Genomic DNA, 72,089 nt, shown 5'->3' with positions numbered 1-72,089 from the left:
AATACTTCACACATACACTCCTCCTCCTCCTCAAATAATACCCTCCTCAAATAATTACCCTCCTCCTCAAATAATTACCCTCCTCCTCAAATAATATTCTAGAAGCATCTTATATGATTATTCTCTTAAAGACGACTGAATTCTCTGGGTAGCCTTCTGGGCCATGATGTTTAATCCAGAAGATGGTTAAATTCCTTAGTGTGTAAGTTAATAAAAAAAAATACTGAATAAATATGGGAACACTAGGAAAACAAGACACTCATAAATGAAATTTATTTTTAAATTGTGCCAGAAAGATCAGACTTACCAATCAGGAAAGGGAATTCATTAAATGTTAAATATTTCATTTCAGTAAAGCACATGTAACATTTAACATACTTTTGTGTGAGACCATATGAACTAATTTTGCAACCAAAAGCAGACACCTGAGTAGAAAACTGTCTGAAAAAATAATGATAATTTATAAAAGTGCTAATTAGAAGAAAGCACTTAATACTATGCTGCCTAGCCAAAGAAAATGAGATCTTTTCCAATTACTTCAATCCCCTGACATAAAGGTTTTTGTGTTATTTTGTTCTTAATTCATCATGAAGAAGACTAAATCAGGAGGCAGGCGGAAGCTTCTGTGTGAAAGTTGCACCTGAAATCACATCCTTTTTTTTTTTTCCAGATATCTCTCCCCTTTCTGGACTACATAGGTCTCCCTTCCTGTCGTTCCAAGTACAAATAAACATTTCCAACTCAGTTCTTGGCTCCCTGACCAATGGTGTGACCTTGAGTAGTTAGTTTTTTCTGACTCTCAGTTTCTTCAAATATAATGTAGGTGTAATTCATAGAACAAATGTGAAAACCAAGATAGACAATCCATGGCTGGTTGTTAGTTCTAAGCCTGGCACAGAGTAATAATACATAAATAATTCAGTAATGGTCTTTAACTGATCCATCCAACTGATTGAATAATATTTCATACTGTGTGAAGAAAGGACAGTTGTATTTTGAGTACTGTGGAATGCCTTCTACCAGCTTAGGAATCTATTTTGTTCTCCATATATTTTGTGAGATATATTTACCAACAGCGTGCCAATGCTGTGCCATTTTTTACACACAAAAATTGTTAGAAGTAAAATTTTAACTTCAACTATGAGTAGTTCATATTATGCCTGGGACTAAGTCATCTGCCTTGAAACAACATAAAGAAAAATAACATCCACCTAGAGAGCAGGATAGGATGCATTGCTTCTATTAGTGAGAATAAATAAAAACTTGGTGGTTGCTGTACTTTGAAATCCAAAGGACACGAGCTTAGCCTGGGGATTTCCAAAATAATAATTTTTTTAAATAATAGTGATCTTTAAAACTAGGGAAATGATTAAAAATCCATCTCCTTTATTCAGCCCATTCAAACACAATATCTATAAAAGCTTTAAGTTGTGGTAATAATCCCTTACTATTTCCTCTCTCTACTTGGTCTTTTCATTTATTCATTTCCCATTATTTGTAAAATTGAAATAAAAAGAGAATGAATGTTTTAATGTCACTTTCCATTCTGGAGCTTTGCTAATTTCTTCTAAGTGCACTTTAGTGCTGTTTAATTTGTATCTAGAGGTAGCACACTTTTACTGCACGGTTGGCTCATTCCTCTAGATAGAAGCAATTAGCTGGGCCAGCCAAATCCTCCACCTGGCCACAATCAGCATATGCACGGCACCAGGAGAAAACAGAAGACTGAGTGTTGCTTAGGGCTGCTTCCTTTGGTAGCTAAAGTCCCCACTTTCTCCTGTGTGCCTATGGTAGAGAAGGCATATTTATGGAACTCAGATCATCCCTGATCCAATCCCAGCAGACAATAAACACAGTTGTATTCCTCTTCTGATATTTTAAACCCAACACAGCGCTTTCTATTTAGAAGCTATTGCACTAATAAAACCAGCTTCCCGCCTAGCTCAGTCAGTAAGTAAGCTGCATGCAATGCAGGAGACTCAGGTTTGATTCCTGAGTTGTTAAGATCCCCTGGAGAAGGAAATGGCAACCCACTCCAGTATTCTTGCCTGGAGAATCTCAGGGACAGAGGAGCCTGGCAGACTACAGTCCATAGGTTCGCAAGAGTCGGACACGACTTAGCGACTAACCCACCACCAACAGGGAAGCTCTTATCTTCCTAAGCAATACTCAAAACTCGAAGACATTAGGGAAAATACGGAAAGATTTGACACAATAAAAATTAAAATTTCTGAATGACAAGAGGCAGCTGACAAAGAAAAAGTATTTTAAGCACTAACAAAGGGCTTCCCAGGTGGCTCAGTGGTAAAGAATCTGCCTGCCACTGCAGGAGACTCAGGAAACAGGGATTCAATCCCCGGGTTAGGAAGATCCTCTGGAGAAAGAAGTAGCAACCCACTCCAGCATTCTTGCCTGGGAAAGCCCATGGACCAAGGAGCCTGGTGGGGGACCAAGGAGCCTGGTGGGGCTACAGTCCATGGGGTCACAGAGAGGTGGACACTACTTGACCACGTGCAAACACGTGTACTAACAAATAGAGAATCTTTAAGTTGCACTTACTCATTTGACATGGGTTGATATCCTGATGTGTTTTTAATACCACCAAGCAATGTTCTGTGACACCAGCTGGGTGTCCTACAATTTGACTCAGTTCTAACTCTGTCTATCTGGAAATTGCATCAGACCCTACAGGTTAAGGGTTCAGTCCCACAAGACTTACCCACTCCACCACCCACCCACTTCAGATGCCAATCACAAATCCAGGCTGTTACTGTGTTTCTGATGGGCCAGCTGTAGACCAGAGGTTCCTATCACCCCTCTTTTGAGTTCAATTAGTTTTCTAGAGTGGTTCAAAGAACTCAGAGAAACACTTTATGTACTAGATTCAGTTCAGTTCAGTCACTCAGTCGTGTCCAACTCTTTGTGACCCCATGAATCACAGCACGCCAGGCTTCCCTGTCCATCACCAACTCCCAGAGTTCACTCAACTTATGTCCATCAAGTTGGTAATGCCATCCAGCCATCTCATCCTCTGTCGTCCCCTTTTCCTCCTGCCCCCAATCCCTCCCAGCATCAGAGTCTTTTCCAATGAGTCAAATTTTCGCATGAGGTGGCTAAAGTACTGGAGTTTCAGCTTTAGCATCATTCCTTCCAAAGGAATCCCAGGGCTGATCTCCTTCAGAATGGACTGGTTGGATCTCCTTGCAGTCTAAGGGACTCTCAAGAATCTTCTCCAACACCACAGTTCAAAAGCATCAATTCTTCGGCACTCACCTTTCTTTATAGTCCAACTCTCACATCCATACCTGACCACTGGAAAAACCATAGCCTTGAATAGACGGACCTTTGTTGACAAAGTAATGTCTCTGCTTTTTAATATGCTATCTAGGTTGGTCATAACTTTTCTTCCAAGGAGTAAGCGTCTTTTAATTTCATGGCTGCAGTCACCATCTGCAGTGATTTTGGAGCCCCCCCAAAAAAAGTCTGACACTGTTTCCACTGTTTCCCTATCTATTTCCCATGAAGTGTTGGGACCAGATGCCATGATCTTCATTTTCTGAATGTTGAGCTTTAAGCCAACTTTTTCACTCATCTCTTTCACTTTCATCAAGAGGCTCTTTAGTTCTTCTTCACTTTCTGCCGTAAGAGTGGTGTCATCTGCATATCTGAGGTTATTGATATTTCTCCCGGCAATCTTGATTCCAGCTTGTACTTCTTCCAGCCCAGCGTTTCTCACGATGTACTCTGCTACTGCTACTGCTGCTGCTACTGCTAAGTCGTGTCAGTCGTGTCCGACTCTATGCGACCCCATAGATGGCAGCCCACCAGGCTCCCCCATCCCTGGGATTCTCCAGGCAAGAACACTGGAGTGGGTTGCCATTTCCTTCTCTAATGCATGAAAGCGAAAAGTGAAAGTGAAGTCACTCAGTCGTGTCCGACTCTTAGCGACCCCATGGACTGCAGCCCACCAGGCTCCTCCATCCATGGGATTTTCCAGGCAAGAGTACTGGAGTGGGGTGCCATTGCCTTCTCCGATGATGTACTCTGCATACAAGTTAAATAAGCAGGGTGATAATATACAGCCTTGACGGACTCCTTTTCCTATTTGGAATAAGTCTGTTGTTCCATGTCCACTTCTAACTGTTGCTTCCTGACCTGCATATAGGTTTCTCAAGAGGCAGATCAGGTGGTGTGATATTCTCATCTCTTTCAGAATTTTTCACAGTTTATTGTGATCCACATAGTCAAAGGCTTTGGCATAGATTACTGCTTTATTATAAAATGATATAGCTCAAGAACAGCCAGGTGGAAGACATGCATAGAAAAGGGGCTGGAAGCTTCCATGCTCTCTGGGTGCACCACTCTCCCTGAATCTGCATGTGTTCACCAACCTAGAATCCTCCCAGAACTCCATCCTCTTGGGATTTTAGGAAGACTTCATTACACAAGCACAACTGATTAATCACTGGCCATTGGTGTGATTGATTCAACCTCCATTCCCCTCCCCACCCCCAGGTCAGGCAAGTGGACAGAAAGTTCCAACCATCTAATTACATGGTTAGTTCACCTGGTAACCAGCTCCCATTCTTATGTGCTTTCCAAAAGTCACCTCATTAACATTCACTCAGATGTGGTTGAAAGGGGTTTGTTATGAATATCAAGACACCTTTATGGCTCTCATCACTCAGGAAATTCCAAGGGTTTTTTAGGAGCTCTGTGCCAGGAATAGGGACGAAGACTAAATATTTCTTATTATAAATTACAGTACTGGAGCTCAATGTTTTTTTAATGCTATGTAAGAAAAGTCTAGGGAAAAATAAGAGTGACCCTGGTATGGCTCAACCAGTATTATGGATGTCCACGCTTTGGAAAATGTAGGATAGATGTTGGACTAAGGTGAGATTGTCTTTGGAGGGTCCCTGGACTACTCTATATCCCTGTGTACTAGGATTTAATACAGTTGAAGTGTAACTTGATATATGCCTGTGTTGAAAATGGATTTTCTCTTAGATGATAGTTTCATTAGTTTCTAGGCATTATTCTCAAAACTTAGGGAAGCATTTTCTAGATTATAAGAAGTTTCACTCCCTAGATGTCATCTGATGAGTGCTCATTTTGAGGCAGAGAAGTATAAATTTAAAAATCAAATCATTTTTCATCTGGGTATTAATCCAGGAACCTGGTACCCAAGTCATTTTTAACTAAGTATCTATTGAGTCCCACTTGACTGAAGCAAACATTGAGCATCTTGTGCAAGATCAATAGTGTAAAGAAATGTGCAAGAATTTTAGATGAATAGAACACAGCACCACATTTTTATTCTGTATGAAATGCTTGTAATTAATCTTGCATTTTTATTTTTGAACAATATTTATATCTTTCTCCTCAGGTTTCAATAAGAGACAAGGGGTTCAAAAGGCTTTATCTGAGGGGCCTTGGAACTTTCACTTTAGAGAATGATTATTCTTGTCCTTGGTCATATTGTGCCTGATCTTAGAAGTTGCTCAATGCCAAACTCATAGGTGATTCAGGAAAAATGTTGACCAGGCTATTATACCAAAGAGCTGAAAGGAAACCCCACAGATCTTTCAATCAAGTAACTAAAAGTTGCAAATTTCTCCTTCCAAAGCAATTTAACTCTCCTTTTTTAATTAGTTGGGAAAATCATTTGCTAAATAGGTTCTCTCTTTAGTATGTACAGTTTAAAATGCTGTTCACAGTTGTAATCGAGGTCCCTGGTTCAGTGTCTAGCGTATGGAAGATGGTCACATAAATATCTGCAAAAATAATGAGATACTAGTTTAGTGACTAGATGAATGAATGAATAAATGACCATAGCCTGAGTCTTATTCTATCACTAATAATTTAGCAGAAATGTCCTGATAAGTGTTATTGCTAACATTATTTAAACATTCACCATCATCACATCTTCCTTATTCATACCATCAAAAACGTGCAAATGGAAAACTGGACTCTAGATTGCTCTGCAGTTGTAAGAAGACAGGGGACAGAGAAAATCAAGGTTGGGGAAATTGTCCAACCTATTAACTTCTTTGGCAAATTAATAAACTATCCCTCACGTTGTTCTGGATCTGAAAAGATTTTAAAATAAATGACTTTTTTCTCTTGGCCCCTTTAAGAATCGATTTAAATCCCAGTTGTCAAATGTGAAATGTCCTTCAACTGCAAAAGGACAAAAAAGGAGGCAATGAAATGATACATTCAAGAACACAGTTTTAAAGAATTAGATTGCTACGTTGCCTCAGAGCAATCTGGAAATGACAATTGCTAGGCTTTTTGGTGGTATTAGCAGAGTAGTAAATATAATGTATATGTCATTTTTATTTCAGACAGGAAGACTGGAGGTAGTTACTAGTGAATGACAGTAAATTGTACCAGATGCCAAATAAATTTTAACAGCCTTTTAGCTGCACTTCTCATATTCACATGCTCATTAGTATTTTAATTTTTAGGTATATTACTCAAGGTTTCAATACAACCCCATGTAAAAAAGAAAATTGCAAAGATGTCAATAGAACATCCCTGCTCTTGAGACAAGAATCCATAGTTCAATCAAGAAATTATTCTGTGTCTACCCAAGAGAAATGAAAAAAATATATCAACACAAACTTATATGTGAATGTTCTTATTCATAATAACAAAATAGAACAAACAACCCAAATACCCATGAACTGGTAAATGGATAAACAAAATGTGGTCCATCCAGACAATGAAATATTATTTGGCAATTAAAAGGAATGAAGTCAGTAAAGAATCCACCTGCAAGGCAAGAGACCACCTGCAGTATAAGAGACTCAGATTCAATTTCTGGGTCTGGAAGATCCTCTGGAGAAGGAAATGGCAATACACTCCAGTGGAGAGAGAAGCTTGGCAGGCTATAGTCCATCCAGTCGCAAAGAGTCGGGCATGACAGTGACTAAACCACCCCCTCTGATAAATACTACAACATGGATGAACATCAAGAAATATTATGCTAAATGAAATAACCCAGGTGAAAAAGATCATTTATTATAGCATTCAATTTATATAAAATGCCCAGAAAAAGAAAATCGCTGGAAATAGACAGCAAATTAGTGACTGCTTGGAGCCGGAAATGGGAGCAGTGATTACCTGCACATGAACCTGAGAGAACGATCTGGGCTAATAAAAAGGTCCTAAAATTTGGATTTCAGCGATAGTTACACAACTCTACAAGTTTACATCCTCACTGGTTCCTCGGCAAGCCTCAGGAATGCGGATTTTACACAACCTGTCAGGAATGTGCTTTCAGGCCTTAGGGTTGATGCTGTAAAGGATTGAGACTCTGGACGATGTTAGAATGAGTACATGTACTTTGTACCTTCACCTCTCCAAAGACCCAGACAATCACTCCCAACTGCCTGCTGCACATCTCTACATGGACAACATGTTGGCAGTGCAGATTTGTATGCTATATTTCATCAAAACTAAATTGCCATCAGTTACAAACTAAACTATTGCTTTATATAATCACAGTGGTGTGATCACTCACCTAGAGCCAGATATCCTGGAATGCGAAGTCAAGTGGGCCTTAGGAAGCATCACTAAGAACAAAGTTAGTGGAGGTGATGGAATTCCAGTTGAGCTATTTCAATCCTGAAAGATGATGCTGTGAAAGTGCCTCATTATGCCAGAAAATTTGGAAAACTCAGCAATGGCCATAGGACTGGAAAAGGTCACTTTTCATTCCAATCCCAAGGAAAGGCAATGCCAAAGAATGTTCAAAGTACCACACAATTGCACTCATCTCACATGCTAGCAAAGTAATGCTCAAAATTCTCCAAGCTAGGCTTCAACAATATGTGAACCATGAACTTCCAGATGCTCAAGCTAGATTTAGAAAAGGCAGAGGAACCAGAGATCAAATTGCCAACATCCATTGGATCACCAAAAAAGCAAGAGAGTTCCAGAAAAACATCTACTTCTGCTTTATTTACTATGCCAAAGCCTTTGACTGTGTGGATCAAAACACACTGTGGAAAATTCTTAAGAAGATGGGACTACCAGACCACCTGACCTGCCTCCTGAGAAATCTGTATGCAGGTCAGGAAGTAACAGAACTGGACATGGAACAACAGACATTCCAAATCAGAAAAGGAGTACGTCAAGGCTATATATTGTCACCTGGCTTATTTAACTTATATTCAGAGTACGTCATGCAAAATGCCAGACTGGATGAAGCACAAGCTGGAATCAAGACTGCCAGGAGAAATATTAATAACCTCAGATATGCAGATGATAGGCAGAAAGCAAAGAAGAACTAAACAGCCTCTTGATGAAAGCGAAAGAGGAGAGTGAAAAAGTTGGCTTAAAGCTCAACATTCAGAAAACTAAGATCATGGCATCCAGTCCCATCACTTCATGGCAAATAGGTGGGAAAACAATGGAAACAGTGACAGACTTTATTTGGGGGGGCTCCAAAATCACTGCAGATGGTGACAGGAGCCATGAAATTAAAAGACACTTGCTCCTTGGAAGGAAAGTTACGACCAAGCTAGACAGCATATTAAAAAACAGAGACATTACTTTGCCAACAAAGGTCCATCTAGTCAAAGCTATGGCTTTTACAGTAGCCACATATGGATGTGAGAGTTGGACTATAAAGAAAGCTGAGCACTGAAGAATTGATGCTTTTGAACTGTGGTGTTGGAGAAGACTCTTGAGAGTCCCTTGGACTGCAAGGAGATCCAACCAGTCCATCCTAAAGGAGATCAGTCCTGGGTCTTCATTGGAAGGACTGATGCTGAAGCTGAAACTCCAATACTTTGGCCACCTGATTCAAAGAGCTGACTCATTTGAAAAGACCCTGATGCTGGGAAAGATTGAAGGCAGGAGGAGAAGGGGATGACAGAGGATGAGATGGTTGGAAGGCATCAACAACTCGATGGACATGAGTTTGAGTAAGCTCCAGGAGTTGGTGATGGACAGAGAAGCATGGAGTGCTGCAGTCCATGGAGTCGTAAAGAGTCAGATATGACTGAGTGACTGAACTGAACTGAAATGAACTGAAGAAAAAAAAATGTCACACATTTGATTACAATTTGCTATTCATTGTAAGAATCAGAGCAAATTAATACACATTAAAATGGGGAAGGGGACAGTCTGTCTTGGATTCGATAAACTGTGGGATGGAGGTGAAGAATTTCCTCAGCTGGACTTCAGTAAGGAAGCTATTTCAGAGACTTCCCTGGTAGCCCAGTGGCTAAGACTGTGTGCTCCCAATACAGAGGGCCTGAGTTCGATTCCCAGTCAGGGAACTAGATCCTACATACCACAACTAAGAGTTCACATGCTGCAACTAAAGATCTCACACAATGCAACTAAGACCCAGAACAGCCAAATAAATAAACTTTTTTTTTAATGGATCTATTTCAAGCAGCTGGCAGAGCACAAGCAAGGGCACAGATGTTTGAAAATGCTTAGTGCATTTGGGCAACTATAGCGCCTGGAAAGACCAAAACCAACTTGAAACAGTCTGTTATTAAAAGGTCTGAGCAACTAACCAAGCAGGTTTTCAATAATTACCTGCATTCTCCTACCTCTGAAATACCCTCAGCATTCGCATTCAAACTCTCACTGAAGCACAATCTCACTTCAAATTAAGAAACACTGTTCAGTCTTGAACCACCCTCTTTTAAATCACCTAGTGAGCAGCTACACGTTTTTAAGAATTCTACTGCTTAGAAATCAGCAAATTATACTGGTTCTTTAAAATTCTAAACAGATACCAGGGAAGAAGCTACATAAACACAAAATGGTTTTAAAACACATTCCTTTAAAAATATGTGTGAAATGTAAAATTAAGCAATATAAATAAGAATACCTGCAGCTTGCACAGATTTTTCCTAACAGTATTAGGTGGATAGAAGTCCAGCACGTGTTACAGGGAACATTCAAGGGTGTGTATGTGTGTGTGTATATGTGTGTGTGTGTGTGTGTGTGAGTGAGTCATTCAATGTCTTACTCTTTGCAAGTAAATAGCTATTCCCTTCTCCAGGGGATCTTCCCAACCCAGGGATCAAACCCTGGTCTCCTGCATTACAAGCAGATTCTTTACCACTGAGCCACCAGGGAAGCCCAACATCAAGGATAACAAAAGCCATTTAATTGGATCACAAAGAGGCAAGAATTTAGCAAAGAATGTGTCCCTCTTCTTTACTTCACTCTGCGGAGGTGAAAGTGAAGTCGCTCAGTTGTGTCTGACTCTTTGCGACCCCATGGACTGTAGCCCACCAGGCTCCTCTGTCCATGGGATTCTCTAGGCAAGAATACTGGAGTGGGTTGCCATTTCCTTCTCCAGGGGATCTTCCCGACCCAGGGATTGAACCCAGGTCTCCTGCCTTGCAGGCAGACACTTTAACCTCTGAGCTACCAGGGAAGCTCTTATGGAGGTAGTATCATAACCAAAACAGAAAGAAGTTAGAAGTACTCAGCTCCTAGCTGCCCCTGCCCCAGCCTTTCTTCACTTGGAAAGGGCAGAAGAAATTAAGCCCAAGAAATGTGGGGAACAGTGAGAAAGCATCAGTCCATTTACTGTGGTCATGGGCTCCAGGCCCAGCTGGACTGTGCCAGGGAACTCAGGTTTCCCTAAGGGACGGGAAGTGCTTGCAGATTGTTCAGTGCTTGTTCAGAAGAAACAAACACTAAGGAACTTGAAAGAACTCAAGGTATTTCTAGTGAAGAAAAGCATCTAGCTCAGTAATTGCCACCTTCTTTGTACTCAACTGCTGCTGCTTTCTAGTTTGTAACATCTCAGCTTCCACTTCTCAGGCCAAGTTTCAAGGTTTCTTTTGCCCTGGGTACAGTTGTTCTGGGGTTTCCCTGATGGCTCAGCAAAGAAGAACCTGCAATGCAGGAGACTTGGGAGACGCAGGTTCAATCCCTGGGTCTGAAAGATCCTCTGGAGGAGGGCATGGCAACCCATTGCAGTATTCTTGCTTGGAGAAGCCCAGAGAGAGAGAGGGGCTGGTGAGCCACAGTCCATAGGGTCACAAAGAGTCAGGCATGACTGATGTGACTTACATGCATGCACAGTTGTTCCACTCACTTCACCTCACAAAACCACAGCTGCCTACAAAGCCACCAACCTCTCTGCACTGCTCAGTTCCAGAAAAATAATCTACTGGAGCAAGCATTGTGCTCCAGGGCTGGCATGTAATAATCTCACTATCACTGATATTGTCTTGTGACTGAATGCTCGAATGAGTTCTCACAGATGCTGATGGAACCATCAAAAAGTCATGACTGATGTCTAATCTAAACATATTACACGTATGCCTTCTTCCTGATTTGCCTCTTCATCTAGGTCTATAGTCTTACTAAAACTGAGAAGCCTTAGCTTGACTTGGAAGCAAGCTCATCCATCAGTGGATCAGTGGTTCTCAACAGGGGAGGTTTAGTCCTGGATGGGGACATTTAGCAAAATCTGAAGACATTTTTAGCCATCACAATGCAGAGGGCATAGGACGGGTTACTACTGACATCTAACTGGCAGAGTCCAGGAATGTTGCTAAACAGACTAAAATGCACAGGATAGTCCTCAAACAGAGAATGACAACCCCAATCAAAGAAAAAAAAAAAAAAAGACTGGTTCTAAATAGGAAAAGGAGTACATCAAGGCTGTATATTGTCACCCTGCTTATTTAACTTATATGCAAAGTACATCATGAGAAACACTGGGCTGGAAGAAGCACAAGCTGGAATCAAGATTGCCGGAGAAATATCAATAACCTCAGATCTGCAGATGACACCACCCTTATGGCAGAAAGTGAAGAAGAACTAAAAAGCCTCTTGCTGAAAGTGAAAGAGGAGAGTGAGAAACTTGGCTTAAAGCTCAACATTCAGAAAACGAAGATGATGGCATCTGGTCCCATCACTTCATGGGAAATAGATGGGGAAACAGTGGAAACAGTGTCAGATTTTATTTTTGGGGGTCCAAAATCACTGCAGACGGTGGTTGCAGCCATGAAATTAGAAGATGCTTATTGCCAACATCCACTGGATCATGGGAAAAGCAAGAGAGTTCCAGAAAAACATCTATTTCTGCTTTATTGACTATGCCAAAGCCTTTGACCGTGTGGATCACAATAAACTGTGGAAAATTCTTCAAGAGATGGGAATAACAGACCACCTAACCTGCCTCTTGAGAAATCTGCATGCAGGTCAGGAAGCAACAGTTAGAACTGGACATGGAACAACAGACTGGTTCCAAATAGGAAAAGGAGTACGTCAAGGCTGTATATTGTCACCCTGCTTATTTAACTTATATGCAGAGTACATCATGAGAAACTCTGGACTGGAAGAAACACAAGCTGGAATCAAGATTGCCGGAGAAATATCAATAGCCTCAGATATGCAGATAATACCACCCTTATGGCAGAAAGTGAAGAGGAGCTAAAAAGCCTCTTGATGAAAGTGAAAGAGGAGAGTGAAAAGTTGGCTTAAAGCTCAACATTCAGAAAACGAAGATCATGGCATCCAGTCCCATCACTTCATGGGAAATAGATGGGGAAACAGTAGAAACAGTGTCAGACTTTTTTGTGGGGCTCCAAAATCACTACAGATGGGTGACTGCAGCCATGAAATTAAAAGACGCTTACTCCTTGGAAGGAAAGCTATGATCAACCTAGATAGTATATTCAAAAGCAGAGACATTACTTTGCCAACTAAGGTCCGTCTAGTCAAGGCTATGGTTTTCCCTGTGGTCATGTATGGATGTGAGAGTTGGACTGTGAAGAAGGCTGAGAGCCTAAGAATTGATGCTTTTGAACTGTGGTGTTGGAGAAGACTCTTGAGAGTCCCTTGGACTGCAAGGAGATCCAACCAGTCCATTCTGAAGGAGATCAGCCCTGGGATTTTCATGGACAGGGAGGCCTGGCATGCTGCGATTCATGGGGTCACAAAGAGTCGGACATGACTGAGCCACTGAACTGAACTGAACTACTCCTTGGAAGGAAAGTTATGACCAACCTAGATAGCATATTCAAAAGCAGAGACATTACTTTGCCAACAAAGGTCCATCTTGTCAAGGCTATGGTTTTTCCAGTGGTCATGTATGGATGTGAGAGTTGGACTGTGAAGAAAGCTGAGCACTGAAGAATTGATGCTTTTGAACTGTGGTGTTGGAGAAGACTCTTGAGAGTCCCTTGGACTGCAAGGAGATCCAACCAGTCCATCCTAAAGGAGATCAGTCCTGGGTGTTCTTTGGAAGGAATGATGCTAAAGCTGAAACTCCAGTACTTTGGCCACCTCATGAGAAGAGTTGACTCATTGGAAAGACTCTGATGCTGGGAGGGATTGGGGGCAGGAGGAGAAGGGGACTACAGAGGATGAGATGGCTGGATGGCATCACCAACTCGATGGATGTGAGTTTGAGTGAACTCCGGGAGATGGTGATGGACAGGGAGGCCTGGCGTGCTGCAGTTCATGGGGTCGCAAAGAGTCGGACACGACTGAGTGACTGAACTGAACTGAATCAAAATGTCAATAATGCTAAGATTAAGAAACCTTGCAATAGTCCAACAAAATATCATTAATTCCATTACTCTATGCTCAGTTCTCATTTGTCATATATTTTTGATGTGTAGACTACAGTGTGTGTTAGTCATGTCCAACCCTTTGCAACTAATGGACTGTATGTAGTCCACCATGCTCCTCTGTCCATGGGATTCTGCAGGCAAGAATACTAGAGTGGGTTGTCATTTCCTCCTCCAGGGGTTCTTCCCAACCCAGGGATCAAACCCGCACCTCATATGTTTCCTGCATTGCTGGCAGATTCTTTACCTGCTGAGCCATTGGGAAAGCCAGAGTTCCAGTACCTGCCTTTAAAGATTGAACAATAATATGAGCTAAAATATAAAACTGCTCAGTATACATACCATGCATACATTTAAACCATATTCAGAGATCACTGACATCAGATAAAATAATACATGCCAAAAACATTGCTCTTTTTTAATTCCCAGAATCCATGAAGCTATTAAGCTATGCATAAATCATTAACAATTCATTTAATAAGTGCATGAAAGAATAAAGTCCTGACAGCTTCCATAGTTTTCACCTATGAACCTGTCTCTAGACTCTTTCTCAGCCCCTTTAAAGTCTTATCTACATTAAACATAACATCCCCTCCCATAACCAAGGTGAATATATGGAGTCACTCTTTCACATCACCAGATTTGAGCCACACACCAGACCCTGCATGGCAGGAATGGACACTATATTCTGAATCTGCTTGGTGCCATTAAGGTAATCTCATGAGGGATTAATTTTTGTAAAATTTTCATTTGATGGACAAAAGGCTAATCTGAAACGAGGAAAAGAATGAGTTTTAAAATGGGTATGAGGGCTTCCTTGGAATTCCAGTAGTTAAGACTCTGCACTCCCAATGAAGGGCACACAGGTCTCATCCCTGGCCAGGGAACTAAGATCCTGCATGTTGCATGGGGCGGCCAAGAAAAAAATGTGGGTCAGTGACAGAGCTGATTCACTTTGCTGTACAGTAGAAACTAATGCAACATTGTAAAGAAATTACACTACAATAAATAGGTTTTTTTAGAAAAGAAAGACTGGAAACAGAAAAAAAGAGAAAAAGAGAGAGCTTTTTAAAAATCATCACCAAAAAAAAAAAAAATCATCTAGTCTTATGCCAAAAAATGTTAGGGAATAATTACTTCAACTATGCCCTTCTCTCAGCACCTGAAGCCCTGCCGTTGTCCACCATGTGTCACTTGGTCCTGTATCACTCTTGATCAACTTGTCAGTCGGTTACAATTTGCCATCAAACAAAACTTTTACCAACTGCTACCCTTATGCCCATTGGACTTAAACCAGCCACTCTTTCCCATATTTTATACTCTGGACTAAATTGTGCATGAAAATTACCTTTTATTGACTTTAGCAAGAGTCTTATATAAACAACCGAGGGCAGATTTCAACTGCCCACTGCCAAAACAGTCCTCTGTCCCATCTGTTGGATGCACATATCATTAAGACTTTTATTAGCCTCAGAAACAGAGAACTCATTTTATGTGTGAGCTAAAAATCTACAAAAGTCCTTGAAAAGCAGTTCTTACTCATCCTGGTAACCACTGCATATGAACAAATGCTTCTAAAGAACAGGAAACAGGTATTAAAAGAATGATAGCACCAAACTGTAATTTCAGGTCTATAAATTCCTACTTTATATTAACTGCTCAAAGATAATATACCTGTTTTCCTTCCAAAATGGAGACTTTTTAAAATTTAGGGTTTGAAAAGAGATAAGAACATTTCCTCAAAAACATTTGGAAAAACATCATTTCTTAAAGAAACCATGGTGAAGGAAAGACACGGCGTAAGACTCACCAGCAGAAGAAATCAAGAACTTTCTTGGAAATGGAAACATTATAAGAGGCTTAACCATTGGGAGCCCAGGGAGAAGTAATGATCTTTCACCAGAAGAAGAGAATAAAATCATGAAAGCCTAATATGGCTTTTTACAGTTCTACTTACAATTACGCATTAAACAATTTACCCCTTGTGGATGAGTTCCTAAAGCCTGCTGAGATGTTGCAGTTGGAGAAATGAGTACATGCTGTTTTTTCTTCTGTTGAGGGTTATTTTTATTAAAACAAAAAACTTACAACAACTGAAAACAATTCATTTTTGCTGAATCTTCCTCTTTCTAAGAAGACCGACAGCATGGATGAACATTTGTCCAATGTTTGTGATAAGTCCAACAATAAAAGACAATGGCTTATACATTCATGCCCAGTCAATGTCCTATGGGCTGGAATTCATAAAATAAAGGCAGCAGATGGCATACCTAAATTTAATTTGCTATTTGATTCATCCTTGTGTTACCACTCTGAAATGCAGGCACTGAATGTTTATCTAACACTGTCAGAAAACACAAGACCATGCTTTGAGCAAGTTTATCATGTAATCTGATGTTGGATCATCAATCCTGAGAATGAAAACTGCAGCCCATCCACAGAAGCACTCTCTTCAGATTAAGAGGGACCTGTCAACAGCCAATACTCCGTGTATCAGAGATGGCATTTCATACGGTTTGGAATCACTACCAGAGACCATCAAAAGGAAGAATGTGCTTGGATTCTGTTGTTCTAATTTGACATTAAAGAGGATATTTTTGTGTGTTTCAGCCTTAGCTCCCAGTGCTCCATTAATGTGATCACTTTTCCTCATAGATTCTTCTCTTAAATACTGTGCTACTGCCCTGGATTGTCCATTAGTATGTATATACCAGACCAATATTCTACACCACCACAGTCTAAAATGAAAACCTCCTGAGTCTTATGTTACTGCTTCTGGCAGCTGTCAAAATAATTCCTGCTGACATCATGTTTAACAGACTTGCCTCCCAGTCAGATCAATGTTGGGGAGCAGCATGCAGTGCTGCAAAATTATGTCATTAATTGTGAAGCCAGTTCACCCCTGCTTGCATTTGGAGACCAAAACACTCTGAGGTTAAAAAAAAAAAAAAACTAAACAATCAAAGATTCTGGAATCTTCTTTTAAATCTCAACAAAGGTGTCAATTTAGCTATTTATAATTATTCTCAGAGTTCTTTGGAAGAATTTTATTATTTAAAAGTATGGTAATATAGAAAGGAATGAGTTTGAGTTGGCTCTAAGTGAGGTGGATGAACCTAGAGCCTGTTATACAGTGAAGTAAGTCAGAAAGAGAAAAACAAATATCACATATTAATGCGTACATATAGAATCTAGGAAAATGGTACTAATGAACCAATTTGCAGGGCAGGACTAGAGATGCAGACATAGAGAACAGACTTGCGGACACAGTAATGGAAGGAGAGAGGGTATGAATTGAAAGAGCAGCATTGAAACACGTACATTATCATATATAAAACACCTAATGACAGGGAGGGCTGGTGTGCTGCAACTTATGGGGTCACAAAGAGTCGGACATGACTGAGCGACTGAACTGAACTAAACTGAAATGGGAAGTTACTATATAACACAGGGAGTTCAACCCAGTGCTCTGTGACAACATAGAGGGGTGGAAGGGAGGTTCAAGAAGAGAGGTTCAAGAGGGAGGAGACATGTATTCTTATGGCTGATTCATTTTGTTGTATGGAAGAAACCAGCGCAACACTGTAAAATAATGTAAAACATTGTAAAACAATTATCCTCCATTAGAAATTTTAAAAAGTGAAAAAAAAAGATTTTTAAAAAGTATGGCAATATAATACCTAGTCCTCCAAAGGGGCTAGAAAATAAGCCAATATTAAAATATACACATTCCTAAAGGGTGAAAATCCAAGTACTAACATTCATTGGACTGATCATCTTTTTGAGAACTCAAATGTTGACTTTCTCAAATGACTACAAGAGAATCTGTTGTTAACTTTTTCTCTCAAGTGTCAACCTGAGTGGTTGGCATAGGATTTGCTTATAAAATTACCTCATAGTAATATAAAAGAAACACAAGAATCTCAATGACTGAGAATCTGGGAGCAGGAAAAACCAACCTGGTAGTCAGAACCAGATTGCCAAATGACAGCATCGGCTGTATTATCTGTGTGCCTGGCGGCTGCCCTTCCAAACTAATTTTAAAAATAAATTGAAATTGAACTGAAGCCATACAAAGTAGAACACAAACCTTTTTGAAGATTCATATCAGGTAACAAGTAAACAGGTTGTCAGAGGATATTGACATTTTCTTTTTAGAATTGATTTTATGCTTTTATTTTTCTACCCATATAGCATTTCATATTATTAACATTTATTTACTAAAACCCTGCCCTTTCCTCCAAAGGTTTTAAGGAGTCTTAATGTTCTGTTACAGCATTTCAAGATAAAAATAGCTCTCCACTACTTTAAAAACTAGAATAAAACAAATATTTCTCATATTTGAATTAAAGGAATAATTGTACACCTTACAAGTTTGTTTCCTGTAAAGTAAACCTATTAATATCAAAATGCAAAAATTATTAATTAATGTAAAAATTCAAAATACCTGAGAATTTTCCCTAAAATCTATCAACAAATACACAAATCAAAGATCAAAATTTTAAGGTGGTCTATAAGAATTAACAAAGATAAAGGTAGATGGAAAAGCAGGTTGATTTCTTTGGCATCATTCCAATTTATCTCCCCACTCTTCTGATTAATTGCCCTCAGCAAGGAGCTAGAACCCAGTTATGCTGTTTTCTTAATTCCTGTTGATGGGGTGTTGACATAGGATAAAAAGAGAACCAACTGCCTTTTAACGAACCCATTCTTCATGAGCTAATCAATCATAACTTGTCCATTTTAATTATCTCCCAAATTCCAAATAAAGATATGCTTGCAGTTTCCAAATATTTTCATGATTAAAGATGTTTTCCTTGTTTCAATAGGAACTTTAATTTGATGAGTCAGCTGGTAAGATTTATGGGATGAAGTTGTCCTGTTTATCTCCCAGCTTTCAAAAATACTGGTCTGCAATTCAGTAACAAACAACACTCACATCAAATATGCAGACTATGCTCATTCACAATGATGGACATGTTTACATACATAGATAAATACACCAACAGCAGTAGATGCCAGAAAGAAAAGCCTCCGAGCAAATGTTTACTAGCCTCCCATTTCATATCTATAAAAAAGCAGTCTATTTGAATATTAAATATAATTACACAAAGCTAACAGGCCATTGGTACACCTGGATAACATTTTCATGTTTTACCCTCCTTGGATGGGGAAACAGTGGAAACAGTGTCAGACTTTATTTTGGGGGGCTCCAAAATCACTGCAGATGGTGATTGCAGCCATGAAATTAAAAGACACTTACTCCTTGGAAGGAAAGTTATGACCAACCTAGATAGCATATTCAAAAGCAGAGACATTACTTTGCCAACAAACGTCCATCTAGTCAAGGCTATGTTTTTTCCAGTGGTTATGTATGGATGTGAGAGCTGGACTGTGAAGAAAGCTGAGTGCCAAAGAACTGATGCTTTTGAACTGTGGTGTTGGAGAGACTCTTGACAGTCTCTTGGACTGCAAGGAGATCCAACCAGTCCATTCTGAAGGAGATCAGCTCTGGGATTTCTTTGGAGGGAATGATGCTGAAGCTGAAACTCCAGTACTTTGGCCACCTCATGCAAAGAGTTGACTCATTGGAAAAGACTCTGATGCTGGGAAGGATTGGAGGCAGGAGGAGAAGGGGACGACAGGGGATGAGATGGCTGGATGGCATCACTGACTCAATGGACATGAATCTGAGTGAACTCTGGGAGTTGGTGATGGACAGGGACACCTGGCATGCTGTGATTCATGGGGTCGCAAAGAGTCAAGCACGATTGAATGACTTAACTGAACTGAACTGAACCCTCCTTGGAGCAATACCACAGACTGTCATCAATCAGTTATACTCCTCAAATTACAGGGAAATTCTGGCTGACTCAAACAACTGGACAGATCATTTAAGACAGAATTCTCACTGAATTGACTATTTTGATTGGGTGCAAACAGAAACAAAAGCTAACTCTTTTCAAAACTAGATTCCCATTTAGGGGCTTCCCTCTTCCATCACCTAAAATCCCACCACATTTGAAATGTCAGAATTGAAGCAATAATGTCCCTCTTTCATAGTAAATTGTCTAGCAACTGATGGCAGAATATGGGGAGATGATGGCAATGATGATGATGATACAGGGTTTCTGAGCGAATAATTTTTATATAAAAATTCTCATATTCAGTATCCAATAGACACTAATAAATGTACAAAAGTACTTGTACTCCTCCAAGTCATTAGAATTGTTTTCTCTGATTTAACAGAAATTGCACATTCCCTGATTTCTCTCTCTTCCCTTATATCATCTGGTCCTTTAACAGTGAAGAGTCCTCTATTTAATCCTCACCCATCAGTTTAAGGTAGCACTCAAGTTGAGACAATGGTTTGCCCAGAATAATCAACTGACCCAATTGTTAAACCTTGTTGTTGTTGTTTAGTCGCTCAGTTGTATCAGACTCTTTGCAACCCCCATAGACTGTGGGCCTGCCAGGCTCCTCTGTCCATGGGATTTCCTAGGCAAGAATACTGGAGTGGGTTGCCATTCCCTTCTTGAGGGCATCTTCCCAACCCAAGGATCAAACCTGTGCCTCCTACACTGGCAGGTGGATTCTTTACAACTGAGCCACCTGGGAAGCCTGCCTTGTGAAACCTGGGTGAGCCTAACATCCATGACAAAGTCATCCTGGAGGCAGGATACTATTCAGAAACCTAGAGAGTGCAGGTCCATCTCTCTTCTTCGTGGACCTATCTCTCCTTAACTGAAGTTTTATATAGCTCCAAAATCAGTTATACTTCAATATGAAATTATACAATCAAATGTATGTATATATATATATATATATTTGTATATATTCACTGACACTTAAAACTTCCATGTAAAGAATATAACTTATGATCGAAGGTGGGTGTTCAAAACATAGCTGTAAGAGTTAAAGATTTTAAAATTAAAAAAATAAATAAATAAAAAATTAAAAAAACAAAAAAAAACAAAACATAGCTGTAAACACTCTTCTAAATACATACTTGTCATTGTTTAGTCGCTAGGTTGTGTCCAATTCTTTGCAACCCCATGGACTATAACCCACCAGGCTTCTTAGTCCACGGGATTTCCCAAGCGAGAATACTTAAGCGGATTGCCATTTCCTTCTCCAGGGGATCTTCCTGAGCCATGAATTGAACCCACAGCTCCTGTATTGTAGCCAAATTCTTTACCACTGAGCAACCACGGAATTTTGTAATTACACTGATAACGCTTAGCCAGTGACCTTAACACTGAAGTCACAATAAACTTTTTAGCCTTGAACAAAAACAGACCATGAATCCACAAGTTAATGTGATTCTATTTGTGAACTTAGTCTGGAGTTTCCCAAACTGTGTTCCCTAAACCACTGGTCCTAAGTGATGCTTTTGAGGAAAATGTTCCACATCCGAACACAATGGAATGTGGCAATAGTCCTAAACCTTCTAACTTAGCTAGACTGAGCCAACCTGGCACTCTACTGTGAGATAAGTTTGGGAAATGCTGCATGTGAGTCCCTTTTTGATGATTTACAATGCATGTTAAAAACTCTAAAAAGCCCTACACTAAAAGAGTTTGTTTATTTTAGTTTAAAGCAAACACACTTAACCTTAGAGCCCTTCCCTATTTAACACCAAGGGGTATGCTTGGGGAAGTCATTCTCCAGAAAGCAAGACCTCACATAGGATGAATCATAACTCCACAGGGCAGTTAACAGAATCTCCAAAATCTCATGCTGTTAGATGAAACACAGACAGACACAAAGGTGTCTCTTGGCTTATTCATCACCAAAACTGTGTATAAAAAAGAATTTAAATATATAAACATGAGACAGGAAGCAGGAATTTTAGTATCTCTGAAAGTTATTACAACTAACAAAAACAAATTTTCATTACTAACTGAAAATCCTAACTGCCCTCCACTTGGATTCACAAAGCATCAATTGAAACAAATTCTCTAGTATGTTTATCAATCCACAAATGATTATATCATTCTTTTTTAGCCATCCAGATCCAAACCTCTAAGTTTGGAGGCAGCTCTAGCTAAGAAGCCAAGGGAGGCAGAGATCCTTCCCACTATCAAAGTTAAAAGGCAGACTTCCACTCACCGAGTCCTCTTTCGTAGCTAGGCACTGACCTATGACTTTGACTTGATATGGGATCTGGTGACAAACACAAATGACAACTGCCCAAGATCCATCCTGGAAAAGGCAGCAGCAGCAGCAGTGATAGTTTTATAAACATTTTAATTGGGCTTTATTCTAAGGTTCTGGAGGTGATCAAATGACTTAGCACATTGCATCATCCTGACCACAGAACTGCTTCAAGGATAGAGATGTACCAAGCTGGGCCACTGAGATTCATTCTGAAGATCTGTTAGATTTGGGGGGAAGAAGAAATTATCTTGCCATTAGCACTGTCAATCCATTAAGATGCTAACCTGGATCTATTTGAGGCATGGCCTTCCCTGGTGGCTCAGTCAGTAAAGAGTCTGTCTGCAATGCAGGAGACACAGGTTCAATCCCTGGTCAGGAAGATCCCCTGGGGAAGGAAATGGCAACCAACTCCAGTATTCTTGCCTGGAGAGTTTCATGGACAGAGGAGCCTGGCAGGCTCCATGGGGTCACAAGAGTTGGACATGACTGAAGCAACACACACATGCAGACTCCCTTCTTGGAGCCAATGGTGGAATTTACACAATAGCTAATATTTCCTGTTGTAACTGTACTATTGTCTCAGTGGAAGAGTCAATACTGAAATTTAAGAAAGCTACCTGACTTTCTAAAACAGACACTGATAGTTTATGGAATTTCTTCAGCTTGTTAGGCCTGTTATCCTAGGGAGGCATGGCTGAGGTCAATACTATAGACTGGTTTCATCATATTACTGGGAGTCCCATTGAAATTAACCTTAATTAAATGGCACATTAGGCAAACTGAATGGATTCGATCCCAGCCCCTGTCAATCAAATTAGTAAGAGTGACGAACAGAGTAGCATACTCATGGAAAAATTCAGCAGAAGTCAAGAGTGTATATAGGAATTGTTGAGAGACAAGTCTTCATGGATCCCTCTATTTCTGCATGTCCTGAAACAGCTTTTACTTTGGACTATCTTTTCAAAGATGTTTGTATAGCAAACAGCTTAAGAGACAGAATGACATCTCCCTCTAGGGCAAATGAGAGTTCTGCTTGCAATTCAGGATATTAATGCTAATGTGTCCTCTGGGGCAAAAGCTAGGCAGATTTGCCAGTGGTTCCCTCATAAGATTGAGAGTTTCCTAAATTTGGTATACCTCAATTGTGACACAGACCTGTGAACCCAACAGCCACCAGGGCTCATAGAGTAAAAGAAATGAAACAAACATAAAGCCTATGCTGCCTGCTGTGCTTGCATAATAAGGTCCTTTGATTCTGATCAAGGAGTTTATCTTCCACCAGCATCTATGAAACTGTAGCTGGATAATCTTTTATCTTGTAGGTAGGATAACATCTCAGACCCTTCACACTTTCTGACAAAGACCAAGATTAATAAACAGAGGTAACATGCTTGCAAATTGGAGGACTCAAAATTATATCAGCTCTTCCAAAATTGATCTATAGATCAATGCAGTACGAAGCAAAGTTCCACAAAATTTTTCATAGAAATTGACAAGTTGACACTGATAGCCAAAGCAATTTTGAAAAAGAACTAACTTGGAGGATTTGTACACTCTCTGATCTTAAGACTTACTATAATGTATAGTAACTAAAGACGTATTTCCATACAAATTGTGAAATTATTTGTTCTAGCTCTGTGAAAAATACCATTGGTAGCTTGATAGGGATTGCATTGAATCTATAGATTGCTTTAGGTAGTATACTCATTTTCACTATATTGATTTTTCTGATCCATGAACACAGTATGTTTCTCCATCTATTAGTGTCCTCTTTGATTTGTTTCACCAGTGTTTTATAGTTTTCTATATAAAGGTCTTTTATTCTTTTTGTTGCAATGGTGAGTGGAATTGTTTCCTTAATTTCTCTTTCTATTTATTAGTGTCTCTAGTAATTTTCTGGTGGAGTCTTTAGGGTTTTCTATGTAGAAGATCATGTCATCTACAAACAGTGAGAGTTTTACTTCTTTTCCAATTTGGATTCCTTTTTTTTTTTTTCTTCTGCTCTGATTGCTGTGGCCAAAACTTCCAAAACTATGTTGAATAGTAGTGGCGAGCGTGGGCATCCTTGTCTTGTTCCTGACTTTAGGGGAAATGCTTTCAATTTTTCACCTTTGAGGATAATGCTTGCTAGGGGGTTGTCATATATAGCTTTTATTATATATGCTGAGGTATGTTCCTTCTATTCCTGCTTTCTGGAGAGTTTTTTTTTTATCATAAATGGATGTTGAATTTTGTCAAAGGCTTTCTCTGCATCTATTGAGATAATCATATGGCTTTTATTTTTCAGTTTGTTAATGTGGTGTATTACATTGATTGATTTGCAGATATTGAAGAATCCATCCCTAGGATAAAGCCCACTTGGTCATGATGTATGATCTTTTTAATGTGTTGTTGGATTCTGATTGCTTGAATTTTGTTGAGGATTTTTGCATCTATGTTCATCAGTGATATTGGCCTGTAGTTTTCTTTCTTTGTGGCATCTTTGTCAGGTTTTGGTATTAGGGTGATGGTGGCCTCATAGAACGAGTTTGGAAGTTTACCTTCCTCTGCAATTTTCTGGAAGAGTCTGAGTAGGATAGGTGTTAGCTCTTCTCTAAATTTTTGGTAGAATTTAGCTGTGAAGCCATCTGGTCCTTGGCTTTTGTTTGCTGGAAGATTTCTGATTACAGTGTCAATTTCCATGCTTGTGATGGGTCTGTTAAGATTTTCTATTTCTTCTTGGTTCAGTTTTGGAAAGTTGTGCTTTTCTAAGAATTTGTCCATTTCTTCCAAGTTGTCAAATTTATCAGCATATAGTTGCTGATAGTAGCCTTTATGATCCTTTGTATTTCTGTGTTGTCTGTTGTGATCTCTCCATTTTCATTTCTAATTTTATTGATTTGATTTTTCTCTCTTTGCTTCTTGATGAGTCTGGCAAATGGTTTGTCAATTTTATGTATCTTCTCAAAGAACCACCTTTTGGCTTTGTTGATTTTTGCTATGGTCTCTTTTGTTTCTTTTGCATTTATTTCTGCCCTAATTTTTAAGATTTCTTTCCTTCTACTAACCCTGAGGTTCTTCATTTCTTCCTTTTCTAGTTGCTTTAGGTGTAGAGTTAGGTTATTTATTTGACTTTTTTCTTGTTTCTTGAGGTATGCCTGTATTGCTATGAACCTTCCCCATAGCACTGCTTTTACAGTGTCCCATAGGTTTGGGGTTGTTGTGTTTTCATTTTCATTTGTTTCTATGCATATTTTGATTTCTTTTTTTATTTCTTCTGTGATTTGTTGGTCATTCAGCAGCGTGTTGTTCAGCCTCCATATGTTGGAATTTTTAATAGTTTTTCTACTGTAATTGAGATCTAATTTTACTGCATTGTGGTAAGAAAAACAATCTTGAGAAAGAAGAGCAGAACTGGAGGAATCAACTTGCCTGACTTCAGGCTCTACTACAACCCACAGTCATCAAGGCAGTATGGTACTGGCACAAAGACAGAAATATAGTTCAATGGAACAAAATAGAAAGCCCAGAGATAAATCCATGCACCTATGGATACCTTATCTTTGACAAAGGAGGCAAGAATATACAATGGAGAAAAGACAATCTCTTTAACAAGTGGTGCTGGGAAAACTGGTCAACCACTTGTAAAAGAATGAAACTAGAACACTTTCTAACACCATACACGAAAATAAACTCAAAATGAATTAGAGATCTAAACATAAGACCAGAAACTATAAAACTCTTAGAGGAGAATATTGACAAAACACTCTCCGACATAAATCACAGCAGGATCCTCTATGACCCACCTCCCAGAATATTGGAAATAAAAGCAAAAATAAACAAATGGGACCTAATTAAAATTAAAAGCCTTTGCACAAAAAGGAAATTACAAGCAAGGTGAAAAGACAGCCTTCAGAATGGGAGAAAATAATAGCAAATGAAGCAACTGACAAAGAATTAACCTCAAAAATATACAAGCAATACCTGCAGCTCAATTCCAGAAAAATAAACAACCCAATCAAAAAACAGGCCAAAGAACTAAATAGACATTTCTCCAAAGAAAACATACAGATGGCTAACAAACACATGAAAAGATGCTCAACATCACTCTTTATCAGAGAAATGCAAATTAAAACACAATGAGGTATCATTTCATGACAGTCAGAATGGGTGCTATCCAAAAGTCTACAAGCAATAAACGCTGGAGAGGGTGTGGAGAAAAGGGAACCCTCTTACACTGTTGGTGGGAAAGTAAACTAGTACACCCACTATGGAGAACAGTGTGGAGATTCCTTTAAAAACTGGAAATAGAACTGCCATATGACCCAGCAATCCCACTACTGAGCATACGCACCAAGGAAACCAGAATTGAAAGAGACACATGTACCCCAATATTCATCGCAGCACTGTCTATAATAGCCAGGACATGGAAGCAACCTAGATGTCCATCAGCAGACGAATGGATAAGAAAGCTGTGGTACATATGCACAATGAAATATTACTCGGCCATTAAAAAGAATACATTTGAATCAGTTCTGATGAGGTGGATGAAACTGGAGCCTATTATACAGAGTGAAGTAAGCCAGAAAGAAAAACACCAATACAGTATACTAACACATATATATGGAATTTAGAAAGATGGTAACTACAACACTGTATGTGAGACAGCAAAAGAGACACAGATGTATAGAACAGTCTTTTGGACTCTGTGGGAGAGAGCGAGGGTGGGATGATTTGGGAGAATGGCATTGAATCATGTATATTATCATATATGAAATGAATCACTAGTCCAGGTTTGATGCATGAGACAGGGTGCCAGGGCTGGTGCACTGGGATGATCCAGAGGGATGGGGAACACATGTACACCCATGGCGGATTCATGTCAATGTATGGCAAAACCAATACAATATTGTAAAGTAATTCACTTCCAATTAAAATAAATAAATTTATATTAAAATAAATAAATAAAAATTTTTAAAAAATAAAAACATTGTGATGGTTGTATGAAATTAGAGAAATACATCAGTGGAACACAATATGAAGTCCAGAAATTACCCCACACATGTATGGCCAAATGAATTTGACAGACACCAACTGTAATTCAATGGGGAAAAAAAAGCCTTCTCAACAAACAGTACTGTATCTACTGGTTATCATATTTTCTTTAATGTGTTGATCCACACTTTACATCATGCATAATGATCTAAACCACAAAACTCCTATAAGAAAACACAGGCAAATATGTTTGAGGTCTTGGGATAGCCAAAGATTTCTTGGGAAAATGTAAAAAACACAAATTATAAAAAAATAATAATAACAGTAAAAAGGAAAACAGCCCATTTCTTTTAAAATGCAAAAGATTTCAATAGATGCTTCACAAAGAGGATTTACAAATGGCCAAAAAAATTCATGACAAGATGTTTAACTTCATCAGCATCAAGGAAATACAAATTAAAACCACAGTTAGATACCACTGCACACTCACTAAAATTATCAAAATTAAAGACTAATACTACCAAAACATTGGAGAGAATGCAGAGTAACTGGATACTGGTGGAAGCTTAAAATGATACAACCACTGAGGAAAAATGTTTGTCAGAATCTTAGAGTGTGAAACCATAACCTACATTATTATTTAGCAGTTCCATTCTTAAATTAGGGGCTTTAAACAGTGGCAAAGTATCCTCCTGCCAATGCAGGAGATGTAAGAGACATGGGTTCAATCCCGGAGTTAGGAAGATTCCCCTAAAGGAGGGCATGACAATCTACTCCAGTATTCTTGCCTGGAGAACCCCATGGACAGAGGAGCTTGTCCAGGGGGTCGCAAAAGACTCAGACCCAAGGGAAGTGACTTTGCACACAGCACATTCTTCAATAGCTATGTAACCTATCCCCCGCAAAATGAAAACACATGCCTACAGAAAGACTTGCATACAAGGTTTATTGCAGATTAACTCATAATAATACAAAATTGGAAACAATACAAATATCCACCAACAGGAAAATAAACTGTGATGTACAATAAAATATAACTTGCTAATAGAAAGGAAGAAAACAATAATAAAAACAAAACACTAATCACTTTCAAAAACAATATCACGAATGAAAGAAACCAGACACAAAGAAATATATACCATATGATCTCATTTATATTGTTTTAGTATAGACAAAATTAATACATGAAGCTAGAAATAGGAACAGTGGTAGCCTGAGGGAAGTACAGAAATAGATTGAAAAGATGCTCAAAGGAACTTCTTAGGGTGATGAAAATATTCTATACCTTGACTGGGATACTGGGATATATATACATGGGTATATATATTTGTCAAAACTCACCAAACTTTATACTTAAATCTATAGAATTTATTGTATGTACTTCTCAAATTTAAAAAAAAATTAAAGGCTACAAAATAAATTTTATTTAAAACTTCTTGGGACTTCCCTAATGGTTCAGTAGTAAACAAAAAATCCAATGAATTGAATTCATTCTGCCAATGAAGGGACATGGGTTGGATCCCTGGTCCAGGAAGATCCCACATGCTTCAGGGCAACTAAGCCTGTGTGCCACAACTGAAGCTGGAGTGCCTACAGCCCGTGCTCCACAACAAGAGAGTAGCTGCAACTCGCTGCAACTAGAGAAAGCCTGCACACAGCAACAAAGACCCAATGTATTCAGAAGTAATAAAATTAAAATAGTATTTTATAAAAAAAAAAGTAAAAAGCCCCTTTTCCTCCAGATATTCAAGGTCTGACATCCAAATTAGATAGGCTGAACTTCATATTATTTGCTCTGTTTCCACAGGTGTTGGGAGAGATAGACTTCTCAACTTTACACAGCTACCAAGGCAACAACGCTAGGAAAACCATTAATCAAGATCTGACAGTGCCTATTTGCAATCAGAACACAGAGAACCCCCTGGATTATAAAAGCAGGTGAAACCTACCTAAAAGACCTAGTCAGGCACAATGCTGGCATTCTTGATTCTCGTGACCGTGACCCTAGCATCTGCTCATCATCCTGGTGAGCACTTTGAAGGGTAAGTAGCCTACAGCTTAAATTAGCAAGTCCTTCCTTGTTAACCAAAAAATTTGAACACATTACCCAATTTTAAATGTTCTCTTCTTCTGTATCTCATTGTTCAGTGACAAGGTGTTCCGTGTCCATGTTGAAGATGAAAATCACATCAGCTTACTCCATGAGTTGGCCAGCACCAGGCAGGTAAATGCCTATCTATGCTGATAGGTTTCCTATAACAATATTTTTAAAATCTTAGATTATTTTTTTAAAATCTTAAGATTGCATTGTGATTCCGTTAAGGGGAAAATGACATGAAATATTAACTACTGCACTTTTGTAGCAAGAAATAAAAACTTGAAAAACATTTAGTGCCACCATGCCTTCTTTGTCTGCCTAAGTTCAATTGCCATAAGCCCTACAGTATTATAAATCTAGGGTAACTTTTTAAAGAGCTGCCTGAGCATGACAACTAGATGAGTCAAAATTGTTGCAAAGGTCAAAGAACATCTAATGTATAGCAACTTCCCTTCTAAGTCAAAAGAGAAAAATGATCAACGTGGATATTGCAGAAAAACTGGGCTTTGGTCCAACTTGAAAGTCATTTCCACATCCCATGTATCATCTGTTCTCTTTGATTTTCTTTCATTCCAAATCAAACAGCTTGAGTTTTCATGACCTTGACTCAGGCCCTCTTAATGATAGGACTTGAAGGGGGTAAAAATGATAAAAAGTCATGAGTGATTTTTATTTTACTATTAAGAAACCAAAATCTCTAGGCTACTTTATTTTTTTTTAATTTACTGTACTATGGGATTAAAACTGACATTTTAAATTATATATATATACATCTAAGTGTATGTGTGTATATGTATATTAGTGTATGTATATATATGTGTGTGTGTGCGTGTGTGTGTGTGTGTATATATATATATATATATATATTAGTGGCAGGGAGCTATTGTAGACCATTAATAGTTTACTTGATCCAATGCTGTCTTTTCATTAATATAAAAATCAAAACATTCTACCAGCTCCTACGTATCTATCTATCCATCCATTATCTTTTTATAGTTATCGTTTTAGCTTTTAAAATGTGGAGGGGGAAAAAAAGGTAGAGAGTGTCATAAACTGAAACATTCAGAAGGTTAGATATGAAGGAGAATTTAAAGTCATCTATTGCATGCTTTTTAACTGTGGTGTTGGAGAAGACTCTTGAGAGTCCCTTGGACTGCAAGGAGATCCAACCAGTCCATTCTAAAGGAGATCATCCCTGGGTGTTCTTTGGAAGGAATGATACTTAGCTGAAACTCAAGTACTTTGGCCACCTCATGCGAAGAGTTGACTCATTGCAAAAGACTCATGCTGGGAGGGATTGGGGGCAGGAGGAAAAGGGGACGACGGAGGATGAGATGGCTGGATGGCATCACCAACTTGATGGACATGAGTTTGAGTGAACTCCGGGAGATGGTGAGGGACAGGGAGGCCTGGCGTGCTGCGATTCCTGGGGTCACAAGGAGTCGGACATGACTGAGAGACTGAACTGAACTGAACTGAACTGACTGACTGCAGGCTTCCACTTATATTTGAACTTCTTTGGTAGAAACAGCATCTCTTGTTGCTAGCCCTAATAAAACCTGTTTGAATACTTTCAAGGATAGTAGGAATACTTCTTTTTCAAAGTAGTATTTGCCTTACAAACCACTCAAACCATTACACCGAACTGAAAACTACCTTAACTGTGACCCATTGGACCTAGCTGAGTCAAACACTGTCTCACTTCTGAGATTTATCAATGCTCTTTCTGTCTATATTTCTTTTTTTTTTTAATGTAGCTCTGAGAATGGACAATGGACCTCCAGGTGTACTCTGATTAATATATAGTGTAGGGCCACTGTCTGCTTCATTTGTAAAGCAGACACTTACTAATGGGATATAAGATTCTTTTTACAGCTTGAACAGTTAGAAGGCTCTTAGCTTATAGTAAACCTAATTCCGATCAAAGCAATCAGGTATTTTTTTCTCACATGAATCACCCTCTCACATGAAGCAAGGTATTCTTCCTTCTATACTTGCCTAATTGATGTTTTAACCTAAAGGCACGATTTTATTATATATTTAGTCAGTTAAAAATTATCTTTATTGTATACTGAGACAGTTTTAAAAATGAATTTACTCAGGGAAATAATTTGCCCTAACCACATCACCAGCAAGCTTGATAAACCTGTCTTCTTGACTTTTACCTTTGTCATGGATAGAGTAAAAATATTAAGTAAAGGGTCAGTACAGAATTAGAGGCATCTCCCATGAGTCATTCTTTTAATATCTATTTATCAAGTCTCCAGTGTGCCAGATGCAGTGTTAAGTAAGCACTGAAAGTGACTGATAAATCAACGCATCTCAGATGAGTTTTCTCTCCTATCCATGTTACTGTGGTGTTACCTACAGCTAACACTGTGCTTTCCAGCTTATAAAGAAGAATGTAAATGTAGAGGCTTGGTCAAACATTTTGCTAAGATACAGATTCAGCACTCTGGCAAGCTAGTGTTTTCTTTCAATCATCACATGAAGTTAATTGGGCTTGACTTACTCTTGCTGTACACTGTGCTGGCTCCCAAGGATCACCGGCTCCCTTTTCTGAGCATTCACAACCCATCTGCTTCCAGTTAACTTTGCTAGTATCCATGCCAGGCCCTGGGAGATTCTACTTCTGAGATTCACCTGTCTTCTTGTTTATGAAATCCAAGACATGCCCCCTCCACTATTCAGCGATCCCATCAAGCTCTGACTCCTCTAAGATTGCTGAGAGAAGTTTTCAGTCACATCCTCTGCCTTTTTAGTTCCCTAAAATTCAGCATTTTCTAGTAGTCAAGAGCAGAGAATCTGGACTCAGATTTCCTGGGTTCGATTCCTGACTCTACCACTCGCTAGCTGGACCTTGGATGCCTCTCTGGGTCTCAGCCACCTCAAGTGCCAAATAAGGAGACTAAGAGCATCTACCTTACAGAATTTTGTGAGATTTAAAAGAACTAATATAAGTAAAGCACTTGGAAAGAATTTATATAGTAAAAACTATGTGTTTGTTATAATGAGCACCATGAGATCCAGGATTCTGAATGTAATTTACATGACCAGTATAACCCCTTATCTCCTTATCTACCCTGGGCCTCAAAGTTCTCTTTCCAAAGAAGGTATTTCTGCTAAAATCTTAACATGTGAAAAATTATTTACTTAGAGTAATTTCATCTCTCAGTAGAAGTAGGAAAAAATAAGAGATAGTGTAACTCCTTAGAAAAGACAAAAGCCACACAAGTTAAATAAGGTTACTTAATTTTTCAGCTGCAAACATGGTTTAGCTCCAAGCCGTGAGACAGCATGTTTCTTCTTTATTCATTCTATTTTCAATATGATTGAAAAAAAAGGTTTTACTCTTCTTAGTAATCTTGCAAGTATAGCATATTCTGGACTGTAGCCTTCCTGATAAGATCATTACAAGGGCATTTAGTCTTTGTATTCATCCTTGCCGATGTGTCCTTCCTCCCAGCTTTTGAACATGTCCTTTTAAAAGTTGAATGTATTGAAGAGACCTGTGACCACACTGGACTTTAGTAGCCTCCCTCTTTTCATATTTAATTGTATAATAAAGGTTTTATTTTACCTCCTTGTTTCTTTATTAGAGGCATTCACCACAAAACCTATCCCTTTCTCTCTATACTTTCCTGAACTCTGTTTCTCTAGCTTCAGGTATACAACCAAAGTAACATGGTTACAGTCTTCTAATGTTCCATCACTCCTATTATACTTGCAAGTTCCTCCCCACTGTCTGGAACTAGACCTAGAGTAGAAGTTATTGCCTCTTCCAACAAGAAAGGAAAATTCCATCAAGATAAATAAAGAGTTAATCCTATGCTGAATTTACAGTCAAACACAATGTGAAGAAACAAATATGTGTAAATATGTGAAGAATAGAAATTCTCCAACATAATTATTAATTTGTTTGCATGTCCTTCTTATTCCCAAAAGAATTTAAGGTGAATACACTACTTTATCTTGCTTTTGCGCTGGTTTTGTATCATATTTTAGGACGGACTCTTTGGTTATTAGCCAGATGGATGGTTTAGTTGACATTCTCACAGTGCTATCACTTAAAGTTATTCCTTTATCTTCCAACAAATATTCTTTATGGTTCTTTGTTACTCAGATATGCAGATTTATAAATTTATAACCTCAATCTGTGTGTCTGTGTGTGTGTATACGTGCTCAGTTGCTCAGCCATGTCTGACTGTTTGTGGCCCCACAGACTGCAGCCCACCAGACCACTCTGTCCACATAATTTTTTAGGCAAGAATACTGGAACGGGTTTCCATTTCCCACTCCAGCGTATCTTCCCAACCCAGGGATTGAACCTGTGTCTTTTATGTCTCCTGTATTGGCAGGTGAATTCTTTACCACTAGTGGCAACTCCTTAACTTATAATTCAATTCCCCACAGCTCAAATCATATATTTTGGTCTACCTCCATATTATAAACATAGATCTCACTCACAAAGTGTTGGTAATTATTAAAATTTATATATATATCTTTGTGCTAATGTTTTAAGTTTATTATTTGTAACCATACTTAATGCATTAAAAACCTTTTTGGGGCTATGATCTTCCTGTTTTTTGACTCCATGTCTCTTAAGAAGCATTGGTTACTAAGCCCAGGTTAGTAAGTCTCCATCATATTTATAGGACTCCATAGTGTTGGATGTCAGTATGTTTGCTGACCAATTTTCTCCTTATCAAACTGAAGGTTTTAAGGGACCTCAGGTTAGGTCAGCAAGTCCTTTGTCAAACATGTTTATGAGATTTCTCTATCCCATTTGTAATATATATTTATTTACATTTATATTTATATATGTGTGTGTGTGTGTGTATCAGTTCAGTTCAGTTCAGTCACTCAGTTGTGTCCGACTCTTTGAGACCCCATGAATTGCAGCATGCCAGGCCTCCCTGTCCATTCTCAACTCCCAGAGTTCACTCAGACTCACGTCCATCAAGTCGGTGATGCCATCCAGCCACCTCATCCTCTGTTGTCCCCTTCTCCTCCTGCCCCCAATCCCTCCTAGCATCAGAGTCTTTTCCAATGAGTCAACTCTTCCCATGAAGTGGCCAAAGTACTGGAGTTTCAGCTTTAGCATCATTCCTTCCAAAGAACACCCAGGACCGATCTCCTTCAGAATGGACTGGTTGGATCTCCTTGCAGTCCAAGGGACTCTCAAGAATCTTCTCCAACACCACAGTTCAAAAGCATCGATTCTTCAGTGCTCAGCTTTCTTCACAGTCCAACCCTCACATCCGTACTATATATATACACACACCAATATTTGGCAGAGCCAAGACAGATGGACAAGAGGTTAAAAGTATAGGGAAGGCAACTTTCAATTTAATATCAAAAAGGAAACTATAAGGCAATTAGGGTGTTCTGAAGTACTACTAGATATATTCAAGATTGTATTAGAACCATCACCAAGGATGTTGTGCTACTCTAGGTGGAAAGCTAATGTCTTAACATAGATTCTTCCAGACCAGATCCTTAGACAAAGATTCAGTGGCAGACTTCACTTGGAAAGTATAGGGAGCCTGGGTAGAGAAGTGAGGAGTGATGCAGAGAAGGGAGGGCAGCCAACAGAAGGGACACTACAAAGTCGGCTAGCATAGAGGATGACTAGAGCTTCATCCTACAGAGAAACTCTAGGAAAGGGTGCAAACCACACACTTCAAAATTATCCCACCTGAGAAGTGAGAGAATTGGAATATTTAGACACCTACTTTCTAGGGTCATTGATTAAGCAACTCTCTGGAAAGTGCTTCTTTGGCAGCTTCTGCCTGCTGTGAGCTGTTAGGCCTTTTCCAGTTCTGAGAGAGCTTTCAAGCTCAGATATGTAGATCTTGGCAGTGAGGAGTCTCCTGAGCAACACTAAAAGATCTCAGGGTTGTGTGAGAAGGGCACTGTCTAATTGCCTTCATGTTCTTGGAGAACTTTATGTTCTTTACCAATTCTAAACCTCTGTGTCTGTAATCAAGACAGACACATCTCCCATCCCACCATAGAATGACGGATATTTATGAAGAACACACATTCATGGTTAACTTTTTTGGGGATTGTTGTTTATTTTATTTTGGCTGTATTGGGTCTTCATTGCCACATGGGCTTTCTCTAGTTGCAGTTAGTCGGGGCTACTCTCTAGTTGCAGTGCACGAGTTTCTTATTGCAGTGGCTTCTCTTGTTGAAGAGCACAGGCTCTAGGACACATGCGCTTCAGTAATTGTGGCTCGTGAGCTCAGTAGTTGAGGTTCCTGGGTTCTAGAGCACAGGCTCAGTAGTTGTGGTACATGAGCTTAGTTGCCCTGGGGCATGGGGGACCTTTGAGGATCAGGGATCGAACCCTCTGTTTCCTGAATTGGCAGGCAGATTCTCATTCTCCAGAGAAGCCCCAGAGTTAACTTCTAAAAACTTCCCCTATAATGTGCTTGTCTTGATGGCCCTTCTTTCTACAGTGCTGGCTAACTAGAATTCATCACCAGCTCTTGCTTTCTCTATCTTTATCATGATAAGCTTTTATCCTTCCTTCACTGTCTTTTAAACTCTCATCTTTATCTTCTCATCACATTCTGTAGCCAATCCTTATCAAATTAGCCATACTCTCTCCTTTCAGCAACTTAATGACAACCACACTCACTCTCTTTCTTCTGAAATCCCTCCTATGTAATCCTAATGTCCCATCTCCCACCATGCTGACATTCCCTATGACCCTGACTCATGATTCAGCATCCTCTAGACATCTGCAGTAGCTGGAAAATTACCAGGACAGGAGATAGGCAACTGGGTTCTCCACAGGCATATCTAAAATTGAGTCATCTTAATATCTTACATCATCAGTTTCTATTTAACAACCTCTAAGTCTGCCCAAACTCCCAAGTTCCAAAGCAACAATCCTAAATATCACCACCTGCCACATCTCTAGCCTGAGATTAGCTCATAAATATCTGAACAGGTACTGGGGAGACAAAGAGCAGAGAATGATCCAATGTCAGGGTCACCTTAGGCTTCTAGGTCTTTATTCAGCTCAAGGAAAGAACAGAAAATCAGAGACCTGTTAGAGGCAGGATGTCCTTGGTTAATATTTTCCCAAGATAAAAAGGAGACTTGAAACCACAAACCCACAAGGAAAAACATCAGAATAATCAAATATGTCATCCTACCTTTGTGCATAATTGCCTCTAAAATCTCCCCACGTTTGATTTGCTTATGAGTGTGTTCCTAGTCTCAGGTGCACAGCCTAGCACGTAGTTGTCTTTATTGTTGTTTTTCAGTCACTCATTCACATCTCTTTGCGACCCCATAAACAGCAACACATCAGACTTTTCTGTCCTTTACTACTTCCCAGAGTTTGCCCAAACTCATGTCCATTGGGTCAGTGACACCATCCAACCATCTCATTCTCTGTCATCCCCTTCTGCCCCTGCCTTCAATCTTTCCCAGCATCAGGCTCTTTTCCAATGAGTCAGTTCTTTGCATCAGGTGGCCAAAGTATTGGAGCTTCAGCTTCACCATCAGTCCTTCCAATGAATATTCAGGACTGATTTCCTTTAGGATAGACAGGTTGGATCTCCTTGCAGTCCAAGGGACTCTCAAGAGTCTTATGCAACACCACAGTTTGAAAGACTCAGTTCTTTGGTGCTCAGCCTTCTTTATACTATTCATGGGGTTCTCAAGGCAAGAATACTGAAATGGTTTGCCATTCCCTTCTCCAGTCAGATTGCCGGAGAAATATCAATAACCTCATATATGTAGATGACACCACACTTGTGGCAGAAAGTGAAGAACTAAAGAGTCTCTTGATGAAAGTGAAAGGAGAGTGAAAAAGTTGGCTTAAAGCTCAACATTCAGAAAACTAAGATCATGGCATCTAGTCCCATCACTTCATGGCAAATAAATGGGGAAACAATGGAAACAGTGGCTGACTTTATTTGGGGGGGGGCTCTAAAATCACTGCAGATGGTGACAGCAGCCATGAAATTAAAAGACACTTGCTCCTTGGAAGGAAAGTTATGACCAACCCAGACAGAATATTAAAAAGCAGAGACATTACTTGCCAACAAAGGTTCATCTAGTCAAGGAAAGGCTATGGTTTCTCCAGTAGTCAAGTAAGGATGTGAGGGTTGGACTATAAAGAAAGCTGAGCACCAAAGAATTGATTCTTTTGAACTGTGGTGTTGGAGAACAGTCTTGAGAGTCCCCTGGACTGTAAGGAGATCCAACTGGTCCATCCTAAAGGAAATCAGTCCTGAATATTCATTGGAAGGACTGATGGTGAAGCTGAAACTCCAATACTTTGGCCACCTGATGCAAAGAGCTGACTCTTTGGAAAACACCCTGATGCTAAGAAAGATTGAAGGTGAGAGGAGAAGGGGATGACAGAGGATGAGATGGTTGGATGGCATCATCGACTCAATGGACATGAGTTTGAGTAAACTCCAGGAGTTGGTGATGGACAGGGAGGCCTGGCGTGCTGCAGTCCATGGGGTCTTCTATGGAGTTGGACATGACTGAGCCACTGAACTGAACTGAACTGAACTGAACTTTATGGTCCATCTCTCATATCCATATATGACTACTGGAAAAACCATAGCTTTGACTATATGGACCTTTGTGTAATGTCTCTGCTTTTTATTATGCTGTCTAAGTTGGTCATAGCTTTTCTTCCAAGGAGCAAGCATCTTTTAATTTCATGGCTGCTGTCACCATCCACAGCACTTTTGGAGCCCAAGAAAATAAAATCTGTCACACAGTATGTCCTCAGTGATTGTTGACAAATAATTGAACAAATGAAAATGTCAGCACACTATTGGATTCTTGAGACTATCTTGTTTCTGTCCATGGTGCCAAGATGACCCCTGTGGAAAGTTACAATTTTCCTCCCTGATGGATCCTCCATAGGTCAGGGATGCTCTGGTTCCCACATTAGTGTGATCTGTGTGGCACTGAATTCCAAGAGAAACTCATAAAATGAATTCATCAAAAAGTAAAAAGGAAAGCTCCATTTCTCTCTATTAAATTTTGGGCTCCAGGTAATTCAGCATCATTCATTTATCACATATATCCATTACCATAAACACTGCAATCACCAATAAGCAATTGCTCTAGAAAATCAGTAAAAAGAAGAGAGCAGTTATAGAATACTGCAATTAACTACCATAATGGGAGATAATCATATGATCTTCATGCTTGTTGAGAATTAATGCTATGTATGTATGTGTGTGTAAACACTTTTATTGACATCCAACTACTCGGTCCCAACTTTTGTCCACTCAAATAAAGGAGTGAGATATTTATAAGAGATTTCATGGATAATTTGATTCATAATAATTCACTGGGGTAGTGTGCTTGCTAGTGATGATTCACCCATTGAATTATTGGTGTCCAATACAATATGTCTTATTCCTTATTCAGATGGACTTCTGGAAACCAGATTCAGTCACACAAATCAAACCTCACAGTACAGTGGACTTCCATGTTAAAGCAGAAGATACTGTCGCTGTGGAAGACTTTCTGGGGCAGAACGGACTACGATATGAGTAAGCTTATGTTTTATGGTTGTGAAAATTCTCTGTCATGTATGCTCTCATCCCAGGAAGATAACAATAAGACCAAGACAATGGCCTCCTCAGGGCCCCACACAAAGGTCACGGCAAAGCTGGCCCTGAATTTCAAGTCTTATGACATTAGGCCTGAGAGACTTCGTGTTGAGTTATTGCTCTAATAAAAACAGGCTTGGCTCTAGAATCCCAAAATTTTAGCCAGATATTTGACCTGATCCTAGTTTACATTGTTCTCCTAAGTGAAGGCAGTTGTCCATCTGTTGATCCAACAAATAGATAGTGAGCATCAATCTATCATATAATAAATGCTGGAAAAAAAGATAGGACTCACTCCCTTCAGAGGAAAATGAACAAAGGATTGTAATACCTTTAATAGATGTCAAGAAGAGTGAAGAGCTAGAGATACAGGGGAATAGATAAAGTTGAAGGATCACAGGGGGCCATACTAGGGAAGGAGCCCTCAGCTGAGAATTAAAAGACTAATGAGTTAGCCAGACAAGACAAGGAAAAAAAATGACACTCTAGGCAGAGAACAGACTTGATGCTTAGATTTATAACTTCCCTCCATCTTCATTTGAGGGAAGGTGGAAATAACTAAATGACTAAAGTAGAAAAATTCAACTTTAGTCTTTAGTCTAAAGCAGAGTTTTTCCTCCAAAGAGTGGGTCAGCAAGGAGCAAAGAGACAGTCTCCAGCTCCAGTCCTGAACCACCAAATATTTATCCAGCAATCCCCAACCACAAACACAAATCTCCATTACATTTTGAGAAACTGACCTACATAATTTTAACAGAAATTTCTATTATTTTTTACATCTTAAAAATATAGACTAGTATTTATGCCAGTAAAGATATCAAAATTATCATCTATAAAATCTTCACCTCCATCAGGAGAAGTGGTGAAGCATAATGCAACAAGCAAATGCTTTGGGAAAAAAATACACAAGACTGAAATCCTGAATCTGCAACTTCCTGGCTGTGTGACATTGGATAATTTGCTTAGCCTTTCTGAGCTTCATTTTCTTTGTCTTTATAAAGAAAGGATCCTTAGAATCATATTTTCATGAAGTGAAGATAAATATAACACCACTTTCAAAGGGCTGTTGTGAAGATGAAACTAAACTATATATAAACAAATTTCAACTGACATTGTTATCGCTGTGAGTGCTGTTATTTTACTATTTGTACTACTGTATAAAAAGGGACATTATACATTTTTTTAAAGGTCAACAGAAACTGTTTTGTTTAATCCTATTATCATACTTCACACAGCTTAGCTATCTGCTTCGGCCTGAGGGAAGTGTCAAAATGTGACCATTAAGAATTGACTAGCTTTTTAAGACAAAGATTATAACACAGTGAGTTTTGAAATGTGATTGAGATTCATGTCTGTGAAATTTTGCTCTTTTCATTACACTAGGAAGGACTTCTAAAATTCTAGCTTTGGGGAGCCTTCAATAATATTCAAAAAGATGACAGTTTCTTTAAAAGTCTTCAAGAAAATCAAAAGGAAGATCAGCGACCATAAGCTAACCCTAGTGGCTTGAATTGATATCCTTATTCTACTCAGATCACAAAGTGGTAGAACAGCTTCTAATCAGGTATCAGTCTCTTTTTAGCAGGCAGAAAATTCATGCACTTTTATACCAGGTAAACTTTTGGGGAACTGTGTATGAATGCTGTCTCATGTAGAACACAGGATATTCCCTGAGGACTAAGATCTTGTTAATTTTTGCTTAGCACATTAGTGGCTTATAATTTTCTAAATATTAAGTAATAATAAGTCCCCAGAAATCCTGTAGAAGCACACCAGCATTATCTTTGCCAGGGCTGCAAGCAGTCCCTGGGCATCCCATTATTACCTTGTGTGGTAGCTAATGTGTATTTAGATGGTTTCCTGCCAGCAAGAACTTGCAGTTTTTCCATATAATGGGCTTCCCTGGTGGCTTAAACAGTAAAGAATCTACCTGCAGTGCAGGAGACCCAGGTTCAATCCCTGGGTTGAGAAGATCCTCTGTAGAAGGGAATGGCAACCCACTCCAGCATTCTAGCCTGGAGAATCCCATGGACAGAGGAGCCTGGCCAGCTACAGTCCATGGGGTCGCAGAGTCGGGCACAATTGAGCAACTAACACTTTCACTTTCTATGTAACAGAAACCATTTACTACACACGTTTCACCAAAACAGCTTTTCAGATTTTTCAGTGATTCCAGCTCTCTTCACCAAGATTTGCATCAGTTGGTAGTTTTAATCAGATTCTGAATTACCATGGGAAAAAATTCTAAATGTGTGCACCAAGAAAAATAACTATATTTTTAAATGCTTATGTTGTACCCTAGGTACACAAAGACTAAGAATTAGATGGTGTAAACCTCACACTTATGGTTCTGAATGCTGACAGAACATTTTGGTGGGTCTGTGTCCTACCCAATCCAGGAAGAGACTGATTGTTGCTCTCTATCTGTAACATGTTTCTGCATATTGCAAATCTGAATAGTAAAGTGTCCTTGGATAACAATGTGTGCACAGTAATGTTCTTCAGTGGCAATGGGTGTGTAGTCTGGGAAGTGACCAAATACTCCATTTTCAGGAATCTAAAAGGGAGAGAAAACTGTCATGTCTCTCCTTCTCAGACATTGTGTTTCTTGCTTTGTTGGGAGTCTGTTATCTAATTTTCATGCATACTTGAAAAAAAAGAAGTTGGATAGCACTACAAAAGAAACCTACAGAAGTATAAAATAGTGTACATGCCTCTGTACTTTGGAGCTGTAATGCAGTCCCTGTTCCATTAAGAGGCATTGTTTTAATCTCCTGGAATAGAAGCTCATTATTTAGTAATAATATTTTGTAATATAGCTAAAGTAGTGCTTTATCCTAAATCTAATAAAATCAAATAATCATAGGGCTGGAAGGGTTCATTTAAGGTCAATCCTCTACCTTCAGGCAAAAGTCAGCACCACATTTCAACCTCATTCTGAAAATCTCTTGTAAGTTACTAGAGGACACTTTTACTCTTGGGTGTCATCTTAAATCTAATTGGTTTTATTATGCTTCTTTGTTTTGATTATTGATGAAAATGTTTAATATTTAACATAATAATAACTCTAACAGAATGTCTCCTTTTAGTACCAAACAAAACACCAACCTCCTAGTAGTCACTTATTCTCCCAACTAATTTGAATCTGAAGATTGGATTAAAAAGTAAAGATATTGCAACATGCTGTGAAAACCCTACTTCCTACTCCATTTAGAGCCGGTTCATGGTAGGTCAGAAATCACCATGGTTATGGTCTTAGATACAAATATCTATTGAATGTCCTGAGGCTGGGAGCAATTAATTTATGATTTCTTTTCTCTGGGCACCCATTAAGAAGCCATGTGACCTAGATGATTATTTTACTTGTTCACTGAAAATGGAAAATCTTGATAAAGGGAAAGTGGGTGTCATTGACCATTTCCTCTTGTATTTTTAGTTTTGCCATTCTGTTAGAGAAGCTTATACTTACCAGGCAGGATTTGTTCTTTCAAATTGATGATCTTGAAATATAGCTGTTTTCTTAAAGGTTTCTGCCTACTGATTTTTAGTTTTCTTTTTTTTTTTTTTTCCCTGTATGAGTTACTTTTTTTTTTTTTTTTTTTTTTTACTTTATTTAAATTTACAATACTGTATTGGTTTTGCCATACATTGACATGAATCCGCCATGGGTGTACATGAATTCCCAATCCTGAAACCCCCTCCCACCTCCCACCCCATATCATCTCTCTGGATCATCCCCGTACACCAGCCCCAAGCATCCTGTATCCTGCCTCAAACATAGACTGGCGATTCATTTCTTACATGATAGTATATATGTTTCAGTGCCATTCTCCCAAATCATCCCACCCTCTCCCTCTCCCTCTGAGTCCAAAAGTCCATTCTATACATCTGTGTCTCTTTTGCTGTCTCACATACAGGGTTATCATTACCATCTTTCTAAAGTCCATATATATGTGTTAGTATACTGTATTGGTGTTTTTCTTTCTGGCTTACTTCACTCTGTATAATAGGCTCCAGTTTCATCCATCTCATTAGAACCGATTAAAATGTATTCTTTTTAATGGCTGAGTAATACTCCATTGTGTATATGTACCACAGCTTTCTTATCCATTCGTCTGCTGATGGACATCTAGGTTGTTTCCATGTCCTGGCTATTATAAACAGTGCTGCAATGAACATTGGGGTACATGTGTCTCTTTCAATTCTGGTTTCCTCAGTGTGTATGCCCAGCAGTGGGATTGCTGGGTCATAAGGCAGTTCTATTTGCAATTTTTTAAGGAATCTCCACACTGTTCTCCATAGTGGCTGTACTAGTTTGCATTCCCACCAACAGTGTAGGAGGGTTCCCTTTTCTCCACACCCTCTCCAGCATTTATTGCTTGCAGACTTTTGGATCGCAGCCATTCTGGCTGGTGTGAAATGGTACCTCATTGTGGTCTTGATTTGCACTCCACCAGAAAATTACTAGAGCTAATCAATGAATATAGTAAAGTTGCAGGATATAAAATTAACACACAGAAATCCCTTGCATTCCTATACACTAATAATGAGAAAGTAGAAAAAGAAATTAAGGAAACAATTCCATTCACCATTGCAATGAAAAGAATAAAATACTTAGGAATATACCTACCTAAAGAAACTAAAGACCTATATATAGAAAACTGTAAAACAGTGATGAAAGAAATCAAAGAGGACACTAATAGATGGAGAAATATACCATGTTCATGGATCGGAAGAATCAATATAGTGAAAATGAGTATACTACCCAAAGCAATCTACAGATTCAATGCAATCCCTATCAAGCTACCAGCGGTATTTTTCACAGAACTAGAACAAATAATTTCACAATTTGTATGGAAATACAGAAAACCTTGAATAGCCAAAGCAATCTTGAGAAAGAAGAATGGAACTGAAGGAATCAACTTGCCTGACTTCAGGCTCTACTACAACGCCACAGTCATCAAGACAGTATGGTACTGGCACAAAGACAGAAATATAGATCAATGGAACAAAATAGAAAGCCCAGAGATAAATCCACACACCTATGGACACCTTATCTTTGACAAAGGAGGCAAGAACATACAATGGATTAAAGACAATCTCTTTAACAAGTGGTGCTGGGAAAACTGGTCAACCACTTGTAAAAGAATGAAACTAGATCACTTTCTAACACCACATACAAAAATAAACTCAAAATGATTAAAGATCTAAATGTAAGGCCAGAAACTATAAAACTCTTAGAGGAGAACATAGGCAAAACACCCTCCGACATAAATCATAGCAGGATCCTCTATGATCCACCTCCCAGAATACTGGAAATAAAAGCAAAAATAAACAAATGTGATCTAATTAAAATTAAAAGCTTCTGCACAACAAAGGAAACTATAAGCAAGGTGAAAAAATGGCCTTCAGAATGGGAGAAAATAATAGCAAATGAAGCAACTGACAAACAACTAATCTCAAAAATATACAAGCAACTTATGCAGCTCAATTCCCGAAAAATAAATGACCCAACCAAAAAATGGGCCAAAGAACTAAATAGACATTTCTCCAAAGAAGACATACAGATGATTTTTAGTTTTCAAGGTTTTTGTTTTGCTTGCTTTGGCTTTGCTTGTTTTTAGTTTTTAGTTACCTTTGAAAATCATTTTCCTAAACCATCTCTATTCTAGACGCTTGCTTCCCTGGAGGTTATGAAGATGGTGAAGTGAAAAAGTGAAAGTGTTAGTCGCTCAGTCATGTCTGACTCTGTGACCCCATGGACTGTAACTTGCCAGGCTCCTCTTTCCATGGAATTCTCCAGGCAAGAACACTGGAGTGGGTAGCCATTCCCTTCTCCAGGGGATCTTCCCAACCCAGGGATCAAACCTGGGTCTCCTGCATTGCAGGCAGATTCTTTACGGTATGAGTCACCAGGGAAGCTCATAACTGGCAACTTTACTATAGTTTAACTTTTTTTCATAAACCTTGAAAAAATCTATATGAATGACCAATACCTATGAATTTGAGTCAGGTCATTGCATTTTAGAACCAAAAAGGACACTGAATAACAGCTAACCAAATACCCCATTATAAAAATTATGAAAGTAAGGCCCAGAGATTAAATGACTTTGCTGAAACCAATCTACATATGAGGCAAAACCATGACCCTGATCTTTTGATTTCTAACTCTAGATTCTTTCTAATTCTACCTTATTTCCTAACAATCCAACTGGGTGCTATAATTAACTTAAATTATAATACTTATTATACTCATTGTTCTTAACCATAGCAGGCAGAATGACTTCCCCCCTCCCAAAAAAAAAGACTACATTCCAATCTCTAGAACATCTGAATGTGTTATGTTAATGGCAAAGAAAAGTTAAGAATGTAGATGGAATTAAGGTTGCTATGGAATTAAGGCTGCTAAGCAGCTGAACTTAAAATAGGTAGATTATTCTAAATAAATGGGATTCCCAGCTGGCATTGTAGTAAAGAATTCACCTGCCAATGCAGGAGACACAGGTTCGATCCCTGGGTGGGGAAGATCCCTTAGAACAGGAAGTGGCAACCTACTCCAGTCAGTATTCTTGCCTGGAAAATCCCATGGACAGAGGAGCTTGGTAGGCTACAGTCCTAGTAGCCTACAGACTCCTGGTAGGCTAGGAGAGTCGCAAGAGTCAGGCAAGACTGAGCAACTGAGCACAGCACAGAGTGCAGCATTCTGGATGAGCCCAAAGTAATCACAGGGTCCTTACAAGAGGAAGAGAGAGGCAGAAGAGGAGGTCACAGTGATGAAACATGAGAAGGTCTCGAGCTGCTGTTTCTGGCTCTGAAGATGGAGCAGGGCAAACAGCCAAGGAATGTAGGCAGCTTCTAGAAGCTATGAAGGGCAAGGAATCAGATTCTCCCCTGGAGCTTCCAGAAAAGAGCATATTTCTGTGGACACATTGATTTTTACCCCAGCGAGACCTGTGCTGGACTTCTAAACCATAAAATAATAAATTCATGTTGTTTTAAGCCACTTAGTTTGTGCTAACTAACAGCAGCCATAGAAAGGAATATACTAACGAAGTACTGATGGCTGTGCTTAGTGGGAAATTTTCTTTCCACAGAATAAATTTTAAACTCTTCTCCTTTTCCATTTTATTTCTTTTTTTAATACTACTTAAGAGAGTTAAGACCTTATGACAGTGTTTCCTTCTTGCTAGGAAACCCATACCATTTAGTATTGATTTACTGCATTTTTTCATAAACAGATGCAAGTTCATGCCCAAGTTAACCAAATGAAGGAGACCAGGAGGGAGGTTCAGAGAATGTCCCTGACATACTTCATCAGAATGCCCTTGGGGCAGTCAGAGGAGAAGACTTTTGATGTGCGGCTACAATTCTCTGTGTGTCAGATAAAAACATTTCAAGGCTTGACTGTGGATAATAGAAGTTTCTGCAAGCTAGCTACTGCCCATAATGTTTACAGTGCTATGACTAAGGACATTAATGCTCATAAAATTTTGTCCCTTCGAAATACACTTCCCACTCAGAAGCTACAAAGTCAAAGTCACACATACCCACACCTTCACCCCTGCCTCTTATAATACACACTTCCACCTGAATAATCATTTTTAGGAAACAGCAGGCCTCAAAATTTCTGTCAGCAATTTTCATATTACCTTGCTACAGGACCACTCTTAGATTACTTTAAACATGCCAAAAGAAAGACAAGCAGAAGCTGGTACTTTAAACTCAGTGTTCTTTCGTCTAATAAAGCTTCATAAGCTTATTAATATTTCTGAATTTCCACGCATCAAGATATTTTTCTCAAAACCTAAAGAAAGGCCTCAGGTGACTGGATGTCCCAGTTTTCCTGGGAATGAATAGGTTGCTGGGATGTGGGACTTTTAGTGCTAAAATAAGGGAAGTCTTGAGCAAGAAAGACCATAGGCAAGCTTGAGGGCATGCTTTTGTGTGGCAGCCCAAGGCCCTGACCCAGAGCGCCCCAGGTACCAAGGAAAGCATTTTTCAAATTTAACGTCCAAGAACAGCCAAACAAGTTTGGGCCAAAGAAGAGCCTGCCTTACTCATCCTCTTTGGTACCCTTCTCAATGATTTACTCACTTTCTGAGACAAGGAGCTCAAGTTGAAGAGCATAATCAGAGGACACATCTGACTAGCAGAGACTCTGGGTTGTTGCATATGTTCACTGGGAAGCATGCTTATTTTCACAGGAGCACTTCCTCTGGTTTATTACAGGGTATTGATAAGCAACCTGAGATCCATGCTGGAGGCTCAGTTTGATAGCAGAGTCCGCACTACTGGACACAGTTACGAGAAGTACAACAATTGGGAAACGGTATGAAGTATACATGATTTAGACAGACATTGCCTTGAGAACTGAACTGAGAATGTCACATTAATCCATCAATGGTTCCATTTGGTAGATAGAGGCATGGACTGAACAAGTCGCCACTGAAAATCCAGACCTCATCTCTCGCAGTGCCATCGGAACTACATTTTTAGGAAACACTATATACCTCCTCAAGGTAATCCTTTTTAACCATAACCTTGCCATGTCTGAGCACTTTAAATCAATGAATTCTAACACAGAGAACATCTGTTTCACAGACATGTTCATCTCAAGCATTGTTATAACTCTTTCTCTGCCTACATCCCTCAGGGAATCAAACAGAGTACCCAGATTCTTTTATCATGTGTGAATTTTTAAATCATTATTTTGATTTATCCAAAAGGAAAAAATGCAGTAAAATAGAAGTCCTATAAATTTAACCACATTCCTGTAAGCAATGTAAATTGATCATCTACCTTGATGAAATTCTCCTCTCGCAGATGTTGTTTGCAAATCCATTTGCTAAAGAGGTTCATAAACTTCATGTCTATCAGACAACATTAAAAAGCATATCAACAATTTGTTACTGTCATCCTCTAATGCCATTTTTATCATGCAATTCTAATGAAGAAAATAAAAAGACAAGGAATGAGTGGGAGAAAAGAAAAAAACGTACAATATTAGCAACAATCATGATTACTTCTAATTACTTATCCAGTCATCTTGGTCATGTCACCTAATAATAGCAAAATAGAAAATAACCTCCATGTGCATACAATTAAGCAGAATAATCAAGCATCTTCTGAAAATATGAGCTTGTCAAGCTTAATAAAAATAACAAACAGCCATGTGAGCCTCCAGCTCAAACACTTGTCTACAGGCAAGAACACACTGTGCAAGTATTATGTTTTAATTTAATCATGGCATATATCTCTTGTTGCTGTCAAGTGTCACCAGTGGAGTCCAAAGCCCAGACAGATAGTGAATGTTAACCTCTGAATGTGGTGAATCAGGGTCTTCCTTTTCCTTTTGTTTGCAATAGGTTGGCAAACCTGGATCAAATAAGCCTGCCATTTTCATGGACTGCGGTTTCCATGCCAGAGAATGGATTTCCCCTGCATTTTGCCAGTGGTTTGTCAGAGAGGTCAGTATGTAGGATGGTTACTGACAGAGCAAAGTAGAAAGTATTTTTTTATTTCAATCAATCCCTTATAAATTAGCTATAATAAAAGAGAATAGCAGCACAGAAAAAAATCATAGGTCCAAGTTCCAAGCCATAAAGGTCACCTAGAAAACTTGATAAGGCAAAATTTTAAAATAGTTAGCAAATTCTATTTATTTAAATTTCACTCATCTTAATTTTCTCACCCACCTTTGGGAAAAAGGCTAACAGGTAGTAAGTACAGTGAATAGGTCATTGAAAAGTTGTGATTGTGGATAATCCACTAACTTGACCATTATCTCCTAGATAATAATCAATGTATACTTCAGAATAAAAGAAAATAACACATAGGAGCCCCTACTGTAAATGATACTGTTTTTCACTCCTTTATAAAGGTCAAGGTAAGATATATGTGAAAATCCTTTTAAATATCCATTAGCACATAAATGATATAAAAAGATAATTCAGTCAAGAAAGAAAAGGAAGGAACAGTTCTTTCTTATAGAAGAATTACAGCTAATGGATGTACAAATGAGCAAAACAGCAAGCCATCATTAGAGCACCATAATAATAAACACTTCATGAAAACCTACAGATGGATACAAAAATTATGGGGTAAAAGTTTAAAGAGAAATAGGTTATTTGCAGCATCAAAGCATCTCCCAAAAAATGTATTATACTATATCACACAAGCAAAATTTACAGTAGAGAAACCTAGCGGTGACTACCTTAACCAAGTGATCAGGTTAACAATACTAGTAACATCACCAGTGTAAGATATAATCAATATCATGTAACCCCTGATATTGTGTACTAAGAAGATAAACCATCTTTTTTGTATTCTTTCCCAAAATGCACAACCTCCTTCTAATCATTAAAAAAATAAATAAACTCAAATCGAGGGACCTTCTGTAAAATACCTAGACCAGTACTCATTAACAATGCCAAAGTCATAATGAAAAGTCAAAGGAATTGTCACAGATAAGAAGAGACTAAAGAGATATGACAATCAAATACAATATGGGAGCCTAGATTGGATCCTAAAATAGAAAAGGGGCATTAGTGAAAAAAAATATAGTGAAATCTGAATTAAAGTCTATAGTTTATAGTGAAAGAAAGTGAAGTCGCTCAGTCGTGTCTGACTCTTTGCGACCCCACAGACTGTATTCTGTCTGGACTGTATTCTACCAGGCTCCTCCATCCATGGGATTTTCCAGGCAAGAATACTGGAGTGGGTTGCCGTTTCCTTCTCCAAGGGATCTTCCCGACCCAGGGATTGAACCCGGGTCTCCCGCATTGTAGGCAGATGCTTTACCGTCTGAGCCATTATTAATTGCTTCACTTTGATCATTGTACCATGGTTATGTAAGATGGTAACATTTGGGAACCTGGGTGAAGGGTATATGAGAACTCCCTATACTTGCAACTCTTCTATAACTTTCTAAAATTATCTCAAAAGTAAAGTTACATATAAAATATTGAAGTACTTTAAAAATATAAGAATATTATTATATACAATATACTTTCTTTTGTGTAAAGCATTTTCTGTATCTATTCATTAGGTTCTTGGTTTCTAGACATGTTATGTGTCTGATTGGCACCATTTAATTTCAGTGAGTTATTGCACCATCTACAGGACTTCCCAGGTGGCACTAGCAGCAAAGAATCTGCCTACCAATGCAGGAGATGCAAGAAACATGGGTTCAACCCCTGGGTTAGGAAGATCCCCCAGAGGAGGGCATGGCAACCCACCCCAGTATTCTTGCCTGAAGAATCTCATGGACAAAGGAACCTGGCAGACTACTGTCCACAGGGTTGCAAAGAGTCAGACACAACTGAAACAATTTAGCAGGCACACTCACCATCTGTTCTCTAGGAGAAAGAACTTTCATCATTACTTTGGTTACCTCCAATCATAGACTACCAACAAAACATTCTTTATACCTCCTCCAACCTAAAAAGCACATGCTTCATCATTATTTGAATAAACAGACATGCATAGAGCCACAAAGAATATTTAAAAACCATTATTACATAGAAGTCTTAAATGTTTTTAAATCTATTCAAGCAAGCCTAGGGAAGAGCTGAAGGTAAATTTCGTATGATCCTGGGGCTGAGGAACTGTGACTAAGAGAATATAATAAATCAGTATAAGCTCCTTTATTCATACGTAAGTGTCCACATCACTTAGCAGGAAGAGCTAGACCCTTAACAGAGCTCCTTTCTCAAGAAAGTGGAGTAATAAGAAGACTTCCATCATCATGCAATTTGGAGACTTAGTGAGAGCCTCTCCGAAACCCATCAGAGTGATCTCTCTTCACAGTGGGAGGAGGCCTTTTCATTCTTCTTCCATTTCAGACGCTTCCTCTAGTGAGACCGTCTACAAGAAGTCTCATCAAAATCAAACAAATTTTTAGATGATAGTATAAGCAACATGCAAAGCCATCACAGACATTCCTTACTAGGAATAGGCCTTACTCTCATATCCTACAAACTTTGAAAAAAATCTATTACAGTTACTATTTCAAAGGAAATAAGCATTTATGTTCTTTAAAAGTTTTTATTTTATTACAGTTTGTCCATCTTTAAAAAGTTGAAATAAAAATAATATCTAAATGAGTTATGTGTGGATAAAAGAGAATCAGAAACTTTTTTAAACAAAACTATTAGTAATACTTTGCTATTTTCTTTTTATTAATATTAATAATCTCTATCTCAAAAAGGGTAACCACTTTTGTTATCAGAGTCAACATTTGTCCAGTCTATGTAAATTTCAGTGCATAATGCATACCATTTTCCATAAAATTCTGCTTTGTAATTTGTACACAGGCTGTTCGGACCTATGGAAGGGAGATCCACATGACAGAATTTCTCGACAAGCTAGACTTTTATGTCTTGCCTGTGGTCAATATTGATGGCTACATCTACACCTGGACCACGGTATAAGAACCAATACTAAGAGGGGCTGATAAAATTTAAATCAGCCATTCTGTTGTGCTTGTCCTAACCGCACACTGCACTTTCAGAACCGAATGTGGAGAAAGACCCGCTCCACCAATGCTGGAACTACTTGCACTGGCACAGACCTCAACAGAAATTTTGATGCCGGTTGGTGCAGTAAGTATCAGGCTGACCATTTCACTTGCATCATGAAAAGCATGGGAAGTGAAATAACAGAAAAACACAACAGTGTCAAAAACAAGAAAAACTATAAAATTTTATACTTTCAAGTTCCAGGTTTCTAAAAGCACAGACAATAAACAGTTTATATATTCAGTGAAGAAAGATGCATTGCCTATTCTATTGTGTTCCCAGCTGTGTTAGATGCTGGAAACATAAGACTGAACAAACCAGACATAATCCTACTATTTGTGGGATATACGACCTGGAGGAAATCATCATTAAATAATTATTTCAACAGAAATGTGATAGAATTATAATTTTGTGATTCAACTCTCAGTAAATGATTACAGTAACACAGAAACTTCTCATAGGTATTTGTCCCCTACTTATTAGTTTTCTTATACTCTACTGATTTCATCATTTAGTACTACACAGGGATATTAGCTGAAACTACAAAACTTTGGCCACCTCATGCGAAGAGTTGACTCATTGCAAAAGACTCAGATGCTGGGAGGGTTCGGGAGCAGGAGGAGAAGGGGACGACAGAGGATGAGATGGCTGGATGGCATCACCAACTTGATGGACTTGAGTTTGAGTGAACTCTGGGAGTTGGTGATGGACAGGGAGGCCTGGCGTGCTGCAATTAATGGGGTCGCAAACTGAGCAACTGAACTGAACTGAGGGACATTAGGGTTTCCCAGGTGGCACCAGTGGTAAACAGTCTGCCTGTCAATGCAGGAGATGCAAGAGATGTGGGTTTGATCCCTAACTGGAAGGTCCCAAGGAGGAAGAGCTAGCAACCCACTCCAGTATTCTTCCCTGGGAAATTCCATGGACAGAGGAGCCTGGTGGGCTACAGTCCACGGGTTCCAATCAGACAATACTGAGCGCACACACACATGCACACAGGGACATATTGGTGATTCCACATGCAACTTTTTACCCTGTTAGCTTAAAAGCACCATAATCTTGTGACTAAAAGTATATATACTTTATAATGTATACATATATGGGATGATTATAAAAACAGTTGTCAAAACAACTTATTTTTTTAACTCTCTAACACTGTAGTTTGAAATTTTGAAACACGCCCTGTAGGAACATCAGTGGATGACCACTTGCCATTAACAGCATCATGTTTTTCCAGGTATTGGAGCCTCTAACAACCCCTGTGCTGAAACTTACTGTGGATCTGCTGCAGAGTCTGAAAAAGAGACCAAGGCTGTGGCTAATTTCATCCGCAACCACCTCTCTTCCATCAAAGCATATCTGACAATCCACTCTTACTCTCAGATGATGCTCTATCCTTACTCCTATGCTTACAAACTCCCCAAGAACAACGTTGAGCTGGTAAGTCATCATGGTGGTAGATCCAGTATTTTGCTATTGAGTTTTTTGTTTTTTTTTTTTTTTTTCTATTCCTGGGGGAAAAAATTATACAATTTCTGGAAGGTCCATGGTTGATCTTTGGTAACAAAAGCAAAACAGATTTACAAGGAATCTAAAATTGGCTAGATATACTGGCTAGAAGAAATATGATTCTCATGCAGAGAATGATCCCCAACATATGGTTCATTCACTAATCTTCCAAACAATAAGAGTTCCACTTCCTCCTGCTTCACCACAACGCTGACACATATGATGATTTCAGATGCATCTGGGGTAATCAACAAAGTTCCTTCACTTCATACATAATCTTCATCAGAAAGTTACTGTTATCAAGCTGTCTCGAACTGGATTTGACATGCATAGACAGAGTATGTGTGTGTGTGTTAGTCGCTAAGTCGTGCCCGACTCTTTGTGACCCCAAGGACTGCAATCCACCAGGTTGATCACTGGTTGATGTTGAGCTAAGTGATAAGATCCTAAAATGCCCATTTCACTGTTGGATTAGGTGAGACACAGATGTAAATCAAGCAGTGAACAAATGATGTGAATAGGTCTTTACTAGATATGAGAAAAAATTAAGTATCCTTGCCTTAAAAATTAGCAATCTTGTTGGAGAGTCGAGATACAACCATGTGAAAAGTTAAATAATGAGTTTTATAATATTCATGTTAAATATAGTATATCCGCATAATTGTTTAAAAAAATAAGCATATGTGAATCCTTCAACAACTTTTTTTAAATTATGAACATCTGACTATTAGAAGTTGGAACCAATAATCTAAAAGAACAAGTATAAGATTTAAAGCATTTGACTTACGCCAAAAAATAAACTATTTCACTTAGAAAATAACATAGATATTTGGCTTACCTAAATGCAAAAATTCAAAGACCCAAAACTTAATCAACTGGAAATTATTGTTTTGTACTTTCAGATTTGGTCTTTCAGAGGCCAAATAAAATATGTAATGCTGTAAATATCTTGTGAAGAGGAACCAGAAAAATAACTCAACCTCTTAGAAAACTGATAGCTAATAGTTGGCCAGGTCCTTTTCTTTTTAAAAAAAAAAAAAGAAAGAAAGAAAGAAGTGCTATTTTTCAAAAAGCTTCCCATTTTCCCTATCTGTAGCCAAAAAACAAAGGAGAACATCATTAGTTGGAACCATTAAATATCTCAGTTTTCCAATAATGCTCAGTCTGTGAGTATTCTCAACAGTGGGTGCTCACAGGCCTGCTGTCCCAGAGATGACTGTGGTTAGCTCCTCATTTCAGTCCTAGATTTCTGGCCACCAGAGGAGAGGAAGTGGGGGTACGTTGCTTGTTTAATTCATGTGAATATGTTTAAACTGTACCACACCAAAAGAGAAAAAGGCAAAGCCATAAAAACTAAGCACTAATGAGTTACTAAATAAAATATTAAAATTAAAATTATAAACCACATTAAATGTAACAATAGCTAATATATCCAGTTTGCTTAATAACGTTTTAAATATATAAACACTGAAAGACTAATATTAACAGAAAAGCTTAAAGTGTTCTTTGGAATGGAACTGCTTCACAATGCTGCATACTTCTTATTTGAGGAGTAAGTTTAAACTCTTTTAGTGATGAAAACTTTCTTGCCCCACTGGCTCCATACAATAAAAACCTAGTGTCTGGACTGCTCTAAAAGTCTATAAATTGTCCTTTAGAAAAAGAATCAAGTTAGTTCTACCTTTAGAATCTCAAGAAAAATTCTTGCTACATCCCTCCAGAGATTGTGATCCACTGATACTTTTCTCTAAGAATCACTTCTCCGTTTAAAATCAAGGAAAGAGAGGCAATAAAAAAAAAAAATACATACTAGAAATTATATCCCTCAAGATTGTTTTTAAATTCTACAGAAGTGAAACAGAACTATACAAAAGTAAAATATTCATAATGAATTCTCAAAAAGAAAACACAAACTACAAAATAATCTAACCTTGGATGGTTTATATGTATAGTCACAAATCTAATAAATTCAAGGAAAAGGACATGCTATTTCCTATATTTTTTAGAGCATGATAAGATATGTGATAAGATGCATGCATGCATGCATATTTAGCATGATAAGATACAAAACTTATTTGCACTTATATCACATAGATTGATTTAAAAGTAAATTTCCAACAGTTTTTTTTTTCTATGACTAAACTTCTGCCTAGCATCTTAAATCAGTTCAGTTCAGTTCAGTCACTCAATCATGTCCGATTCTTTGCAGCCCCATGGACTGCAGCATGCCAGGCCTCCCTGTCCCTCACCAACTCCTGGAGCTTACTTAAACTTACGTCCATAGTGTCGATGATGCCATCCAACCATCTCATCCTCTGTCATCTCCTTCTCCTGCCTTCAATCTTTCCCAGCATCAGGGTGTTTTCCAGTGTGTCAGTTTTTCACATCAGGTGGCCAAATATTGGAGTTTCAGCTTCAGTATCAGTCCTTCTAATGAATATTCGGGGCTTATTTCCTTTAGGATGGACAGGTTGGATCTCCTTGCAGTCCAAGGGACTCTCAAGAGTCTTCTCCAACACCACAGTTCAAAAGCATCAATTCTTCAGGGCTTAGCTTTCTTTATGGTCCAACTCTCACATCCATACATGACCACTGGAAAAACCATAGCCTTGACTAGATGGACCTTTGTTAGTAATGTCTCTGCTTTTTAATATTCTGTCTAGCTTGGTTGTAACTTTTCTTCCAAGGAACAAGCATCTTTTAATTTCAGGGCTGCAGTCACCATTTGCAGTGATTTTGGAGCTCCAAAAAATAAAATCTGTCACTGTTTCCATTGTTTTCCCATCTATTTGCCATGAAGTGATGGGACCAGATGCCATGATCTTAGCTTTCTGAATGTTGAGTTTTAAGCCAACTTTTTCACTCTCCTCTTTCACTTTCATCAAGAGGCTCTTTAGTCCTTCTTCACTTTCTGCCATAGGGTGGTGTCATCTGCATATCTGAGGTTATTGATTTTTCTCCTAGCAATATTGATTTCAGCTTGTGCTTCATCCAGCCCAGCATTTCTCATGATGCACTCTGCATATAAGTTAAGTAAGGAGCGTGACAATGTACAGCCTTGTATATTGTCAATATACAATATATAGTATATTAACAATATACTCCGTTACCATCAGTAAAATCTGAGATTCATATTATTTGATTATTTGATTCATTTGGGATCTGGCACCCCAAAATAATGTAAATCATTTTAATAGTTAATCAGAAATCCTTTCAGTCTTTTTCTTATTTTGTATCAATCCAATTTACTTACTTTCCAAGAACATTTTGCTAGAACAACTTATAACTACAGTGTTATTACAAACATATATATAGCCAAATGAGAATTAAAGTCTCTAAATAAGAAAGATACTGGCTTTTGCATTGTTTTTATTTATAATAAATATATCAATTTTTTTTTAAGTAAAAGTCTTGACCTAGAAAGATGAATGTTCCACCCAAATCTAGTGCATCTGTATTAATTCTCAATTGGAAAAATATGACCCCACTATTAGAGAACAAAAGATCAGTTCAGTTCAGTTCAGTTCATTCGCTCAGTCATGTCCGACTCTTTGCAACCCCATGAATCACAGCACGCCAGGCCTCCCTGTCCATAACCATCTCCCGGAGTTCCCTCAGATTCATGTCCATCGAGTCCGTGATGCCATCCAGCCGTCTCACCCTCGGTCGTCCCCTTCTCCTCCTGCCCCTAATCCCTCCCAGCAACAGAGTCTTTTCCAATGAGTTAACTCTTCGCATGAGGTGGCCAAAATACTGGAGTTTCAGCTTTAGCATCATTCCTTCCAAAGAAATCCCAGGGCTGATCTCCTTCAGAATGGACTGGTTGGATCTCCTTGCAGTCCAAGGGACTCTCAAGAGTCTTCTCCAACACCACATTTCAAAAGCATCTATTCTTCAGCATTCAGCTTTCTTCACAGTCCAACTCTCACATCCATACATGACCACAGGAAAAACCATAGCCTTGACTAGATGTAAAAGATTAATAAAATGAATTTTTGGTACCACACTACATTTTAGATAACTCAGATTTTCTTAAAGCAATGCAAAGCAGATTCTGTCATACAGATTTTAGCATATATATGATTCTTTTTCTTTATACATCTAAAACTTATAAGATCATATCTGTAGCAAAAAAAAAAAAAAATGATTCAATGAAATAACCAGAAGGAAATTATTCTAGACAGAAACATTAGCAGTTTCAGTCCAAAGTTAGAACATACCATAAGCAGCAATCCCTTTATATACAGAGTTGTGATAAAAATGTATATGGCTGCGTTTCTGAAAGATCTTACATGGGGATTACATGACAGTTACTCATATCATAGAACAACCCTCAGGGGGGGAAAAGGCAGAGATAAGAAAGCAAAAGACCAATGAAATAAAAGTACAGAAGTAACAGCATGGATTACAAAGGGTACCAAAAAATATATCTCCAGCAGATGAATAAAAAGTTTGAGGAAACATAAGTGCATCTTACATGCATATGCTCTCCTTACAGCAAACTGCTTTTACACACACTATAATTATTTTTTTTTTAATACAAGATGTACTGTGAGTTTTCAAGTGGCTTCGTAAACTGTCCAATCTCAGTATTGACTTCAATATATATCTATCACTATTTTCCAGTGAAGTTTTAAGACTCAGAAAAGATTAGACTTACAGCTCCAAAATTCTAAAGGGTAATGAAATATTGAGTTATATGACCTTTTTATCATCAGAGAAAATAAAAACTAAGAGACATAATTTAAAAGGCTCCCAAACCAATCCATATCCTTCTATTTATTAAGCATAGAGAGTCTCACAATCTTTGGTCTACTTTCCTCTCAAACAGAGCTACATGGCACTGTTAACAATTATTACTATAATACTACTTCTAAATTCAAAAGCAGGAACAGAACTTCACAAGTGGGAATCTTGAAATTTCTCTGGTTCTGCTTTCTCATTTTCCAGCTTAGACAATGAAGGCTTAGCTGAGCTCAGACCAGTAATAGAGGCAGCCTTGGGCATGGCACTATCGGACACAGAAGAATTCTCTAGACTGTCCCAATTCCCAAACACACACACACACACACACACACACACACACACACAGATTTGTACTATGCTGGTGCTCCATAAAGCCAGTTTGTAAAAGACCTTTCATTAAATACAGTCTTTTATGCTACAAATAAACTATTATTACTTCTAACCCTGGACACTGCTAAGTACACTGGCCAACTAAGAACCCTGGCTTCTCAGGGCCCAGTCTTTATGATCATGGCCTATCCCTTCATGGATATACATACATAAACCAGGAGAGATATGACAGGCTAATAATTTCTGGAAAATTATTGACCTTGACCAAAAGATGGAAATCCATTTCTAAACTCTAATACCATCTAGCCCAGTGACACCTCACTACCTCTTCATTAAAGTTTAAGTTAATGAGCCACCAAGATAGAAACCCACTGTTCCACTCAAGCATGTGACCATAAATCAAAACTATGATTAGAGATAAACATAAATATCAGAGGGAAGAAATATTGTGATTAGGAGATGGGCAATTACAGGGTCATGAGAATGCTCTATCACAGCTGTCACCGTGTCCCTGCCTAACAGCAAGAGTAACAGGGTCAGAGCCCGTCTGTCAGGCCAGCTGCCAGCAGTCAAGGCAGATAGGACTTGAAGCACACATTTGCTTCAGGAGCTTTCTCAAAATTTCTAATCTCACTTATAAGACAAAAGAATTTTAAATGACAACTGCAGAATTTCTTTGACTGGGGAGACAACTGCTAAATTACCATCTTTAAAGTGGCTTCTTGGCCTGTTAAAATTCTCCTCCAGGGTCTGGTGACCCATAAGGCAATTGCCAGAAATTCTACTGAGCACCTATTAAGTACTCAGCAGAAACCATGGTTCCTGCCATAAAAAGGGAATAGACAGGGGTCAGCCTGTTATGAGTGTTTTCTGGAAAGAAGAGTGGGAGGGAGGTAACCAAACTATAGAGGGACCTAGATGTCAGAATGAACCCTGCGTCACACAGCAGGCCCTGGAGCTGGTGACCTGATAAACAGAACTGCCAGGTCAAATATAGGACTCCTAGTTAGATCTGATTTGAGATAAACAACAAATAATTTTTAAGTGTTTAAGTATGTTCCAAATAGTGCATGGGACAGACTTTACTGGAAACACATTCATTGTTTATCTGAAATTTAAATGTAACTGGGTAACATGCCTTTGGTTATAGCCACCCTGGAAGCAAAGTATTCTTCTAGCAGAAGTGACCTAACAGCAGTACTAAAAAGGCACTTGTACTATGGTCAGGAGAGGAAAACAAAATAAGGCATTCAGAGCATCTTGAAAACCAGTTGTCTTCTTTTTCATTCTTTTTCTCTATAATACTTTCTTCATTAACATAATTGCATCTTTTTTCTGACTTTAAGCTGATTTTTGCTTCCTTCCCTTTCCCCAGAAGACATCTGGCAATGTTGACTGGGTGGGTGGGGGCAGGGGGGAGGGGGAGGTTGAGTGTTTTAACTGTGGGAGCGCTCCTGGCATGCAGTGGAGAGAGGCCAGGGGAAGCTGATCAACCCCCTACAATGAACAGCTCAGCCCCCACACACAGGATGACCCAGCCCACCTGTCAAAAGCACCAAGGTTGAGAAACTCCACTTTAAGCAAAGATGAGAAGTCTCATTCCTGGCCAAAGTCCCTGGCTTTCACAGGATCTTACACTCCACACACACAGTTCACAATTTTCTACAAAGCTCAAGTGCAAGACAGTACATCCCCATTATACAGCATTTATTTGGAAGAAGCACCACTGCCATCAAAAAAAAGAAAAATTCTGGGCTTTGCAGCTTCAGCTGACTCATGCTTCACATTTTACTTGAATTCTAAAGAGCTAAAAAACACATATTCAGATCAGCCACAGAAAGAATTTAGTTTACATCAGTGAAAGCATTGCCACGCTCCCCATGGGGTCTGCCAAGATAGACAGTCTCCTCTCTCCTAAAGCAAACCCTTTGCTACTCCTTATCTCCCCCCGCCCCCCGCCCCCGCCACCTCAAGGCTTTGCAGTCAGAGCCTGCACTTGTTTACGCTCTTCCTTTTTCTCAGAAACATATTTGTTTTTTCAAGTCCCATAGGCTTTCTCCTCAGTCCCTGCCTTAGTAGGCCCTGGGGGTTTCTCCCTTTGCACCAAAATTACAAAAGTTCAATTCCTCACTGGTCCTTTGGTGTAAGTTACCCAGGATCACAGCACAGAAGGAAGGAAACTGCAGCCACAGATCATTTTGATGTTTCCATTATCACACGTATTCACCCAGAGGGATGGTTAAACTCAGGACTTGAAGTTAGAAACAAAGTTCTGAAGCAAATCTCCTCTGCAATGGTGTATACCCCACTGCCAGGGCGGGGCTTTTGCTTTCTTGTACTGTAAGAACGGGCCAGGGCAAGATTAGAAGAGGCAGCCCCCGCTGCCAGGACACTGGCTGTGCACTAGAGGTTGCAGTAAGGACCAGGAGCACAGTCGTGAGACAGGGGCTTCCTGATCACGTGCAAGTCACTGAAAAAGATCACCCTCACCTTGTTCATCTCACCAGCCTCCTGGAGCTCAGAGCCTCGGGAGATGTCACAGGAGCTGGCCCTTTGTCTCTTGGGCTTTGAGTTAGATGTGACATTTTAGACTCTCTGTCTTTTGCTCTATGACCAAGGCCTCTTTTTAAGAAGACAAGTGACAAAAGAAAGCATGCATAAGATGTGCTAGGAAACACCTAACTAAGGTTTAATAAAGGCTGGCCGTGTTTGGCCTTGACTGAAAGCAAAGTTTTCTCTCAGACTGGTTTATATTTAGCTTCCTTCTGTTCTTTACAATTGGTAAAACCAGCTCGAGCAACACTTCTTTTGAAGTATTCCAAGGCCACAAGGAGAAGTGAAAAAGAGCACAGGATTTAAAGCAAGAAGAACCCAGCTCAAGTCAGCCACTTACAGGGCTGCGTGCCCTTGGGCAAGTTCTTTTATCCTCTCTGAGTTTCAGTTCTTTTATCTGTAAAATGGGGATAAAAATATCTAGCTCTTAGCAAGAGCTCTTTGTAAAGTCTAAGGTTTTATGTAAATGTTAGTTCTTATTTTGAACCCACTGAGGATGTAAGGTCTCTGTTAAATAACAGGTTATATAGAAAGTGTCACTAATTAGAGTTTCAAGATATGAGTCATGGTCTCTGATATACTATTGTTTCTGCTGGACTTCTGTCAGCTGTCTTAGTCCCTTTTTACAGAAACGTACAAGGAAAAGGAGTTACCTTCTCCAATATATTAGCAAATACAGGAATCACCTCTCTCTCTACCATTCCTGATAGGCAGGGGTCAGTCATCCAGTTTGGTTGGAACATTCTCACCAAGCATGCTGCCCCATATGGCATTCCATTCTGCTAGAAAATTCTGTGTTGATGAAATGTGGACAGATAATGTTGGGAAGATAAATGAGTAACATTTGTGAAAGTATTTGAACTCTTCAAAAGAAAAGACTCACACTGATTCCAGAGATTTTTGTTACCATAGCTGGAATTTAAAATATGACATTTTGGTTGATTAATGTCTGTTCTGACTTTTTTGTCTCTTGGCCTTAGAGGGGCTGAAAGAAAGGGTCCACAGACTCTACTTGTTTTATGAAAGGCAATAAGCTAAGTGCATAGCAGAGGTCAATGTCTAAATATGCTAACCCATCAACCACCACTACATGGTACCACCACTCTCCCCACAAGCATCCTTAATCTCCACCCAGGTTGGGGGGAGGGGCAGGGGTCACAGTCCAGCCTCTGTAGAGCTCTCTCTGCACTCTGCACCCCCAATCAGACCATGCCCACCTGAAGCCCTGGGAAGAGAATCAATCAAGCAACCATGTGCTGGGTGTTATGCACTCTGCTAAGCATCTAAAACGAACAGCAAAGAATCCTCTCCCCCACCACCACCCCACCAAAAGCTCCACTAGAGGACAAACAGAGGTGAAAACAAATGATGACAGCACAGAGTGATAGGAACTCTGATGGACATGTGAGCCCTCACAAAGAAGAGGCGCAGCTTTGCAAAGAAGGTGACATTTAGACTAAATTTGGAAGAACAATAGCAATTCCCCTTGTGAACAAAAAGAGGATTCCTACAAGGGGAGAAGGACACCCAAAGTCATGGAGCTAAGGAGAGGCAGGAAACAGTATGAAAGCAGTTCAGGGTGACTCGGCTTGGAAAGAAGGTGGGGATGCATGGCAAGTGATACATGGACAGACTTCATGAGAGAAGATGAGAGAGCCATTCAAGGATGCGGTGATGAGGGGATGGTCAGAAGGTGAGTGAGGAGGTAGATATCAAGATGAGAGAGCAACTGAGGACAAGGAAAGCCAAGTCTGAGACACAAACTAAATGTTCCTTTAATGGGCACCAGTGACAAGAGTGAAATAATAGCTGTTTTAAGTTAACATCAATCTTAGGTATTGTTTCAGCATCGAAGGCAAAGCAACTGTTTGCAAATTTGTGTCTGACGGCTTAGATAGCACTTGGTTATTGCTTCGAGGAAAGGAAACCAAACATTTTTATGTGGTCCTAATGGTAGTTATGACTGGAGAAAGCAATGGCACCCCACTCCAATACTCTTGCCTGGGAAATCCCATGGATGGAGGAGCCTGGTAGGCTACAGACCGTGGGGTCATGAAAAGTCAGACGACTGAGCAACTTCACTTTCGTTTTTCACTTTCATGCATTGGAGAAGGAAATGGCAACCCACTCCAGTGTTCTTGCCTGGAGAATCCCAGGGACGGGGGAACCTGGTGGACTGCCGTCTATGGGGTCACACAGAGTCAGACACGACTGAATCAACTTAGCAGCAGCAATGGTAGTTATGACTAAATGGATAAGTTGATAAATCAAAAGAGATAACAGATCACAAGTAAGCCTCTTCGATTTTGCCAGATAACTCAAATATTACATTATACCAATAAAAATACAGAGAGACTTTGAAGGTCATCTGACATGCAGGAGGTCAAGAAATAATGACAATGATCTTGTCTTAAATCGCCTAAAAGTTATCATAACTTTTCACATTTGGAACTAATCGTAAAGAATTTCCTTTATTCCAGATTTATGGAGATAAAATAAATTTAAGGTGTACAATGTGATCATTTGAAAATATAAATACTGCACAATGTTTAATTAATTTACATACTCTCTATCTCACATAATTGTCATTTTGTTGCTACGGTGAGAACACTAAAGCTCTGCTCTCATAGCCATCTTCATGTATTCAGTGAAGTCCTGCTATCTATAGTCACAATGCTGTACATTACATGCCTGCAACTTATTGGAATCTTATTTCTACTAACTAAAAGAATTCATGGCTTAAGGTGGGGTTGGAAAGCAGAAGAGAAGAAAAGCCTGAGGAAGGCAGCTAGAGAAGGAATAGGAGTTCTTTAAGATCAGAGGTTCTGCCTTACAGAAAAATAAATAATAGAAATTTCCTTGGTTGAATCAAAAGTTAAGGAAACTAGAATTGTAGGAAATATGCTATTTATCTAGGGCTTCCCTTGTAACTCATTCGGTAAAGAATCTGCCTACAATGTAGGAAAGTGAAGTCGCTCAGTCATGCCCGATTCTTTGCAACCCCATGGATAGTAGCCTGCACCAAGCTCCTCCATCCATGGAATTTTCAAGGCAAGAAGTACTGGAGTGGGTTGCCATTTCCTTCTCCAGGGAATCTTCCCAACCCAGGGATCAAACCCAGGTCTCTCACATTGTAAACAGACGCTTTAAAGTCTGAGCCACTAGGGAAGTCCACAATGTAGGAAACCCAGGTTCAGTGCCTGAGTTGGGAAGATCGCCTGGAGAAGAAAATGGCAGCCCACTCCAGTATTCTTGCCTGGAGAATCCCATAGACAGAGGAGCCTGGCAGGCTACAGTCCATGGGGTCACAAGAGTCGGACACAACTTAGAGACTAACCCACCATATGCTGTTTATCTAGCAAAAAAAAACCTAGTACCTCACCATGTTTCACATCTCTAAAAGATGGTTTTCAATGTATTCTGAGTATTGTGCAATGTTTACAGAGTATTCCGATTTCAATTGGCAATAGACCCTATACTACGTGATGGAGAGAAGACCCAACCCTAGTATGCTAGTTAGAATAAGATTAAACAACAGAAACAGTACCTTTAGATCACAACAGGGAAGATTCCACACAGTATGAGAAAGCATATATTATTTTACCAGTTTGGAAAATGGGGAAGTGAAACCCTGAAATTCGAGTTCAAGTTTCTGTCTCAAAACTCTAAGAATAATATGTTAGTTCCAAGAAACTGATTGCATCATTTCAGTGGATCAGACCAGAAAATCAGGCTTGAGATCATGATTTATCATTCCTCGTAAATTTTCAAATTTACCACTTGGTTGGTGAAGCATGCATGCTTTGGGAGCTGAAATTCTTAAAGTCTTACAGTCATGCCCTCATCAATTTAACTTAAGACTTTACTAAACTGGTTTTAATATTAGAGCAAGGAGTAAGGGAAGTTCCTATTTTTAAAAAATGGAATTATTCTGATGTCATCAAAAACCTCACAGTTTTTCAGGCATATGTACAAGACAATTATGTTGCCAAAGTGTGAAATACAGCTAGTTTCATAGCCAGAATGAATAATGTCTAATTCTCCTGCAGTAAACAATCAGATTCACCAATCTGTATTCTCCAGACAGCCAAGTCAAGCCTTGCTTTTCAAGTGATTCAGTACACACTGGAGACTTTAGAGCATAGGAAGGAGCTGCAGGCAGAGCCCTTCTCCCTGAGGAACTGAGTGTAGGGGCCAAGAGGGCAACTTAGGATGATGCTGCTTTTAAGAAGAAATAAATAAATTAGTACTTACTGCTGCTGCTGCTGCTGCTGCTGCTGCTAAGTCGCTTCAGTCGTGTCCAACTCTGTGCAACCTCATAGACGGCAGCCCACAGGCTCCCCATCCCTGGGATTCTCCAGGCAAGAATACTGGAGTGGGTTGCCATTTCCTTCTCCAATGCATGAAAGAGAAAAGTGAAAGTGAAATCGCTCAGTCGTGTCTGATTCTTCACGACCCCATGGACTGTAGCCCACCAGGCTCCTCCGTCCATGGGATTTTCCAGGCAAGAGTACTGGAGTGGGGTGCCATCACCTTCTCCATAGTACTTACTACTTTTCTTAAATCTAGAACTGAAATGTTCTGCATTTTGAAATAAAATAAGGGTGCTCTAATTTTTCACTCTAAAAAAATCTCCAACGCTGGAACTACACTCCTCCTTGGAATTGTCCACTCTGGTGGCTCAGAGGTTAAAGCATCTGCCTACAAGGCAGGAGACCCAGGTTTAATCCCTGGGTCGGGAAGATCCCCTGGAGAAGGAAATGGCAACCCACTCTAGTATTCTTGCCTGGAGAATCCCATGAACAGGGGAGCCTGGCAGGCTATACTCCATGGGGCCACAAAGAGTCAGACATGACTGAGCGACTAACACCCAAATTTTACTCCAACAATGATTTAAAATAAATGTAAGTACCTAATTCTCAAATAATGTGGTAGGAAGAGTGCTCATCATCCTCAGAGTTTCAAAAATATTGTTATTGAGTAACCACGAAGTGGGCTTCCCAGGTGGCACTAGTGGTAAAGAACCTGCCTGCCAATGCAGGAGGCATAAGAGACAAAGGTTCAATGTCTGGGTCAGGAAGATCCCTTGGAGGAGGGCACAGCAGCTGGCTCTAGTATTCTTGCCTGGAGAATCCCATGAACAGAGGAGCCTATTGCGCTACAGTCCATAGGGTCAGATACGACTGAAGTGACTTAGCATGTACACACAGCCACTGAGTAACACAGCCTGCACTAGGCCCTGGGAACACTGAGATAAATAACAGGAAAAGTCACTGAGAACTTAGAGGGCAGCTAATGGTACTGACACAATGACACAGTCTGTGTATGAGACAAGGGAAGCTCAGCCTGGGTGCTTGGGGAGGGTGTTAGGGAAGACATCCGTCTACCAGAATCACTTGGATTGTGTGACTAAATTCACTGCAAAATGGGGCTGGGCACTGAATAAGATTAAGACACTAACCCGAATTATGACTTACATGTCTTCGACGTCTTAGAAATAAGGGACAGGGGTCTGATTGTCAGCATGCACTTTATTTCTTCACTCATATACCACTGGCTCTTTTGCAGAACACCCTAGCTAAAGGTGCTGTGAAAGAACTGGCCACACTGCATGGCACCACGTACACCTATGGCCCAGGAGCTTCAACGATCTGTAAGTCTCAGCTTCAGAGCCATGCAAAGGCAACAGATGGTCCCCAGAGTCTTTCCTTTCTATCATTTAAAGCATGTGACTTTTGCCTGAGAGTGAATGTTTTATAACACATGTAATCAGTTTTCTGTTTAGAAGACAAAAGGGGGCAGGGAATATCCCTTTCAACTCATCTTCTCTCTGTAAACATCTACTGAGCATCTGCCCCCATGCCAAGTCCTCAAGAGGTGCCGGTGGAGAAAGGAAGGCAGGACAGAGAGAGGGCAAGAGGGAAGGAAAAGGGAAGGAGGGAGACCAGAGCCATCTTCCAAGAGCCCACAGCAGGGAAGCAGGAAGAGTTCATGGCCATACAGGTGCATAGTGCTGAGACAGAAGGATGTACGAGAACAGAGCACACCCCAAGACTAGCCAACCCACCCCACAGTATCAGGACGGTTTCCCAGGACGATGACACAGAAGCTTTATCTGGAAGGACAATTGGTGGGGAAAAGCAATAGGGGGAAGGTTTTCTTGGCTAAACAGACTGAAGTTTCAGGCTACTTCAGGCTTAAGCTGTTTTCATGGGGCGCAAGCAAATGGCAAAAGAGTTAGTTATAGGCTGGACCCCAGGGCCTTGGGTGCTACAGTTTGATTTCACTGAGAAGGAACATACTGCAGGTTCCATTTCCAATTTCTACATATATTTGCCTTTGCATGATTTTTTTCTGCCCCAGGCCTTAAGGGACCAGAAATATAAGGGAGAAAATGGCCAGCTTCACCATCCATGGCCTTCAATGCAGTTGGAGACGCTCCAATCATGAGCGGTGTTGTGTGCTTTTTTTTAAGCGTCATGTAGAATACAGTTTTCTGTATTCTTGTCCTTCATTAAACTTCTCTGTGTCAGATGGGGTATACTATTTTCTTAAGGGAGTTCCATTAGAAATAACTCATCTATTCACATACTGTGAACTTCATAGAAGTTTTATTCAGGCCAGTTCAATGAGATTTCTTTTTCCGTTATACCATAAGCCCTTGGAGGGCAGGGGCCATGTTTTCCTTTGTCCTAGTATTTCCAAAGTTGAGCACATGGCCTGCTGCTCAATGAAAACTCTACAACTGTGGACTGAATGAATGAATGAACAAGTGACTGAATAAATGAATGACACCATAACTGTCACTGAATGAGTAATTGAGTGAATGTCCTATCCATGCCAAGCCATATGCTAGATGCCAAAGAAACAAAAATGAAGACCCAGCTCTGCCCTTGAGCTGCTCCAGTTCCATCGTTCAGTACAGTTTCAGTGAGGCTCAGAGTCCTCCCCTCTCACCAGTCATCATGCAGTTTCCCTTCTTTTTCTAGGAGATACACATTATTTTCCCAGGAACTATACGTATGTTGTAAACAAGTCACAAACTATGTGAGAGTTTACCACAGCATAGAAGCACACTGAGTATATATATATATAACTGATTACATCCTGAAGTATTAAACACATCACTATTACCATGTAGAGCTAAGAGGTAATCTTCCCAAGAGATAAGATTGGACTAATCTTTAAAACAGCCCCCATAGCTTTTGTGATCTTGGTGACTAGAAAATTTCCCTACCTGTACTATTTTGTGCAATGAAACATTTGTAATTATAAAAGAAAGCTGGCATGATTTTTTTTTTTTTTTGACATGATTTTAAATCTCCTTCCTAGATTTAAATTGTTTTCTCCCCTTTGATTTGCTCATTTCAGATCCAGCTGCTGGGGGCTCTGATGACTGGGCTTATGACCAAGGAATCAAATATTCCTTCACATTTGAACTCCGGGATAAAGGCAGATATGGTTTTGTCCTCCCTGAATCCCAGATCCAGCCAACCTGTGAGGAGACAATGCTGGCCATCAAATACGTTACCAGCTATGTCCTGGAACATCTGTACTGAGCTAGATTACTAACAGCTTGATTTTTGAATATTTGTTCTCTTTCTCTTCTATCCTGAATTTCTACTTTTGTGGGCCTGGATTTTTTTTTTTTTTCCAGATCCTCATCTTTCTTTTAAGCTTCTGGGTCTGTTAAGCTACTTGGATCTTTAATATTGATCATAATAAAAGTGAATCAGGATAACTGAAAAACCTGACAGACTGTCTGCTTCTTTGAGGGGAAAAGATATGAACAAAGGACTAAGCAAGCTGTGCACAACCAATGATGTAGGTCAGCCTACAAGGAGTCGAATTCGCTGGGGTACTGACAATCACGGCAGATTGCAGAGATGTCCAGGCTATAGTGGCAGGCTGATGAGGAAGAAGTAGAAGAAATTTAGGACTGTAAGATATGGTATAGATGAGATGGTCCCATCACAGTTTAGCTTTCACGTCAGCTCATTCAAGTTATTTTCTGAGCTGTTTACTACATGCCAGTACTTTGCTAAGCAACTGAGGACCAAGCAACGAAAAAGAAAGAACACATGTCTGCCCTCAATGGTTGTACAGGCCATTTGAGATGACAGACATGAAACAAATAATGATTTAACTTATTATGTAAACTAAGATCATGGTACTTCATGGCAAATAGATGGGGAAACAGTGGAAACAGTGTCACACTTTATTTTTCTGGGCTCCAAAATCACTGCAGATGGTGACTGCAGCCATGAAATTAAAAGACGCTTGCTCCTTAGAAGGAAAGTTATGACCAATCTAGAGAGCATATTAAAAAGCAGAGACATTACTTTGCCAACAAAGTTCCATCTAGTTAAGGCTATGGTTTTTTCCAGTGGTCATGTATGGATGTGAGAGTTGGACTATAAAGAAAGCTGAGTGCTGAAGAATTGATGCTTTTGAACTGTGGTGTTGGAGAAGACTCTTAAGAGTCCCTTGGACTGCAAGGAGATTCAACCAGTCCATCCTAAAGGAGATCAGTCTCGGGTGTTCACTGGAAGGACAGATGTTGAAGCTGAAACTCCAATACTTTGGCCACCTGATGCAAAGAGCTGAATCTTTTGAAAAGACTCTGATACTGGGAAAGGTTGAGGGCAGGAGGAGAAGGGGATGACAGAGGATGAGATGGTTGGATGACATCACCAACTCAATGGACATGGGTTTGCCTGGACTCCAGGAATTGGTGATGGACAGGGAGGCCTGGAGTGCTGTGGTTCATGGGGTCGCAAAGAGTCAGAGACGACTGAACGACTGAACTGAACTATTATGTAATAGCTAGTGATTTAATTTATATCACTGATCTGAAGTAGAGGAGAAATCTCAGGAAGCGCTGAAAACTGAAGAACAATTATCTGGATGAACGGAGTACCACTTCCAGGCGCTATTAACTATGCAGAAGCTATAAGAAGAAAGCCACAAAAGGTGGAACTCAGAACTGAGGGAAGATGGGGCAGGTGTAAGGGCTGAGGAGGGAGTTGGGGATCATATCAGGCAGGTTCAGAGGTCAGGTTAAGGGTTTAGGACACTGGTCTAAGAATAAAGAAAAGCATTTTGGATCCTTAGAAGATGGATCCAAAAAATACTGCTGCAATTTGGTCAAAGAGTGCATCTATGATTTCCTCTAGGAGTTTTACAGCTTCTAGTCTTACACTTGGGTCTTTAATTCATCTTGAGTTTATTTTTGTATATGTTTTTAGAGAACGCTCAAATTTCATTCTTTTACAAGTAGCTGTCCAGTTCTCCCAGGACCATTTATTGAAAAGACTGTCTTTTCTGCATTGTATATTCTTGCCTCCTTTGCCATAGATAAATAAGTAAAGGAAAAAGGAACAAATGGGACCTAACTAAGCTTAAAAGCTTTTGCACAGCAAAGAAAACCATCATCAACAACAAAAAAAGACAACCCAATGAATGGGGGAAGATATTTGCACATCATTTGACTGATGAGGGACTAATACCAAATATATGTAAAACTCAACAACAAAAAAATGAACAAACGGGTTAAAAATGGGCAGAAGAATGAAACAGGCATTTCTCCAAAGAGGAAATGCAGACAGCCAAGAGAAACATTAAAAGATGCTCAACATCGCTAATCATCAGGGAAATGCAAATGAAAACAATGAGATATTACCTCACACGTATTAGAATGGCTAACATCAAAAAGAACACAAAAAACAAATGTTGGCAAGAATGTGGAGAATAGGGAACACTCCTCCACTGTTGGTGGGAATGCACGCTGGCGCAGCCACTGTGGAAAACAGTATGGACGTTTCTCAAAAAACTAAAAATTGAACTACCATATGACCCAGCAATTCCATCCCTGGGTACATATCCAAATATAAACACTAATGTGAAATGATACATGCCACCTCCGTGTTCACAGCAATACTATTTACAGTTGCCAATACACTGTAGCAACCTAAATGTCCGTCAACAGACAGAAAAATAAAGATGTGGTTCATATATACAACAGAATAGAGCTCATTCATAAACATTAATGAAATGTTGCCATTTGCACCACATGGTAGATATGGAGGGCATTATGCTAAGTGAAATAAGTCAGACAGAGAAAGACAAATACTGTACAATATCACTTATATAAAAAATAAATGAAAAAATACAACAAACTAGTGAATAAAACAAAAAAGAAGGTAAGTTTGTTCTCACAACAGAGAACACACTAGTGGTTACTAGTGGGGAGAGGCAGAGAAGGCAATGGCACCCCACTCCAGTACTCTTGCTGGAAAATCCCATGGACAGAGGAGCCTGGTAGGCTGCAGTCCATGGGGTCGCTAGAGTCGGACACAACTGAGCGACTTCACTTTCCCTTTTCACTTTCATGCATTGGAGAAGGAAATGGCAATTCACTCCAGTGTTCTTGCCTGGAGAATCCCAGGGACAGGGAAGCCTAGTGGGCTGCCGTCTATGAGGTTGCACAGAGTCAGACACGACTGAAGTGACACGGCAGCAGCGGCAGCAGCAGCAGCAGGGAGAGGGGAGCGGGGAGGGGTAATATAAGTGTAGGAGGAAAAGGGGGTTATTATGGGATGATATGAAACCATGTGTGTGAAACTTCTGAAAGCTGTAAAACAGTGTAGAATTTAAAGAATCTTTCATTCAATTAAAAAAGAGCAATAAGTGACTATCCTGGTGGTCCAGTGGTTGAATTCATGCTTCCAGTGCAGGTACGTGGGTTCAATCCCTGGTTGGAGCGCTAAGAACCCACATGCCACAGAGCATGGCCAAAAATTAAAAATATAAATAAAAATTTTAAGAGAACAATGAGAAGCCATTGAAGATGTTAAATTGTAAATGACATGATCAGAGTTTTGGGTTATTAAAAAACACCAGTCAGGCTACAGTGTGGAAAGTAAATTGGAAGTGAAATAAAAAGGTGCCAGGGACCCTGACTGAACCAGCTGGGCCTAAAATAAAAGAGGCAAAAATAACTCTTTGACTTGTACATCAAATATGACTTGAAATTTTCCAGAATTAAAACTGAACATGCTAATAATGCAGAGTATTGTTGTCATTGTTCAGTCACTCAGTCGTGTCTGACTATTTGCAACCCCATGGACTGCAGCACACCAGGCTTCCCTGTCCTTCACTATCTCTCAGAGTTTGCCCAAACTCATGTCCATTGAGTCAGTGATGCTATTCAACCATCTCATCCTCTGCTGCCCCCTTCTCTTGCCCTCAATCTTTCCTAGCAGCAAAGTCTTTTCCAGTGAATCAGCTTTTCTCATCAGGTGACCAAAATATTGGAACTTCAGCATCAATCCTTCCAATGAATATTCAGGGCTGATTTCTTTTAGGATTGACTGGTTTGAACTCCTTGCTGCCCGACGGACTCTCAAGAGTTTTCTCCAGCACCGCAATTCAAAAGTATCAATCCTTCATCACTCAGCCTTCTTTATAGTCTAATTCTCACATCCATATATGACTACTGGAAAAACCATGACTGGGACTACATGGACTTTTGTCAGCAAAGTGATGTCTCTACTTTTTAATACTCTGTCTAGGTTTGTCATAGGTTTTCGTCCAAGGAACAAGCATACTGTGCAAATTTCAAATTTTAAAATATAATAATATGTAATTAGATTTTAATTTGGGGGGGGGGGCATTGCTTACTTTAAAATCATAAAGCAAAACATGACCTCATTGTTTTCCATGTGGAATCAAGGAAAACAGGATTCCATAGCTAGCATAATACATTAAAGTAGCTGTGACAGTGTTCTTTTCAAAAACAAAATCCACTAGTCGCTTGTTCAGTTGTCAAGCCAAAGAATGATTAATTGCATTAATTGTCCACTAGATGGTAGCAGTGCAGCTGCTATAATTTGTGAGGCAATCCTCTTCAAAATAATTTAGTAATATCAATATATCATTTATTTTTTAAAAAAAAATAAACATTTAAGTGGGCATAGAAAAGGAGAGACCCTTAAGTGCAAAAATAGAAGTTCCCACAAAG

The 72,089-nt window shown here is 39.3% G+C and overlaps 1 protein-coding gene across 1 annotated transcript; it reads left to right on the top strand.

Moving 5' to 3' along the window:
• The first annotated feature begins 28,515 nt into the window (after nt 1–28,515).
• CPB1 (carboxypeptidase B1) lies at nt 28,516–67,816 on the top strand. Its single transcript, XM_069563038.1, has 11 exons — nt 28,516–28,750; nt 28,857–28,932; nt 38,227–38,351; nt 46,641–46,740; nt 46,829–46,930; nt 47,777–47,878; nt 50,726–50,836; nt 50,923–51,013; nt 52,167–52,369; nt 65,636–65,720; nt 67,439–67,816. Exons 1-11 carry the CDS (start codon nt 28,680–28,682, stop codon nt 67,624–67,626), a joined length of 1,254 nt encoding a protein of 417 aa, XP_069419139.1. The 5' UTR covers nt 28,516–28,679; the 3' UTR covers nt 67,627–67,816.
• Nucleotides 67,817–72,089: the final 4,273 nt, after the last annotated feature.

Source organism: Ovis canadensis, chromosome 1 (assembly GCF_042477335.2).
Source record: "Ovis canadensis isolate MfBH-ARS-UI-01 breed Bighorn chromosome 1, ARS-UI_OviCan_v2, whole genome shotgun sequence".
NCBI classification, from domain to species: Eukaryota; Metazoa; Chordata; class Mammalia; order Artiodactyla; family Bovidae; genus Ovis; species Ovis canadensis.
Note: the sequence above shows the minus strand (reverse complement) of the source record. Positions and strands in the feature narration are given on the sequence as shown.

Bases quoted from the DNA above. Each gene is read 5' to 3' on its own strand.
- CPB1 (XM_069563038.1), top strand. From the start codon at position 28,680: ATGCTGGCATTCTTGATTCTCGTGACCGTGACCCTAGCATCTGCTCAT. The intron at 52,370-65,635 runs GTAAGTCATCAT...GCTCTTTTGCAG, and splicing joins CCAAGAACAACGTTGAGCTG to AACACCCTAGCTAAAGGTGC. The intron at 65,721-67,438 runs GTAAGTCTCAGC...TGCTCATTTCAG, and splicing joins CCCAGGAGCTTCAACGATCT to ATCCAGCTGCTGGGGGCTCT.